Raw genomic sequence first — 72,089 nt, 5'->3', positions numbered from 1 at the left:
TTGTGTGATTACAGCTTGTAATAATAGATGCAAGAAAAAAGTTGACATGCATCCAGCACTTGCACAGTATGCTAAAAATCCATGGAGTTTTGCTACCTCATCCACCTATTCACATCTGTAACAAATGTAACAATGCGGGTGCTGGGGGGAAATCCTGTAACTGCTGCGATATACCCTATCATACAATTTTCCTCAGGTGTTGCAACAATAAAACCTCAGAGTGGCAACATCCACGTCAATAACCCAAAAAAAGCCAATTATTATGGACTAAAAAATTACAATACACCAGCTTGCTCTCCCTCCCTAATGTCCACCGAGAGCGCAGCCAGGCGTCTGTGTATAGCTCCGCCGAAAATTGCTGGAAGGTCGGATTCGACGTTCAGCAGTTTGGGCCTATTGCTCGGCAGTTTGGCCCTCCTGTGCTGAACTCTCCGGCTTGCTCTGCTCGCCTTCTGCTGCGGAGTCGCTTTCGTTGTCAGGGAAAACCTCTGGCTGCAGCGATGGCGCCACCTTGTTGACTTGAAGCCATGTTGCTTCCCACAACGTGTTCTCCTCGCTGGCACTTGTCTTTGACAGTACACCATTTGCTTTCATCACCAGCAGTATGTTCTTCAGTAGCTCAGGGATTGCCTCATGTAGCTTCTCAGTCCTCCTCCCTCTCAGTTTCACTTTCATGAACTTCTCTATCATGTCGAGGACTTCCAACCACAGCTTGCTGAAACTGCTCTGTGCAGACAAGTCTTTAAGTGACTGCAAGAACACCTTGCACAACAGTTTCACGGCATGCAAGAGGGACACCTCCATGTTTCTGAAATCCTTCGGTGAGTAACTCTGAGCAATCTCCAACAACTCGTCAAGCAACTGGAAGATAATATCAAAGGACATCAACCATGCAGAAGAGGAGACTGATATTCCATCAACTATTAAGCATCTGTGCAAACATAACAGCGCATGGTTCCTCACTTCCTCCCTCTGATCCGTGCACACCTTCCTCAATGCCTGCACTAGCCGCAGCCACATCTCAGCGATGCCTTCCAATATCCTGTCTGCCTCGCCACCAGCTTCCTTGACCTCACGTGACCAGCGTGTAAGGCAATTTACCGAGTCAGCCATTAGGTTCAAGGCATGGATAGATCTCTCTGCAGACCCAAGCCGAGATTCTGCAAACTGCCTTGAGGCCTCCACAGAAACGATAAAGTTGGCAGGTGAGAGGTGTGCTCCCTCAGACATGATGAAAACCAGAGCTTCAAAGCCAGCATCAGAAGCATCAGGATGGCGAGCGGTGACGCAGAGTAAGGAAATTATAGTTCGCCAGCCCATCTGAGATTTGATATGGGTTGCATTGGCCTTCACAAGTCGTGTGACCTCCAACGTGATGTTCTCACAGTAAGCATCAGCTACACGAGCATCAAGTTTCAAAATCAGCTGCAGTGACCTCAGTAAGTCATCTACCAGATTCTCCTTATAAGGAAGCAGCCTCTGGCAGATGTGCAGGAGCCCGAACACAGCCTTCTCCACCAGATTGCAAGGCATCACTGTGGACTGAACGATATGGGTTATGTGCTCATAAACACCCTGCCACAAAAGCACAATCCTGTCTCTGTTATTTAATGTGACAGTAATTAGGAGCTCTAAGCAGAACACTGCCGTGCCTTCATCATCAAGCGAGCTGGTTATCCTCTGAGGTCGGCCTGCTGCCTGAATGAGGGCTCTTGCTAGATTTGAGAGTGAGTCAGCTTGTAAGAATTTACTCTCGGTGAAGATGGTACCTATTTGGCATTTCTTTACGGTCTCCAAAGCATTCCTCTGAGCTGCCAGTTGCTCCTCAGTTGGTTGGGACCTTGGTTCTTCAGCATCTAAGTACAGTAGTTGGCTAAACCTCCCCATCAGCCCATATGTTTTTTTAGGGGTGTTGATTGGTAAGGCTTGAGGTGCAACTGCATATGAACCAAGCTTGCTAGGCAATGAATCTGAAGACGACTCCTGATCGTCACCTGTATCGCCAGTGAGGCGACCCGGAAGAAGGCCTATCTTGTGCAACCTTAAAATGCAATCTACTATATTCCTCCATCCACTCCGTATATGATCACCATAAGTAGTTGCAATTGTGAAGACCGCCTCTGTTGCCATTCTAGCCTTGGTATCCACCCCAAAAGCTATTACAGGGTCATCAACATATGAATTGTTCAACAAAGTGGTGAACTTACATAGACCCACAACAAGATCATTCAATACATCATCGAGATGATAGAATGCAGCCAGCTTTGCTACAGATAGAAAACCATCAATGCATCCTGTAAGAATCTCCTCATGCTCAACATTATCAAAAACCACGGAGATAGCAGCAACTGATGGTCCAGCCATGATAGGGAACATGTCATTATCAAGAAAAGGGTAGGAGTCACAAGCAATATACACTGATGTCCTCTTTGACTTCCACATCAGATCGACCCAGCGGCTGTAAGACATCTCAGAGCATCCAGCTCCTTGCTCGGGAATGGTTTTGATCTCATTCCGACATATAGAATAAAACAGCTCCGACAAGAACTCCCTCGGAAGATCATTCCCACCATTGATACGGCGATTGTTCCTGATAAAGTCTTCTTCAGTCATCTTCTTCTTAACCCTTACATTGTGTTGATCTGTGTTGAGCATAATTACTGAATACGACAGCACCAGAGCAGCATCCCTATTAACAAACATGTGTGGTGACTGTTCATAATACCTCTCAGAGAAGGCCTCCAGAATCCGCTGTATCTTTTGTGACTCACCAGGCAGCCGGAAAGTTTCCAAGAAGAGCCTTAGGGCAGCGTCCAAGTTCATATCCTCGAAGTCAAAGGTTTTAGAAAATTCGTGAAGTACCAGAATAGAGAACTCATCATGATTCCCAAGGTATTCCCCAAGAAGGTTCTTGTCCAATCCAGGTGTGTACCGAAAGAACAGAGCAACACTTCGTGGATCAAGTTTTTCAGGCAATAGGTGGACACCTTGCAGGTACTCAAAGCCCTTCTTTTTGTCCCTATTGAAATGCTCAACACCAACCATTAGCTTTCTCTTGATGCTTTTTTGCTGGTGAACGAATCTAACCCATTGATCAGGATCATTACTGCCCTCACACTTCAACTGCCAAAAAGGAAAATATTCACTTATTTCTGGCACTGTCTGCCCATGATGCTGATGTGCATGATCAGTCCTCTCTGCTATCGCCTGAATGACAGCAACCAAACCATCCAATGCAAGGACATTCAATGCAGACAACGGACTGTTTACAGGGAATGCACTTCTAGACAGAAGATTAGCTAGGTCTTCAAAAACATTTGAACACTGTAGATCACAGTCCATGTTTGCATACATCTCAGCCATAAACTCTTTCTGCCGACAGAAATCCACTAGAGCCTCCAGGGCGACTTCCTGCTGCTGATAACTAGCTCCATATCTACCCTGGGCTAATCTTAGGATCACACACGAGAAGAAAGCCTCAATTTGCAACTTAAGTTCCTGACGTAAATGGTAGAAGAGAGTAAAAACAGTGCTGCACACTGTCGACAGAATCAGGGGGCTCATTGACAAGCCAAACTGCATTAGATTGTGGAACAGTTCATCCTGTACAAAAGCCAGCAACTTTGGGTGCCTGTGGATGGACGAAGCTGACAACTCAATGGCAGAATTTATCAACCCCAGAGCAAAGAGGGGCACGTCCTCATCATAATCAATACCATTCATCCTTTGGCTCACATCCATGTCTTCAGCTATGTTCAAGAGGGAGCACAGGAACTGTAATATCTCCACCATGCAAGGAACCCCGAGCGGCTCCATCATGTCCTTGTCTTGAACGGCACCAAATCCACCTCCGACCTCATCCCCGGAGCTATTCAAACAAACATAATCACTCTTCCCATTCCCTAGCTCCTCAGCACCCAAGTCTTGGTTCTTGCTAATCTGTGGAACAAACGCACCGCCACATTAATACACCAAACTTGGTATTACCACCAGAATGCATTTTGTTCCAAACTAGCATGATACATAGTGCACAGGTACTCAAGGCAAGTAAAAATGGAGTCGGTTTCCATGTGCACACGGTCAAATTGCTGGAATGACAGCATTTAGAAAACTAAGACTCCAATTAACCCTCCATACAAACACACACACACACACACACACACACACACACATGAATAAGTATAGTTACTTCAGTACACTAACCTAAAAGAGCACCTGCAAGTTAAACTATCACAATACTAAGTAATAAAGGAACAGAGCAGCATTGTCTCCATGATCATGTGTGCGAGCAATATAAAAATGTAATTGGTGGGCTGAAGACCCTGAGAAGCAATCCCACCTGCTCGTTGACGATGGTGGTGGGCTCAATGTCAGCAAGGCGGGCAAAGACACAGCGGATGACCTCCTGCATGGTCTGCCTGGAGACGCGCTGCAGGAGCTCCCCCTTGGTGCCGGCCTGCTGCACGACGCGGAAGCAGGTGGTGACGATGGCGCAGACGTGGCGGTTGGAGAGCGCGGGGGCGGCGCGGCCGCGCACGCAGGCGAGCAGCACCTGCAGGACCCGGGCGAGGACGGCCTCCTCGGAGGCCGGGTCGGTGACCTCGAAGCGGCAGCCGGTGACGGCCTCCACGACGGCGCCCATGGCCTCGGCGGCGCCCCCGCCGGGCGCCACGAGGTCGAGGGACAGGAGCTTGTGCAGGGAGGAGAGCGCGGAGCCGGTGATGGGCGCGCCGGTCTCGTCGGAGCGCACGACGTCGAGGAAGGGGCGGAGGCAGAGGAGCGGGTCGGCCTCGGGCCAGCGGGTCCCCCACGCGGCGGCGCGGCGGCGGAGCGACTTGAGCCCCGCGATGAGGGGGTGGTCGAGGTGCTCCTCCTCGGCGCCGCCGCCGTCGTCCCCGCCGTAGCGCACGCCCGCCCAGCGCACGTTGCGGCGCATGACGGCCAGCACCGTGGCCACCTCCGACGCCACCACGCACGCCATCGCCACGCCCGACGACCCCGCTCCCGACGACGGCGACGGCGACGCTGCCCTGAGGCCGCCCATGGAGGCGGGCGGCGGTCCGGTGCGAGCGCGCGGGCGGCTACGAGCGCATCCGGGGGCCGGGCTGGGATCTGATCTGGGCGGGGTGAGATCTGGCTGCTGGCGGGTTTGGTCTTCGGGGTGGGGGGCTGGATCTGAGAGAGACCAAAGCTCAACTCCTAGTACTACGTACCACCGAATGAGTTTGGTGGGTTTTTGCCTTTGTTTGGTTTGAAATTTTTGAACTTTATAAAATATTCTCTGCTTCATGTTGGGGTAGGCCATTCCTTTTTTTATGAAATTTCCTCATATTGAAGAGGCCTCTTGAATTGATTTATGTAGCGCATACATTTGCGCCCACCAGAAGGTTTATCACGAACATCATATGTGTCGAGATTGGCATTGATTCCCCGGAGCCTTTACCATTCCACTATAGATCGAGTTATGTATGTGACTGGATGTGTTGAAAATTGTGGTTTGTCGTGGGATAGGGTTTGAATCGCGGTTTGACTCGGTATTTAGCTTAACCATGTGGTATGACAGAAGAAGACAGCGAGCACGCCTTCAATATATCGTTGTTTGGTTATATAGTTTATTAAAAATCATTGCGGCGAAGGTGTTCTTCTACCACATATCGATAGCCTATGTTGCGGCTTATTTGGATACCGACAATTGGCTCTTGACATCATAGATGACCATTTTTAGTTCATGCAAACTGGTGGTCAAATACTAAGTTTCAGGTTTCTTGTACTTATGTAGAATGAACCGCAAAAATGGAACAAGATTTCATGAATGAACAAATTTTCAATGTTGCTTGAAAAACAATTCTTGCTTGTCATCGCGAGTGAGATGGAGAGTGTGCCTGTAGAATCCCGCCTATGGGTATTCCAAGTTGTATACAGTTTTATAACCTGTTACGTTCATTATTTCCTTAGTTTATTGTTTGAATGAATATGCAAAACAAAGTTTAACATCTAAAACATAAGAGTAGGACTTGATGAAGGAATCCACATGAGAAATGGGTTGCATTGTCGAAGCATGTGGGTCCGCGCATGATCAAGCCATGTGCCTGTCTAGCCACATGGCCCAGCTTTGTAGCCTCTAGAGACAATGAAATCCACAACAAAATTGATGAAACTTGAAAAATCCTAAAAAATTGTATGTGTGGTTCCAACAATGTCTTAGTCAAGTCTCGGAAAAAAACATTCAAGATCAGTCAAAATTGCCCCTGGATCGGGCACTTGATTGATATACATGACCCCTACATACGTCTCGAACGTATATATTTTTTTGATTGTTTCATGCTATTATAATATCACTTTTCAATACTTTTTATAGCATTTTTTGGATTAACCTATTAATTTAGTGCCCGAAGCTAATTGTTGTTCTCTACATGTTTTTGACTTTTTACAAAATCCATATCTACGAGGTCAAAAAACTCTGAGGATTTAATACAATTATTGTTGGAAATATGCCCTAGAGGCAATAATAAAATGGTTATTATTATATTTCCTTGTTCATGATGATTGTGTATTATTCATGCTATAATTGTGTTATCCGGAAATCGTAATACATGTGTGAATACATAGACCACAACATGTCCCTAGTGAGCCTCTAGTTGACTAGCTCGTTGATCAACAGATAGTCATGGTTTCCTGACTATGGACATTGGATGTCATTGATAACGGGATCACATCATTAGGAGAATGATGTGATGGACAAGACCCAATCCTAAGCATAGCACAAAGATCGTGTAGTTCGTTTGCTAGAGCTTTTCCAATGTCAAGTATCATTTCCTTAGACCATGAGATCGTGCAACTCCCGGATGCCGTAGGAATGCTTTGGGTGTACCAAACGTCACAACGTAACTGGGTGACTATAAAGGTGCACTACGGGTATCTCCAAAAGTGTCTGTTGAGTTGGCACGGATCGAGACTGGGATTTGTCACTCCGTATGACGGAGAGGTATCTCTGGGCCCACTCGGTAATGCATCATCATAATGAGCTCAATGTGACTAAGGAGTTAGTCACGGGATCATGCATTACGGTACGAGTAAAGTGACTTGCCGGTAACGAGATTGAACAAGGTATTGGGATACCGACGATCGAATCTCGGGCAAGTAACGTACCGATTGACAAAGGGAATTGTATACGGGATTGATTGAATCCTCGACATCGTGGTTCATCCGATGAGATCATCGTGGAACATGTGGGAGCCAACATGGGTATCCAGATCCCGCTGTTGGTTATTGACCGGAGAGGCGTCTCGGTCATGTCTGCATGTCTCCCGAACCCGTAGGGTCTACACACTTAAGGTTCGGTGACGCTAGGGTTGTAGAGATATTAGTATGTGGAAACCGAAAGTTGTTCGGAGTCCTGGATGAGATCCCGGACGTCACGAGGGGTTCCGGAATGGTCCGGAGGTGAAGAATTATATATAGGAAGTCCAGTTTCGGCCACCGGGAAAGTTTCGGGGGTTATCGGTATTGTACCGGGACCACCGGAAGGGTTCCGGGGGTCCACCGGGTGGGGCCACCTATCCCGGAGGGCCCCATGGGCTGAAGTGGGAGGGGAACCAGCCCCTGGCGGGCTGGTGCGCCCCCCATGGGCCTCCCCCTGCGCCTAGGGTTGGAAACCCTGGGGGTGGGGGGCGCCCCACCTGACTTGGGGGGGAAGTTTCCCCCCCTTTGGCCGCCGCCCCCTATAGATGGGATCCCAGGGGCCGGCGCCCCCCCAGGGGGCCTATATAAAGGGGGGGAGGGAGGGCTCAGGGACCCTAGCCCCTGGCGCCTCCCTCTCCCTCCCGTGACACCTCTCTCTCTCGCTTGCGCTTGGCGAAGCCCTGCCGGGATCCCCGCTACTTCCACCACCACGCCGTCGTGCTGCTGGATCTCCATCAACCTCTCCTTCCCCCTTGCTGGATCAAGAAGGAGGAGACGTCGCTGCTCCGTACGTGTGTTGAACGCGGAGGTGCCGTCCGTTCGGCGCTCGGTCATCAGTGATTTGGATCACGACGAGTATGACTCCATCAACCCCGTTCACTTGAACGCTTCCGCTCGCGATCTACAAGGGTATGTAGATGCACTCCTTTCCCCTCGTTGCTAGTAAACTCCATAGATGGATCTTGGTGATGCGTAGAAAATTTTAAATTTCTGCTACGATCCCCTACAATTATTTCGCGTCACAAAGATTCCAGAAAGTGCCGGGACCTGCCGAGGGGCCAGCCAAGGGCCCCATGCGGCCAGGCGGCGCGACCAGGGGCTGACCCGCACCACTAGGTTGTGTGGGCACCCTGTGCACCGTCTTTCGTCCATTTTTTCGCCTATAAATTTCATAAATCAAGAAACCCTTCGTATCATCTTTCTCCATTTTTTTTCACCGTCGCAAATTCCTGTTTCGAGGAGACCGAATCTGGAGACCTGTTTCGGCACCTTGTCGGAGGGGGAATCCATCACGATTCACCAGAGGGTTATTCGTCAACCTTGTTGCCTCCATGACCATGTGTGAGTAGTTCCTTTAGGACCTTAGTGTTCATAGCAGTAGCTAGATGGCATTTTCTCCCCCTTGTGATCGAATACAAAGTCCCCGTAAGCTACCTCACATGATCGGGATCCATATGATGCAGTCGGTTGTGTGTTTGTTGGGATATGACGAATTGCCACTCTATAATCAAATTGTTCGTTGAAATTTATTGAATCACCTGGTTGCAAGTAGGGAATTCATATAACTCGATAGGAATCAGCATGAGGCCTCAATAGGGACTAGAGGTGTATGATGCATGATCTCATTTCTTGCATACCAAATCATCCACATGGTCATCAAAGAAAGGTTCTGCAGATCTAGCACTTTATCAAGCAAGCGTAATAACCAATCTGGCTCAACGTCGCGTAGGTCGGCAAGGTGATGGTGTCCTGGAATAGGGGTTCTAACCACGTCGTCCCCATCATAGTAGGCTGGGCCGAGGACCCTTAGATCGTCAACAGATGGGCCAAGACTGCCATGCCCCAAGGGGTGCTCAAGATGTAGTCCTTCGAAGACTTGGCACATGCTCCAAGACACATACGATCTCGAGGTAGATCATCATGTACTTTGTACTCCAACACAATCAATACAATAAAAGCATGACGTAGGGTTTTACCCTCCTCGAGAGGGCCCGGACCTGGGTAAACATCATCTCCCTTGTTCATCATGTTACCATCTAGTTAAGATCACTAGCTCAGGACCCCCTACCCAAGATCTGCCGGATTCAACCCCAACATTGGGATTGGTAGCGCCCAATGCTCACGCATAGCCTACCATAGCGCCGCTGCATGAGGACATGTGACAAGAGCATGGTGCACGTCTTCCTTTCCCTGGCCACACAACAAGAAAAAAATTCTCCTTTTTGTGGAGTGTGCATGCGTTCATACCTTGTCACCAGATTTTGCAAGTGTACATGTCATATCATGATGAACATCCATAAATAATTTCAAGAACAACTACAACGCTCCAAGAGGTAATGACTCTGGATATTTACAATCTTATTTTGGAATTATTTGCCCAAAACACAGTGACAAATACCTTGTAGGTAAAGATGTGTCAGATATAAATCATATTAGTTCATATGAACATACTTGCAGGTATAAATCGTGCCTCACTAAATACTCTAACAACCCAGCTTTAGCCAATGTAAAAAAAAGTGACAATTACATTTGAACCCCTAGTTAGGTCAAACCCGTTTTGATTTGCCCCTAAATTCAAAAAACCCTCGTTTCTTGCCCAAGCCTGTTTGCTCCTCTTATGCTTTTGCTTTTTGACCGTTTGATCGTGACTTTGAAAACTTCATAACCAGTTCAAATTAACTCAAAAAATGCAAATAAGATATCAAAATGTTCATAAAAACATCACCTATATGTGCACGCCATTTGCATTCATGACAAAAGTGTTGGAAAGTCCCCATCTCAGCTCGAGCTCATATAATTTCGGCATGAACAAAATCCTAAAACATTGATTTTTTTAAAAAAATCTGAAACTTTTTTGGTGGTAAACACTGGCAAAGGTTTTGATTACTTGCAAAGTTTCATCTGGAAATGACATTCGTGAAAGTCATGGCAAAAACACAAAATTAGCACTCGATTTGTGTTTTTTGCCATGAATCCACTAGTGTTTTTCCATGATGAAACTTTGCAAGCAGTAAAAACATTTGTCAATGTTTTTTAGAAAAACAATTCAGGTTTTTTAAATATTTTTGGAGTTTACTATTCACCTAAGCTCATATAGACTCGAGTTGAGATACTCCGCATTAACAACACTTTGTCATGAATGCAAATGGCATGCACATATAATTGGTCTTTTTCTGAACATTTCGATACCTTATTTGCATTTTTCCGAGTTAATATGAATTGGTTATGAAGTTTTCAAAGTAACGGTTAAATGGTCATGGGACAAAAGTATAAGAGGAGCAAATGAGCTTGGTCAGAAACTAGGATTTTTTAAATTTAGGGACAAATCAAATCAAATGGGTGTGACCCAACTAGCGGCTCAAATGTTCGAGGCGTTCCCTCGCCATGGGGGGGGGGGGGGGGGGGGGGGCTTCGACACGGTCGTGGGGCTGGTGTGGATACGCTAAAAAAAGGAGGCTGGTGTGGATTGACGGATGATGGAGGCATGGAGCAACGATGCATCGATGCTTGAGTGAGAGTATATATATTGTCTGAAAAAAAAGTGAGAGTATATACATGGCTTAAAAATGACTCTAGGTAAAGTGCTGGGATGGGGGAGATTAAACCTCATATTTGACGATAAAAAATGCAGTGAAGTTTGTCTGTGGATGGTTGAAAATCTCACGTGGCTTGTCCCACTCTGCACAAGTTCACTAAATAAATTTACCATGTGATCAACGCTTATATACGTCTGTGTCAGTGTGTTTCTTTCTATTGCATAGCAACGGGCGGCTACCATGCTAGCTTGTAAAGTGCCCTGCTAAAACCGCCGGAGAAGTGCCTTGCATTCATCCTCCGCCAAGTTCATTTTTAGAAAGATTTTCCTGAAGTCCAAAATAAATAAATAAGTGTATTCACATGGATGAGAGAGCGTCCATGATCTGAGCGTCTGCGACTATACCATATTTTTTTCCTAAGAAAATAAAATTGTCAAAACTTTCCAGCTTTTTTTTTCAAATAAACCCTCAAAAATCCGAGAGAAAGTCAAGGGAAGCGGAAAGGAAATAGTATGGGGAAATTAGGTGGGGCCGCTATTTTTTATGTTGCTAGAATGTGCAGTTGCACATATGCGCGATAACTAACCCATGATTGCATGATTAAGAGAACAATGATATCCTAGTCTGTCACCGGGGATCCAACCTCATACATAGAGGTGAAATGTTCTTTCAGTGAGAAGCGAAGTACCCATACCGAAGCATTTGTGACGACTTTGTCAATCTTAAAACATGTCGGCCCCGGTCTCTAGAAGAAAGTGATCATAGAGTAGAATTGTTTTGTGTGCGTTTTTTCCCCCCACAAATACGCAAAGCTTGCGTATCATTTCATTGATAGAAGGAGTTAGAATGAGTACAAAAGATGGTACAACACATGACATGGACGCAAGAGGCGTGAACATAGTGCACGAAACAGAGAAACATGAGAAACTCGACCCAAACATAAAAAACATAGCTAAACTCTCCGACCGAAGAAGCAATCCAACCAACAACTAGACGACCGACATCTCCAAAGGCAGCACCGAGGACGCCGCGAGCAAACAAGACAACGCCTTCACAAAGGAGAACGACACCAAGACGCCGTCGTCGTCCGATCCGCAAAACCGGACCTAGGGTTTCCCCTGATGCTCGAAGAGGGGCACAGATAATCGCCATGGGTGAGTGCATATACATCTTTGTGGGTGTCTGCACGCGCGTCACTTGGTGGGTCCCACTGCCGCGCGCACATACTCGTTTTGTACCACTATAATATGAAGATTGTATATTAAACGTGTTTTTTCTGCCTGTAAGTATAGGCTAAATGTGTCGTAGGTTGTTCGTAGCTACGTTGCTGAGCCTGGGCCGCAAGTCATGTTTCCAGTTCTCGCGCAAGCCACCAAAAAAAAGGATGCCTGAGGTGAAGATCGAACCTGTAACCTCAGGTGTTGTGTGCTAAGTCAGTAGCCAACAGGGAAAGCATACTGATGCGATGATGCATGGATATTTTTGTTTGAATAGTCCCACCTCGCCAATTTAAACTAATTCTCACCAATTCATATACGTTCTCAAGTTGTTTGGAACATCACCTATATAGCTGGCGGCTAGCTAGGTGCCGGGATACGAGATTAGCCTAATATAAACGTTGCCTTGAGAGAATATGGAAGTAGCCAGTGATGTGATATACTGCATCGACCATGAATTCATAAATCAAATCTTGGAAAAAGAACAAGTACGTATTGCATTCTCTTTACTACTAGCTCTAACATATGGGCATGTGATTTACTTCCTCCCATTGCAACGCACGGGGCCTTTTGCTAGTTAAACCAAAAGAAAAAGTTACGTGGAATAAAGAAACACCCACGTGCGTGGCGGGTGTGTAGGGGCGGAACGCGCGCGCACATGTCCTGGTCGACGCGGTCGAAACGGACAAGATGCGTCCATCCCCGCGGACGGTCTGACGGATTCATGCATGCATGCAACGACGCCTCAATAATGCGACCGAGGCGCACGCACGCATGGGGCGCACCGCAGAGCAGAGGGTGGGTAGATCGCTCGCGTCCGTGCGTGCGGCCGGCCGGCCGGAAAGTTATTGTGCTGCAACTCGATGCACCCAAAGCCAAAAATACACATGCCACGAGTTACTAAAAAATCCTAAGATAATCAAGTAGTACAGGACACATGAGATATACGGAGTAGTACGTAGTACTCCCTCTGTAAACTAATATAAGAGCGTTTAGATCACTATTTTTAGTTTTAGTGATCTAAACGCTTTTATATTAATTTACGGAGGGAGTACTCAGTATTCTGAAAATTTCATGACACAGGATCGGAGCTGGTGGCGCGCTGCTGTGTCGGAAGCTAAGAGGGTGGCCACGACCACCGCTTCGTCGTCGTCGTGTCAAACTCCACACCTACCTCACCTCAAGCACCCGCAAAAAAAAAAACAGGGGGAACTCAACGTGCGTGCGGGCACCACCAGCTCCAGGGCGCATGTTTGATCAGAATCACGCACAGCCGAGCCGCCAACGTGTGGGAATCAGGCCCCGAGCGTCCGTGACAAAAAAAAGAAGAAAGTATATCGTTTTGTTTGGGGAACAAGTATATCGTTGACCTTGTTTGAATACAAAAAGGCAACGCTGAACCAGTCATCATCCGTCAGACTTGCTGCTGCGACTGCGAGCACTAGTTTTTTCACTTTTGACACGGACTGCGAGACGAGTAGTTGTTTGGTGGACATAGAAGTTGGGCGATATCCCCTTCCGCTCGCCGGAGCCGCACCGCGTGGCGGTCATGCGCGCCGCTCCCTCCTTCGCTTCCTCCCTCGCCCTTGCCTCCGCTAGGGCTCTCCTGCTCCCCCTCCCCCCTACACGGTGGCCGTGGCACGGGACGCGGCTAGCCGGCAGGGGCGTCAACCTTGACATGGGCCACGACGGCGGGGCAGTTCTGCCGCGGCTGCACAGAGTTTTCCTGGTGGGGCATGCCGCCGCCGACGTACCGGGATACATGCAGCGACGGAGAACGCGGGGTATGTGTGGCACGGGCCGACGGTTGCGACCGTTTTATCGGATGGTGATGATTGTCGGCGGTGGTGGTGCGACTGGCCTCGGCTTGGCTGCAAGTGCGGGTAGTGGGGGCCTCGGGTGGAGAGACGCCATATACGATGGCGGCGCCGACAGCCGTGTACCAACCGACGACGCAGGGATGGTGGTGATATCTCTTCCCTTGGGTTAGAGCCGACAATGCGTGGGTTGGGTGCCGGACGCGCACCTGCTGCACCCGCGACGACGGTGACTCCGACCCAAGGCTCGCTTTTCCGGGCAGACCAGATTTGTGCCTAAGGCGGGTCGGGGCTCTCTCCCTGAGTAGGTGAGGTGTCTCTTCCCACGGGTACGGTGGTCGATGGCGGTGTTGCCCGAGGTCCTCAGGGCGGTGATGGAGCGACATAGGCGCCGTGGTTTGGCAGCGGTGTGATCCGGATTGTCGACGCCTTCGACGGGCAATTACAGATTTGATTCGTGGTGGATGATGTTCGGCAGCGCGAATGTTCGGGGGCTGACTTGGTCCGCCCCCGCAATGCAGTGTCATCGGGATGTATTAGCGCCAGTAACCACAAACATGGCGAGGTTCGAGTTTGCTCGACGGCGGTCGTTGACACTCGCAAGGTTGTACCCCCCGGTCCATCGGTACAGGCTGGGGACGCAGGCGTGGGCTGCTCCTATTATGCCGTCGACCCAAACTCGGTGGTTGATGTCGGGCTAGGAGTGGAAGGAGGGGCCTTTCACCCCTTCTACTGTGTTTCGGGTGGTTGTGACGTGGATGATTGGCGGTGTCTATGGGCATGAATGCCGGGAAGGCGACCCCAGATGGCGGTTCACATGGTTGGCTATCCGTAAAGCATCATGGCGGCGGCGGCTATGTCTCTTGATCGTCGGCGGCAAGAGGTGTACCGGCTGGTGGCTCGGACTCGTTCTCTGTCGCGGGCAGTGGCATCGCCCAGACCCAAATCCGGCGGCATTGTTGGTTTTGGGTGCAACATGGCGGCACGAGTGAGATGTCGAATGCTCTACTCTTGAGGGTGTTGTTGTGGTTTTCTCTTGGTGTCAGGGTTTCGAGTGAAGACATTTGTTTGACGGTGTACTTTGGTACGAGGCCCCGAGCGTCTGTGACAAAATAAAAAGAGCGTGTCAACGTAGTAGAATGAAAAAAAAAAAATTCCATTCCACGGTCAGGAAGGCGACGCTGAACCGTTCGTTCATCCGTCAGAGCCAGGCTCCCCCGCTGCGACCGCGGGTAGGTGGGACTGCCTCGCATCGCCTCGCCTTCATCATCAAGTCAAAGAAAAAAAAAACAAAGGTACTCCACCGTAGAGGTCGGTAGGTGGAAGTTTCCAGCGGCCGGTCCGAAGCTGCGGCCGTCCGCAGCCGCGCGTGTCACCGCGCCGCACCGCAAACCAGACCGGAGCCAGACCTGACTGGGTCGCCCCGCACCGCACCGCCACCACCACCAACTCCCCGACCCCGTTCCCTTCCTTTTCCGGGCATAAAACCTCCACCCGTTTTGACGCGACAGCAAACACAAATCGCCTACATCCACCACTAGCACTCGTACACGCACCCGCCTCGCCCGCCCGCCCGCACGCCTCGATCCCATCGAACCAACGCGTAGCGCGCGCGCGCCGCCTCCCCCCTCCCCCCTCCGCCATGGACTCCGCCGCCGCGGGGATGAGGGACTCGGCGCTCGACCTGCTGGCGGCGCTGCTCACGGGCCGGGCCCCGGCGGCGGCCGACGACGGGGACCAGAACCGCCGCCTGCTCGCGCTGCTCGCCACCTCCCTCGCCGTGCTCGTCGGCTGCGGCGTCGCGCTCCTCTTCCGCCGCTCCTCCTCCGGCGCCGCGCCGCTGGCCCACAAGTCCGCCGCGGCCAAGCCCCTCGCAGCGAAGAAGGACCAGGAGCCCGACCCCGACGACGGCCGCCAGCGGATCGCCCTCTTCTTCGGCACGCAGACCGGCACCGCCGAGGGCTTCGCCAAGGTACGCTCGTCCCTGCGCCGCGCGCTCTCTCAGCACTGATGCTCCCTCCCACCTCCCGTGCAACAATCTGACCTCCCCGCTCTGCTATGCCAGGCGCTCGCGGAGGAGGCCAAGGCCAGGTACGACAAGGCCGTCTTCAAGGTGCTCGATCTGGTACGATCTCACAACCTCGCCGCCCACGCTGTTTCTTCTTAAAGCTCCCCCTCCCCTCGTCTCATACGATTGATTTGTCGGCACTCAGGATGACTATGCCGCGGAGGACGAGGAGTACGAGGAGAAGCTCAAGAAGGAGAACATCGCCTTCTTCTTCCTCGCAACGTAAGGACCGCCGCTGCCAGTTTCCATCTGCAACCCTTACCGACTTCGTTACAACACTAGTGGATTGCTTGCTTAATAAATTACTCTACACGTGTTAAGCAAGGAAACCATGAATATTTATTTGTTCCACACAATTGCTAATCAAACCAGCACTTACTAGTAAAGATGGGGGCTACCCCTTTTCTCTAATCTAAAAAGCAAAATTGCTAATGGGTGTCCTTGTCGCTGTTGTAGGTATGGGGACGGTGAGCCAACCGACAATGCCGCCAGATTCTACAAATGGTTCTCCGAGGTCCGTTTGATTACACAAAACCTACTACTTTCTGGTGATGCACCTCTGAATGTGCGTTTTCTCATGGTTGGTATTCATGGCTGCCTTGTTTGGTCGAACTACAGGGAAACGAGAGGGGTGAGTGGTTGAGCAACCTCAAGTTCGGGGTGTTTGCTCTTGGGAATAGGCAGTACGAGCATTTCAACAAGGTCTGCCCCCATGCCCTCTAAATACATCTGATTGCATATATGCACTCTTTACTTGTGACTTGTAAGTTGTAAACTTATCCGTTCTTTTGCTTTCAAATGTTTTCTCAACTCCAGGTCGGAAAGGAGGTCGATCAGCTCCTCGCCGAACAAGGTAAACAAAAGCGGAATGAATGACCAATTCAATTTGTCGTAGCTCACCTCACCTACACTTCACTATTCTTTTGAGAAATTATATAACTAAATAGGCCTGTAATGGTTGTGCCATGTATAGTTAGTTTTGAGTTAGATGTTACGAATCCTCTGCAGCATGTCTCCATCATTACATGTTTTTTCCTAGTTTTGTTGTCCCCTTTGTCGTCTGCTAGTGGTTAACTTTTGTCCATGATGTTTCTGCAGGTGGAAAGCGCATAGTTCCTGTTGGCCTTGGAGATGACGATCAATGCATTGAGGATGACTTCAATGCCTGGTATGTACAGCGATGAGCGTAACCTCGATCTGAACTTTCGAAATCAGGACAGTTGGTAGCCTTTCATTTTATCGGCTTGTGCATGGTGGCCCTGTTTCTGCACATATCTTGATCTCAACTTTAGACCTTGAGAGTCTTACAATCGAAAGCTAATGGTTTGTTTCTTGGACTACAGGAAGGAACTACTGTGGCCAGAATTGGACAAACTGCTCCGCGTTGAAGATAATTCTTCAACAGCACAATCTCCTTACACAGCTGCTATTCCGCAATATAGAGTTGTGCTTACCAAACCAGAGGATGCCACACATATCAACAAGTCTTTCAGTCTTAGCAATGGTCATGTCGTCTACGACAGTCAACATCCTTGCAGGTATGCCCTTCTTGCTTTTATGTGACTAGGCCCATTTTTTTTCTATGAGCGAACTCTGACACACTTCTTTTCCAGGGCAAATGTGGCTGTGCGACGGGAGCTTCACACACCAGCTTCTGACCGGTCCTGCATTCATTTGGAATTTGATATTGCAGGAACTAGCCTTACGTAAGCATATTGAAGGATCTAGCTCTGTCAGTTTTTTAGAATAAGAGGTAATAACCAGTTTATGTGATTGGCCTTTAGACAGCTGATTATTCCTCATTTTCATTCCAGATATGAGACTGGAGATCATGTTGGTGTGTACGCAGAAAATTCAATTGAGACTGTAGAGGAGGCAGAAAAGCTATTAGATTATTCACCAGATACTTATTTCTCAATTTATGCTGACCAAGAGGATGGCACTCCACTTTTTGGGGGCTCTTTGCCACCTCCTTTCCCATCTCCCTGTACTGTGAGGGTTGCACTTGCCAGATATGCCGATCTGTTGAATTCACCTAAAAAGGTGAATATTTTGTTTTTGCGTATTTGTTCTCTCGCTGCATCATATGTTTGTATTCATAAATATTTTCTGATGGGTTACTGCAGAGTGTTTTACTTGCTTTGGCTGCTCATGCATCTGATCCCAAAGAGGCCGAGCGGCTCAGACATCTAGCATCTCCTGCTGGAAAGGTTGGTTTGTAATCTAGGATAAATTCGTTACCCTCCAATAATGGTGTCATCTTTCTCACATGAATTTCATTGGTCAGAAGGAGTATTCTCAGTGGATAATCGCTAGTCAAAGAAGTCTCTTGGAAGTTATTTCGGAGTTTCCATCGGCGAAACCTCCGCTTGGTGTCTTCTTTGCAGCTATTGCTCCTCGCCTTCAGCCGAGATACTACTCAATATCTTCCTCACCAAGGTATCTTGTCTTTGAAATAGTTCCCTATGTTACATAAACAAATTGATTAGTCAGTCAAGTTTCATGATATCATATCGTTGCAGAATGGCACCTACAAGAATTCATGTAACATGTTCACTAGTTCATGGGCAAACCCCAACTGGAAGGATCCATAAAGGAGTTTGTTCTACTTGGATGAAGGTATACTCCTGTCTCTTCATGGTCACAGGGCAGAACTTCGTTCCTATAATATAGTTACAAGCATGGAAACCTTTTGACCTTTGGCAAGATAATTGAACTTGTCCCCTATTGCTCACTTTGATGTTTGGACTCAACCCCCATTTGCTCAATCTATCCTGAACATGTTGAGGCAACTTCCATTTTTTGCCCTCGAGAACTCCTTAAATTACACATATTTTCCCAGGTTTAATGATGTTGGACTGAAATTTCTGGTTCAGTCTGCTGGCCTTTCTTTGTATGTTTATTTAGGTGAACGACTAATCATCTTTTGTTGATCATTCTCAACATTTTCATTGTGAGCTTGCCCTGTGTGGCCGTGTAAATTAATTAAATGGATGATATCATGGAGCTCATTTCGTTCAATGACGCAACCTTGCACTACTCCCTTTGAACTAGAATCACATTGTAGGTCTTTTACTCTACAGTATGATATGAGTTCTCGATACATATTTTTGTATCTCTGGTCTTATATAGGTGGCCACACAAACATTTGTACTTTGAGATGTGAGTGCAGTCATTTCAAAATCATAATGATTCGTACGTACTATGTAGCCAAGTATTTTTTTAAATCATTTGAAATATCTGCCAGTGACCATCTTGCCATCTAGTAAACGTTTTAGTCTTATGATCCTACGCGGCTACACGCAGAATTCAACTCCCTTGGAAGAGAGCCAAGAATGTAGCTGGGCTCCAATTTTTGTGAGGCAGTCAAACTTCAAATTGCCTGCTGATCCCACAGTGCCTATTATAATGGTAGGCCCTGGGACTGGCCTTGCACCTTTCAGGGGCTTCTTACAGGTTTGTTTTGTTTTTCCCTTCTTGTTTCTCTCGCATTGTGCTTCAAGCTCTGTCACTCTTTAGTATGTTAATATTCATATCCAATCCATTTGGTACTGGCAGGAAAGATTAGCTTTAAAAGAGACCGGGGTGGAACTGGGCCGTGCCATCCTGTTTTTCGGGTGCAGAAACCGCCAGATGGTATGACTTCTATTATTCAGCTTCATCTACGGTTATTGTAAGAAATTGTCATGATTTGTGAGCCGCACCAGCATTCATGTCATGTATAATTCATATGGCATTTCAAATTCTTACATATATCTGCCTAAATATTAGTCTATGCCTCTTAACTCCCCGTCGCCTGTCAGGAAACTTTTCTGCATTTGCATTTTACATCTAGTGAAGGATCTCATGGGTGATAAAAAACACTTGTCTAACTTATATGTGAAAACTGCCTGATTAACATTTTATTTCTCCAGGACTTCATATATGAGGATGAGCTGAACAACTTTGCCGAATCCGGAGCCCTGTCTGAGTTGGTCGTCGCCTTTTCTCGTGAGGGTCCTACAAAGGAGTACGTCCAACATAAAATGGCAGAGAAGGTAACCTGATTGATAACTCACTGTTTATCCATGTCCTGTCGTTGATTATATAGGTACAAATAATCCTTTGTTTTCCTCGCTTGACCATGCACGTGTAAACAATCTTGGCAGGCTGCAGAGCTGTGGAGCATTGTTTCCCAGGGCGGCTATGTGTACGTCTGCGGCGACGCCAAGGGCATGGCGAGAGACGTGCACCGCATGCTGCACACCATAGTTCAGGAACAGGTGACGCAACGCACATCCATTTTGGTCTCTTGGAGAGTTCCTTTTGGTTTCCCTGAACTGACCAGTCATTCTCTTTTCATCGCAGGGCTCTCTGGACAGCTCCAAGACGGAGGGCTATGTGAAAAACCTTCAGATGGAAGGGAGATACCTGAGAGACGTCTGGTAACAATTGCAGAAATGAACGAACGATTCAACACCACTTAGGAAATCTAGTGAAATGATGGACCGAACATGAGAAATGCGGCTCTGATTTCGAATATGATTGGCGCCCTTTTTTCAGGTCTCTATGGAGGATATATATAGTAGTGGGATTTTTGTTGTTGTATAGGAAACCTCCAGCTAGGTACTGCTGTAGTATTATTTGTGGAACAGAGGATGACGATTCATCGATTGTTTTGTGATGTCTGGAATTTGAAGCTAAATAAAGGTGCCCATTTGCATGTCAGCTAATTTAACCAGTTATTGTTACTCTTTGAAGCAACGGCCGTACCTGTACGCATAAATGAGGAAAATGGACTAGAGTTGGTGTTGGCACATTAAAAATTTAGCAGCCATCCAAATTTTGTTCTGACTAAAATTCAAGTAGGGTCCATTTTGGACACAATCTAGACATACCCTTGCCAGTCTCTTCTCCTTCCTCCTCTGCGTGCAAACAAGCAAGATCACCTAGAGCTGGTGTATGTCATCTTTCGTGCACAAGTCAATGAATTCATATGGTTTAAAAAGTAATGTCTCAAAAGAAATATGGTTGAAAAACTAAGTTGAAACTAAAGTTGTATAAAAGGCAAATAAATAAATAAATTAAATAGCAAAGTATTTTGAAAGCCACCTGTAAATGCGGAAATTGCTTTTGGAGCCTGAGCTCCATGGGGCCCTCCAAATGCAAAATTCAAAATTCGTGAAAATTCACAACTTTTTATATTTGAAAAAAATTCTGAAAAAATACAGACATGCGTAATGCTAGTGTGTAAATTTTCAGGACGAAATACGCTGAAATGAGGGCTGTGAAAAAAAACCGAGGCCTTTGAATTTATCTTTTTTTGTACAGGTCATATTTTGACGTATTTCATCCTGAAAATTTACACACATATACCGCACATCCTTGTTTACTTGCACATTTTTTTTTTCTAAACTGAAGATTCCAAATTTCATTTTTTTTTCAAAAATTTGGCGTCCATGGAGGCCGAGATCGAAAACGCCATACTCCCTATAAATGTATGTTTGACCCACACAGTATCGGAGCTTAGTGAGAGCCAACTTGGGCAGCTGCCCCCCTAGCCCACCAGCACATATTTTTTTAGTGATAGTCCCTTAGTAATTGGGCCATATAAGCAGTGAGTGAAATTGACCAAAATCTTGTTCTGGCCGCCGCTGCCACACCCCAACCCATTGCCCCTCCAACATTTTGGCCCAACCTCCGCCACTGGACCCACACTTGCACGCCTTGATTCGCCGGTAAGCTCGGAATAGCTCTTCGAAATGTGGAGAGTGCCTGCGATTCTCAACCGCTTTCGTGAGAATTTTAACATTATGAAGGCGATGCTGGAATTTTAAGTTGTGAAAGCAAGTACTCACTTGATTTTCCCTTCCTCCATGCTAGAGGAACCGATCTATCAGGGAGCTAGCACCTTGAAATGAAGGAATTAATTAATGCGTATTTTCTCTTCACGATCGATCTCAATCTTTAGGAAGCTTTTACCTCAAATGCATGTGTATGTTTAAATTCAGTAATTCCTATAATTTTCAAGTTTTCATGTGGTCTCCTTTGTGTGTGGAAGAGTTCATATGCTTCATGTGAACAGTAAAACCCAAAAAAGGTAGAGAAAAATCAACTAAATCTAGAAATTGTAGGCAACAAAAAAGTTAGCGTGTTGTAACTCCAAGCTAATTTTCATGAAGGAAGAACATGTGCGGTGATCTGGGGAAATAAGGGCCCTTCAAAAGCCTTTTAGAGCACCTTTTTTTTTGCTTCACCACACATGATCTTTTCATCGCGAAGAAAATACTTATATTAGAACAGATGAAACAAACGTGGACAATGTAAAAATAAATTGAGAATTTTTAACCTTTGTTACTGTTATTTTGATTTTATAGTTCATGGAGGGGCATATGAGACCGAACTCGAACTTGAATTTTAGCAAAAAAAAGGCAATGCATGTAAAGATATAGTCATATAGCCCTCACATTTGCGCGTATCACTACTGGTTTTGCTAACATCAACTTAGTTAGCTTCTCCATTAATTAACACGTTAGTGTGTATGTGCATGAATGCCAAACATAGGCGAGCGATGGTTTCAATCGACACGTAAGATAATGAACTTTCTTCATGCGTATAAGAATCCGCTAAAGAGAATTCCAACGGAAGGCGCCATGCACGCTCATCGATCAGAGCCACGCATCATGTTTGGTTGAGCCCTGAATTCACAAATGTTGTCAACGAAACAAATTAGTCAGGCCAAAAGTTCTAATCAAGAAACAAACTTTTTGACGAGAGGAAGTTAAGGGAGAGTTCCCATCCCAATTTTTTTTGCGAGATAGTTCCCATCCCAATTACTCTACGTCAAGTTACTCCTCAGTATGACTAGTCTTAATTAGTTTGTTTGGGTCCCAACAATACAATGGATTTTTGTGAACATATACAGATGGGTAGGTTTTTCCTTTTCCTAGATGCTCTAGATGGATGCATGGATACAATGGGGCAGATTATTTGGGCCCTTTGCTCGGAACAGATGAGTTGAGTGTGCCATTTAGATTTTGCGTGTTATGCTAAGCCAGGCTAGCTGGGTGAATTAGGTATGGCTTCCAATTTGCAAACTGTACACTGTGTGATGTGGCTGGCCTGCATGCATGCATGTTGGTCGACGTCGATGCGTCCCCATTTTTAGTCTGGAGCGTGCATACATTTTCTCTTCGCCCGGTCGTCAGCCGTCACTCACTCGGGGTGCTCTGCTGGCCTTGTGCCCACCACTAGCTAGCCGGCCCACCTTATTTACAAGTCTGTTATAGCTAATGATTGCTCACATCATATGATATGCCGTGGATGTTTTGGGTTGAGTGCTACATGCACACACTGGCATCACCGTGCTACAAAAACCGTCCATCGATCCTTGGTTGGTTGCTGCTTCGATCTTCCTCTTCTTCCCCAGACAAACACGCACACTCGCTCGACCCCCATGGAGAACAGTGCGCAGCAGCACGGCGGCGTGGTCGGCAGCCTCGACCCCCGCCCAGGCCCAGCCAAGTCGTCTCCGCGCTGGTCATTGCTCGCCGCCGGCCACCAGAACGAGCATAAGCGCGAAGGCGAACTCGCCAAGCAGAAGCGGCGCCGAGTCCTAGTCGCCCCCTCCTCACCCCCGGCCATCCAAACGTCAGCCAGAATTCCCGCAAACCAGAAGCAAGCTTAGGGAAGGTTTCTGCGGCGCCCCAGACTCATGGAAACACTCCTTTGTTGACTGCACAGTCTCTCGATGCACTTGTGCGTTAGTGGACGGCGATCTGGCTCAAACCCTTGTGGCAACCTCTGAACCAAATGCAAAAAAATTGGTTGTTTACACTCACGGAATCATTATCACATGTGATGTTTGTGAAGCTCATGGTCACACTTTGGGCTATCTGGCATGCAAGGCATAAGGCGATCCATGAAGGAATTTTTCAAACACCTCAGGCCACCCACTCTTTCATCACCAGGTACATCTTCGAGCTTGAGATGCTTAATGAAACACTCCCAGCGCCGGGCCCTCCTGGTCATGCACCGATCACGGGTCAGCGACCCAAGGCACCGCCGCCTGGCTATGCAAAAATTCATGTTGATGCTGGTATCCGAGTTGGAAGGGGAGGAGCAGCAGCCGCAATATGCAGGGATAGGGAAGTCTCTTTCGTGGGGAGCTCGGGTCTTGTCATTAGCGGGGTGTGTGATCCAGCAATAATTGAAGCAATTGCATGTAGGGAGGCGCTGGCTCTCGCGGAAGACCTTCACATCCAACAATTTATCATCTCGTCTGACTTAAACAAGTTGTTGGAGACATCATCAACCATGAATGAGGCGACTATGGGGCTATCATTAGCGATATCACTGTTGGAGCGTCTTTATTTCAATGTAATTTTATTTTTGAAGGTTGTGTTGTTAATTATGAAGCACATAGTCCAACCAAGTTTGCACTATCTTCCGGGACGCCACGTTTGGTTTGGCCAGTCTCATGACCAAAATTGTATCCCACACCATGTGGATTTTGATGAATAAAACTTGGTTTTCCCCCTAAAAAAACATTCTTGAGCACTGACGGCCGACGCATGCACACATGTACTCCCTCCATCCCATTACCTTGCAAAAACGTCTTACTTTATGGGACAGAGTCGGTACATTCGTCAGGCGCTTGCTCTCTCGCTTCTTAAGGCATCTATAAAGGAGACTCTCAAAGCTTCGGTATACGTCCTTTGCAAGAGTTCGGATATATTTTGTCATCCAATGCTATCTCCCAGGGGTCCGAAAACATGTCCGGACATCCAAACTCTCCCAAACTAGAAGTAACTTGGGGAGTCTGAGAGTGTCCGAAAATACGCCTAGCCAACCAAAAGCCATCATCAGACATCTGAACATTCTCTCTCCTCAACCGTGACATGCACATACATAAAAGGAGAGTATATAGCAAAACTACCACATTACAGGCTAGTGCTACAAAAAACTATCACTTTTTTTTAATTTTTTAAAAAACTACCACAAAATTGTTTGGCTGTTCCGAAAAACCCAAATGACTGAAGCATTAGGTGTTAACTAGGTTTATGACAGGGTGGGGCCCACTCGTAAATGTTGACCGTTAAGATCAATAGCGTTGACCGTTAAGGCCCACATGTCATCCTCCCAGCCCATTAAAAACAAAGAAACGAGTTAAAACACCCAGCCGGGTCAACTCATGCAGTCCTCTGCGCCCGACCTCTCCCCTCCCTCTCCCGAGTGTTCTTCTTCGATTGAATCTCACCGGACCGGGGCGCCGCCGCCGGAAGCCACCATGGCCGATGGCCGGGGCGCACAAGCCACGTCGTTCCATCTTCTGCAGCCAGCGCCGCCGCCCGGACCATCTCCGGTGCTCCCTCCGCCCCTCTCCCTGCAAGCTGCCGCCGGCCATGCCCACAAGAGCTCAGGCCGCCACGCCTAGGAGCTCGGGCAGCCGTGCGCCAGCCATGCCTAGGAGCTCAGGCCGCCACGCCTAGGAGCTCCGGTGCTCCCTCCGCCCCTCTCCCTGCAAGCTGCCGCCGGCCATGCCCACAAGAGCTCAGGCCGCCACGCCTAGGAGCTCGGGCAGCCGTGCGCCAGCCATGCCTAGGAGCTCAGGCCGCCGCGGCGCTTCGTCCATGGTCCAGGAGCTTGGGGCGCCGCGCCCAGCAGCTAGAGAAGCCGCTGCCGTTCCCAGGAGCTCATGCCACCTTGCCCAGGGACAACAGGAGTCGCGACGTTGAGGAGGAGCAGCTGCTACGCCGCCGTCACGTCCTCGATCTCCGCCGCCAGAGCAAGGCCGGCCAACGCGCACGGGTCCCTTCCTCAGCTCCGGGGACGAGCTTGCCAGCGGGGACTAGATTGCTTTTTCTTAAAAAAATATAGGGACCCTATTGCTTTTTTTTAATACAGGGGCCTGATTGCCTTTTATAAATAAGTGGGGTCCATCTGTCATAACCTGTCAATGGTCAACCTAATGGTCAAAGCTAACGGTCAACTTGATGAGTGGACCCGAACTATCATAATCCGAATCAATTTTAAACAACATGCTCATTTGGGTTTTGTGGAACAACCAAACAATTTTGTTGTAGTTTTTTTAAAAATTAAAAAAAGTGGTAGTTTTTTGTAGCACTAGCCTGTAATGTGGTAGTTTTTTTGCTATATACTCCATAAAAGGACATTTCTTTGAAGGTTCACCGGGGGGGGGGGGGGGGGGAGGACCCCCCACCTGAATATATTGATAAGAGTGGGCTAAAATCCCAAATAGTTACAAAGCAGCAGCTTTACAGAGGGGGGGGGGGGGCGCCACACACATCACACAAGTAATGGAGAGAGCGCATGCACCCAACTGTCCGCATGCGTACGACGAGTTTCGGGCAGCCGATCACGCTAGAGGACCGCGTCTTCTCGACAACAACAGAACAGGCGGGCTAGGGACGGCGACAGCCGCTGAAAAACAACCGCGTTCCGGTGTTTCCAAAGCTGCCAGCAACACAGCATGGCGAACTCCACCTCCGACTCGACGACCGCCGCAGCTGCCACAGTAAGAGCAGTGAGCTTGCAGACCGAAACCCCGTCAACGGCGACTTGGGAACCCCTCCAGAGTGCCACCACGAATGGGCAGGAGAAGAGCATGTGGTCAGCGGTTTCCAGGGTAGCAGAGCAGAGGGGGCAGCCGGCGTCGTCCGCGGCGACAATGCACTTCCAGAGCAGGACGTCCCTCGTGTGAATGCGTCGTTGCACCAACAGCCAGCAAAAAAACTTCACCCGCGACGGAGCACGCGCCTCCCAGATCATGGGGGCGAAGCCGGCGGTCACCCCACCAAACCGCAGGAGCCTGTAAGCAGAGCTGGAAGATAGGGCGCCTTTGGGGGCAGCGGCGTGAAGGAGCCGCCTCTCGTCTCGTGCCGGTAATGCTGCCAGGAGCGCAGCGACCGCCGCGAGCTCGCGCTCGCCCGCCCTCGTCCGCCGGGGCACCAGGCAGCTGGCGAGGCCGCGCGCGCGCACCTGCCCTACCGTCACCTCCGTGTCCAGGGCGTGGGAGAAGAGGGCAGGGTACGCCACCGCGACGGGCCCGCAGGGCAGCCAGCGATCCCACCAGAAGGAACAGGTGACTGTTGGGTAACGTAGCAGAAATTCAAAATTTTCTACGACTCACCAAGATCAATCTATGGAGTTTACTAGCAACGAGAGGGAAGGAGTGCATCTACATACCCTTGTAGATCGCGAGCGGAAGCGTTCAAGAGAACGGGGTTGATGGAGTCGTACTCGTCGTGATCCAAATCACCGATGATCCTAGCGCCGAACGAACGGCACCTCCGCGTTCAACACACGTACGGAGCAGCGACGTCTCCTCCTTCTTGATCCAGCAAGGGGGGAGGAGAGGTTGATGGAGATCCAGCAGCACGACGGCGTGGTGGTGGAAGTAGCGGGATCCCGGCAGGGCTTCGCCAAGCGCAAGCGGGGAGGAAGAGGTGTCACGGGAGGGAGAGGGAGGCGCCAGGGCTTGGGTATTGCTGCCCTCCCTTCCCCCACTATATATAGGGCCAAGGGAGAGGGGGGGCGCAGCCTTGGCCCTTCCTCCAAGGAAGGGTGCGGCCAGGGAGGAGTCCTTCCCCCCCAAGGCACCTCGGAGGTGCCTTCCCCCTTTAGGACTCTCCCTTTTCCTTATCTCTTGGCGCATGGGCCTCTTGGGGCTGGTGCCCTTGGCCCATATAGGCCAAGGCGCACCCCCTACAGACCATGTGCCCCCCCGGGGCTGGTGGACCCCCTTGGTGGCCCCCCGGACCCCTTTCGGCACTCCCGGTACAATACCGATAAAGTGCGAAACTTTTCCGGCGACCAAAATAAGACTTCCCATATATAAATCTTTACCTCCGGACCATTCCGGAACTCCTCGTGACGTCCGGGATCTCATCCGGGACTCCGAACAACTTTCGGGTTACCGCATACTAATATCTCTATAACCCTAGCGTCACGGAACCTTAAGTGTGTAGACCCTACGGGTTCGGGAGACAGGCAGACATGACCGAGACGACTCTCCGGTCAATAACCAACAGCGGGACCTGGATACCCATGTTGGCTCCCACATGCTCCTCGATGATCTCATCGGATGAACCACGATGTCGAGGATTCAATCAATCCCGTATACAATTCCCTTTATCTATCGGTATGGTACTTGCCCGAGATTCGATCGTCGGTATCCCGATACCTTGTTCAATCTCGTTACCGGCAAGTCTCTTTACTCGTTCCGTAACACATCATCCCGTGATCAACTCCTTGGTCACATTGTGCACATTATGATGATGTCCTACCGAGTGGGCCCAGAGATACCTCTCCGTTCACACGGAGTGACAAATCCCAGTCTCGATTCGTGCCAACCCAACAGACACTTTCGGAGATACGTGTAGTGCACCTTTATAGCCACCCAGTTACGTTGTGACGTTTGGTACACCCAAAGCATTCCTACGGTATCCGGGAGTTGCACAATCTCATGGTCTAAGGAAATGATACTTGACATTAGAAAAGCTCTTAGCAAACGAACTACACGATCTTGTGCTAGGCTTAGGATTGGGTCTTGTCCATCACATCATTCTCCTAATGATGTGATCCCGTTATCAACGACATCCAATGTCCATGGTCAGGAAACCGTAACCATCTATTGATCAACGAGCTAGTCAACTAGAGGCTTACTAGGGACATGGTGTTGTCTATGTATCCACACATGTATCTGAGTTTCCTATCAATACAATTCTAGCATGGATAATAAACGATTATCATGAACAAGGAAATATAATAATAACCAATTTATTATTGCCTCTAGGGCATATTTCCAACAGTCTCCCACTTGCACTAGAGTCAATAATCTAGTTCACATCACCATGTGATTAACACTCACAGGTCACATCACCATGTGACCAACATCCAAAGAGTTTACTAGAGTCAACAATCTAGTTCACATCACTATGTGATTAACACTCAATGAATTCTGGTTTGATCATGTTATGCTTGTGAGAGAGGTTATTAGTCAACGGGTCTGAACCTTTCAGATCCGTGTGTGCTTTACGAATATCTATGTCATCTTGTGGATGCTACCACGCGCTACTTGGAGCCATTTCAAATAACTGCTCTACTATACGAATCCGGTTTACTACTCAGAGTCATCGGATTAGTGTCAAAGTTCGCATCGACGTAACCCTTTACGACGAACTCCTTTTCACCTCCATAATCGAGAAAATTCCTTAGTCCACTAGATACTAAGGATAAGTTCGACCGCTGTCATGTGATCCATTCCCGGATCACTATTGTACCCCTTGACCAACTCATGGCAAGGCACACTTCATGTGCGGTACACATCATAGCATACTGTAGAGCCTACGTCTAAAGCATAGGGGACGACCTTCGTCCTTTCTCTCTCTTCTGCTGTGGTCAGGTCTTGAGTCTTACTCAATATTCACACCTTGTAACACAGCCAAGAACTCCTTCTTTGCTGATCTATTTTGAACTCTTTCAAAATCATGTCAAGGTGTGCGTTCTTTGAAAGTATCATCAGGCGTCTTGATCTATCTCTATAGATCTTGATGCCCAATATGTAAGCAGCATTATCCAGGTCTTCCTTTGAAAAACTCCTTTCAAACAACCCTTTATGCTTTCCAGAAATTTTACATATTTCGGATCAACAATATGTCATTCACATATACTTATCAGAAATGTTGTAGCGCTCCCACTCACTTTATTGTAAATACAAGTTTCTAACAAACTTTGTATAAACCCAAAAACTTTGATCACTCCATCAAAGCGTATATTCTGACTCCGAGATGCTTGCTCTAATCCATGGAAGGATCGCTGGAGCTAGCATACCTTTTAGCATCCTTGGGATCGACAAAACCTTTCTGATTGTATCACATACAACCTTTCCTTACGAAAACTGGTAAGGAAACTTGTTTTTTTTGACATCCATCTGCCAGATTTCATAAATGCAGCTAATGCTAACATGATTCCGACGGACTTAAGCATCGCTACGGATGAGAAAATCTCATCGTAGTCAACTCCTTGAACTTGTGGAAATACTCTTTGCCACAAGTCGAGCTTCATAGACGGTAACATTACCGTCCATGTCCGTCTTCTTCTTAAAGATTCATTTATCTCGGATTTCATGGCTTCTAACCATTTGTCGGAATATGGGCCCACCATCGCTTCTCCATAGCTCGTAGGTTCAGTATTGTCCAACAACATGATATCTCAGACAGGATCACGTACCACTCTGAAGTAGCACGCATCCTCGTCGTCCTACGAGGTTTGGTAGTGACTTGATTCGAAGTTTCATGATCACTATCATAAGCTCCCACTTCAATTGGTGTAGGTGCCACAGGAACAACTTCCTGTGCCCTGCTACACACTAGTTGAAGCGACGGTTCAATAACCTTATCAAGTCTCCACCATCCTCCCACTCAATTCTTTCGAGAGAAACTTTTCCTCGAGAAAGGACCTGTTTCTAGAAGCAATTACTTTTGCTTCCAGATCTGAAATAGGAGGTATACCCAACAGTTTTGGGTTTTCTATGAAGATGCATTTATCCGCTTTGGGTTCGAGCTTATCAGCCTGAAACTTTTCCACATAAGCATCGCAGCCCCAAACTTTTAAGAAACGACAACTTAGGTTTCTCTAAACGGTGTCGTCTCAACGGAATTGCGTGGTGCCCCTTTTAAAGGGAATGCGGTTGTCTCTAATGCCTAACCCATAAACGATAGTGGTAATTCGATAAGAAACATCATGGTATGCACCATATCCAATAGGGTGTAGTTATGATGTTCGGACACACCATCACACTATGGTGTTCCAGGCGGTGTTAATTGTGAAATACTTTCCACAATGTCTTAATTGTGCGCCAAACTCGTAACTCAGATACTCATCTCTATGATCATATCACAGACATTTTATCCTCTTGTCACGACGATCTTCAACTTCACTCCGAAATTACTTGAACCTTTCAATAATTCAGACTTGTGTTTTATCAAGTAAATACACTCAGCATCTACTCAAATCATCTGTGAAGCAAGAACCTAACGATATCCACTGCATGCCTCAGCACTCATTGGACTGCATACATCAAAATGTATTACTTCCAATAAGTTGCTCTCTTGTTCCATCTTACTGAAAACGAGGCCTTTCAGTCATCTTGCCCATGTGGTATGATTTGCATGTCTCAAGTGATTCAAAATCAAGTGAGTCCAAACGATCCATCTGCATGGAGTTTCTTCATGCATATATACCAATAGACATGGTTCGCATGTCTCATTCTTTTCAAAAATGAGTGAGTCCAAAGATCCATCTACATGGAGCTTCTTCATGCGTTCTATACCAATATGACTCAAATTGCAGTGCCACAAGTATGTGGTATTTTATATCTTTTGGCACGAACATGTGTATCACTACGATCGAGATTCATTTTAGGTGCAAGACCATTGAAGGTATTATTCAAATAAACAGAGTAACCATTATTCTCCTTAAATGAATAACCGTATTGCGATAAACATAATCCAATCATGCTCAACGCAAACACCAAATCTCGATGGTAGAGGGAGCATGCGATGCTTGATCACATCAACCTTGAAACACTTTCAACACACATCGTCATCTCACCTTTAGCTAGTCTCCATTTATTCCGCAGCTTTTATTTCGTGTTACTAACACTTAGCAACCGAACCGGTATCTAATACCCTGGTGCTGCTAGGAGTACTAGTAAAGTACACATTCGTATAACGTATATCCAATATACTTCTGTCGACCTTGCCTGCCTTCTCATCTACCAAATATCTAGGGTAGTACTGCTTCAGTGACCGTTCCTCTCATTACAGAAGCACTTAGTCTCGGGTTTGGGTTCAACCTTGGGATTCTTCACTAGAGCAGCAAATGATTTGCTGTTTCATGAAGTATCCCTTTTGCCCTTGCCCTTCTTGAAACTAGTGGTTTTACTAACCATCAACAATTGATGCTCCTTCTTGATTTCTACTTTCGCGGTGTCAAACATCGCGAGTTGCTCAAGGATCATCATGTCTATCCCTGATATGTTATAGTTCATCACGAAGCTCTACTAGCTTGGTGGTAGTGACTATGGAGAACCATCACTATCTCATCTGGGAGATTAACTCCCACTCGATTCAAGCGATTGTGGTACTCAGACAATCTGAGCACATGCTCAACGATTGAGCTTTTCTCCCTTAGTCTGTAGGCTTAAGAAACTTGTCAGAGGTCTCATACCTCTTGACGTGGGCACTAGTCTGAAATCCCAATTTCTGTCTTCGGAACATCTCATATGTTCTGTGACGTTTCAAAAAAACGTCTCTCGTGACACAATTCTAAACCGTTAGCATTACTCACTGAACTATCACGTAGTTATCAAAACGTGTATGTCAGATGTTCCGCAACATCTACAGACAACGCTGAGGTTCAGCACACCGAGCGGTGCATTAAGGACATAAGCCTTCTGTGCAGCAATGAGGACAATCCTCAGTTTACGGACCCAGTCCGCATAATTGCTACTACCAACTTTCAACTAAATTTTCTCTAGGAACATATCTTAAACAGTAGAACTAAAGCGCAAGCTATGACATAATTTGCAAAGACCTTTTGACTATGTTCATGATAATGAAGTTCATCTGATTATTGAATGAACTCCCACTCAGATAGACATCCCTCTAGTCATCTAAGTGATACATGATCCGAGTCAAACTAGGCCGTGTCCGATCATCACGTGAGACGGACTAGTCATCATCGGTGAACATCTCCATGTTGATCGTATCTGCTATACGACTCATGTTCGACCTTTCGGTCTCTTGTGTTCCGAGGCCATGTCTGTACATGCTAGGCTCATCAAGTCAACCTAAGTGTTTCGCATGTGTTCCGAGGCCATGTCTGTACATGCTAGGCTCGTCAACACCCGTTGTATTCGAACGTTAGAATCTATCACACCCGATCATCACGTGGTGCTTCGAAACAACGAACCTTCGCAACGGTGCACAGTTAGGGGGAACACTTCTCTTGAAATTTTAGTGAGGGATCATCTTACTTACTACCGTCGTTCTAAGCAAATAAGATGCATAACATGATAAACATCACATGCAATCAAATAGTGACATGATATGGCCAATATCATTTTGCTCCTTTGATCTCCATCTTCGGGGCACCATGATCATCTTTGTCACCGGCATGACACCATGATCTCCATCATCATGATCTCCATCATTGTGTCTTCATGAAGTTGTCACGCCAACGATTACTTCTACTTCTATGGCTAACGCGCTTAGCAATAAAGTAAAGTAATTTACATGGCGTTATTCAATGACACGCAGGTCATACAAAAAATAAAGACAACTCCTATGGCTCCTGCCGGTTGTCATACTCATCGACATGCAAGTCGTGATCCCTATTACAAGAATATGATCAATCTCATACATCACATATATCATTCATCATATCTTCTGGCCATATCACATCACATAGCACATGCTGCAAAAACAAGTTAGACGTCCTCTAATTGTTGTTGCAAGTTTTTACGTGGCTTGTATAGGTTTCTAGCAAGAACGTTTCTTACCTACGTAAAACCACAACGTGATATGCCAATTTCTATTTACCCTTCATAAGGACCCTTTTCATCGAATCCGTTCCGACTAAAGTGGGAGAGACAGACACCCGCTAGCCACCTTATGCAACTAGTGCATGTCAGTCGGTGGAACCTGTCTCACGTAAGCGTACGTGTAAGGTCGGTCCGGGCCGCTTCATCCCACAATGCCGCCGAAACAAGATAAGACTAGTAGCGGCAAGAAGAATTGGCAACATCTATGCCCACAACTACTTTGTGTTCTACTCGTGCATAGAAACTACGCATAGACCTAGCTCATGATGCCACTGTTGGGTAACGTAGCAGAAATTCAAAATTTTCTACGCATCACGAAGATCAATCTATGGAGTTTACTAGCAACGAGAGGGAAGGAGTGCATCTACATACCCTTGTAGATCGCGAGCGGAAGCGTTCAAGAGAACGGGGTTGATGGAGTCGTACTCGTCGTGATCCAAATCACCGATGATCCTAGCGCCGAGCGGACGGCACCTCCGCGTTCAACACACGTACGGAGCAGCAACGTCTCCTCCTTCTTGATCCAGCAAGGGGGGAGGAGAGGTTGATGGAGATCCAGCAGCACGACGGCGTGGTGGTGGAAGTAGCGGGATCCCGGCAGGGCTTCGCCAAGCGCAAGCGGGGATGAAGAGGTGTCACGGGAGGGAGAGGGAGGCGCCAGGGCTTGGGTATTGCTGCCCTCCCTTCCCCCACTATATATAGGGCCAAGGGAGAGGGGGGGGGGCAGCCTTGGCCCTTCCTCCAAGGAAGGGTGCGGCCAGGGAGGAGTCCTTCCCCCCCAAGGCACCTCGGAGGTGCCTTCCCCCTTTAGGACTCTCCCTTTTCCTTATCTCTTGGCGCATGGGCCTCTTGGAGCTGGTGCCCTTGGCCCATATAGGACAAGGCGCACCCCCTACAGACCATGTGCCCCCCCGGGGCTGGTGGACCCCCTTGGTGGACCCCCGGACCCCTTTCGGCACTCGCGGTACAATACCGATAAAGTGCGAAACTTTTCCGGCGACCAAAATAAGACTTCCCATATATAAATCTTTACCTCCGGACCATTCCGGAACTCCTCGTGACGTCCGGGATCTCATCCGGGACTCCGAACAACTTTCGGGTTACCGCATACTAATATCTCTATAACCCTAGCGTCACGGAACCTTAAGTGTGTAGACCCTACGTGTTCGGGAGACAGGCAGACATGACCGAGACGACTCTCCGGTCAATAACCAACAGCGGGATCTGGATACCCATGTTGGCTCCCACATGCTCCTCGATGATCTCATCGGATGAACCACGATGTCGAGGATTCAATTAATCCCGTATACAATTCCCTTTATCTATCGGTATGGTACTTGCCCGAGATTCGATCGTCGGTATCCCGATACCTTGTTCAATCTCGTTACCGGCAAGTCTCTTTACTCGTTCCGTAACACATCATCCCGTGATCAACTCCTTGGTCACATTGTGCACATTATGATGATGTCCTACCGAGTGGGCCCAGAGATACCTCTCCGTTCACACGGAGTGACAAATCCCAGTCTCGATTCGTGCCAACCCAACAGACACTTTCGGAGATACGTGTAGTGCACCTTTATAGCCACCCAGTTACGTTGTGACGTTTGGTACACCCAAAGCATTCCTACGGTATCCGGGAGTTGCACAATCTCATGGTCTAAGGAAATGATACTTGACATTAGAAAAGCTCTTAGCAAACGAACTACACGATCTTGTGCTAGGCTTAGGATTGGGTCTTGTCCATCACATCATTCTCCTAATGATGTGATCCCGTTATCAATGACATCCAATGTCCATGGTCAGGAAACCGTAACCATCTATTGATCAACGAGCTAGTCAACTAGAGGCTTACTAGGGACATGGTGTTGTCTATGTATCCACACATGTATCTGAGTTTCCTATCAATACAATTCTAGCATGGATAATAAACGATTATCATGAACAAGGAAATATAATAATAACCAATTTATTATTGCCTCTAGGGCATATTTCCAACAGTCTCCCACTTGCACTAGAGTCAATAATCTAGTTCACATCACCATGTGATTAACACTCACAGGTCACATCACCATGTGACCAACATCCAAAGAGTTTACTAGAGTCAACAATCTAGTTCACATCACTATGTGATTAACACTCAATGAATTCTGGTTTGATCATGTTATGCTTGTGAGAGAGGTTATTAGTCAACGGGTCTGAACCTTTCAGATCCGTGTGTGCTTTACGCATATCTATGTCATCTTGTGGATGCTACCACGCGCTACTTGGAGCCATTTCAAATAACTGCTCTACTATACGAATCCGGTTTACTACTCAGAGTCATCGGATTAGTGTCAAAGTTCGCATCGACGTAACCCTTTACGACGAACTCCTTTTCACCTCCATAATCGAGAAAATTCCTTAGTCCACTAGATACTAAGGATAAGTTCGACCGCTGTCATGTGATCCATTCCCGGATCACTATTGTACCCCTTGACCAACTCATGGCAAGGCACACTTCATGTGCGGTACACATCATAGCATACTGTAGAGCCTACGTCTAAAGCATAGGGGACGACCTTCGTCCTTTCTCTCTCTTCTGCTGTGGTCAGGTCTTGAGTCTTACTCAATATTCACACCTTGTAACACAGCCAAGAACTCCTTCTTTGCTGATCTATTTTGAACTCTTTCAAAATCATGTCAAGGTGTGCGTTCTTTGAAAGTATCATCAGGCGTCTTGATCTATCTCTATAGATCTTGATGCCCAATATGTAAGCAGCATTATCCAGGTCTTCCTTTGAAAAACTCCTTTCAAACAACCCTTTATGCTTTCCAGAAATTCATATTTCGGATCAACAATATGTCATTCACATATACTTATCAGAAATGTTGTAGCGCTCCCACTCACTTTATTGTAAATACAAGTTTCTAACAAACTTTGTATAAACCCAAAAACTTTGATCACTCCATCAAAGCGTATATTCTGACTCCGAGATGCTTGCTCTAATCCATGGAAGGATCGCTGGAGCTAGCATACCTTTTAGCATCCTTAGGATCGACAAAACCTTTCTGATTGTATCACATACAACCTTTCCTTACGAAAACTGGTAAGGAAACTTGTTTTTTTTGACATCCATCTGCCAGATTTCATAAATGCAGCTAATGCTAACATGATTCCGACGGACTTAAGCATCGCTACGGATGAGAAAATCTCATCGTAGTCAACTCCTTGAACTTGTGGAAATACTCTTTGCCACAAGTCGAGCTTCATAGACGGTAACATTACCGTCCATGTCCGTCTTCTTCTTAAAGATTCATTTATCTCGGATTTCATGGCTTCTAACCATTTGTCGGAATATGGGCCCACCATCGCTTCTCCATAGCTCGTAGGTTCAGTATTGTCCAACAACATGATATCTCAGACAGGATCACGTACCACTCTGAAGTAGCACGCATCCTCGTCGTCCTACGAGGTTTGGTAGTGACTTGATCCGAAGTTTCATGATCACTATCATAAGCTCCCACTTCAATTGGTGTAGGTGCCACAGGAACAACTTCCTGTGCCCTCCGACGGATGAGCCGCTGGAGAACGTCGGCGACGATGAGGAAGAGGTAGGGGGAGATGGGGTCCCCCTGCCTGAGGCCGCAACGCACCTGGAACCACCGCCCGGGCACCCCGTTTAGCAGGACCGCCGAGCGTGAGGAGTGGAAGAGGGCATCCATCCAGTCGCACCAGAGCGACGGGAAACCCCGGACCTCCATCACAGCTCGCAAGCTCGCCCAGTTGATGGAGTCGAACGCCTTGGCGAAGTCAAGCTTCAGGACCATCGCGGGGGCTTGGCGCCGGTGGCAGCACTGCACCAGCTCCGTGGCGTAGATGAAGTTTTCCGAGATGCTTTGCCCCCGCACAAAGCCTGACTGATCCTCGTCGATCAGGAGACAGATTTGCTGCTGAAGCCGCGAGGTCAGGCCTCTGCACAAGATCTTGACATCGCCATTTTGGAGCGAAATGGGGCGGAAGGAGGCAGGGGACGGCACACCGCTCCCTTTGGGCAACAAGTCGATGTAGGCACGGTTGATTCCGTCGAGGCGGGCGACGCCGGCGTGGAACTCGTCGAAGAGACGAAGAAGATCCGGCGCCACCACGCTCCAGGCCGCCTGGTAAAACGCAGAGACGAAGGACATTTATGTGATATGGTTGGATGACCAGCTCCTAGATCATATCCATAGACTCGGGTTAGCGTTGAAGATGCCCTCAGCACGCACTACAACTAGGAGCTATGAGCATCTCCAGCCGTTGCGCCCCCCAGGAGGCATTTTTTCGCCACTTGGGGGGCTGCCGGCAATTTTTTTGGCCTGGGGGCGGAAAAAATCCCACTCGTTGCGCCCCCAGAGCAGGTGCGCGCCCGCCGGCCATCCGCCCGGAGGCGACGGCGCGGGGGAGCGTGCCGGAGCGCGCTCCGGCAGCTCACCGCCCTTGGACTGCAGCCGCGGGGTGACGAAGAAGGCAAGCCAGTAGGCGAGGAGGCCGAGCCGGCGCAGCTCGTCGTCCTCACGGATTCGGCTCTCGAACCACTCAAGCCAGACCTCCGCAGACACACGGTGGGCCTTGTGGGCGCAGGGGTGGAGCGCCTGGATATTCTCCTTCTCGACGACGAGGCGAGCGCGGATGCACTACAAGAAATATGTCAACTAGTGACGTTCTGTCAGTGACCCTAGATGAATTGGTCATAGATCTATGACCATTTCAGACCAATTGGTCAAAAGCTGTTCGGGGGGCTCCAAACCCTAAACCATTGCGACCATTTTGGTCAGAAAGGTCGTAATTTCCTTACACGAAATGGTCATAAAGCAAACAGCGCTAGTCCGCTGCCTTATTTCTAGTTGTTAACGACCAATATAGATGGTCATAGCCTTGTAAATTGTGGTGGGTTGCTGAAAGATCGTGGATGTCGCCTAGAGGGGGGGGGGTGAATAGGCGCTTTAAAATAATTACGGTTTAGGCTTGAACAAATGCGGAATAAACCTAGCGGTTAATTTATCAAGCACAAAACCTACAACAACTAGGCTCACCTATGTGCACCAACAACTTATGCTAAGCAAGATAAACAACTAGGTGATAGCAAGATATATAACAAGAAACAATATGGCTATCACAAAGTAAAGTGCATAAGTAAAGGGCTCAGGTAAGAGATAACCGAGGCACGCGGAGACGATGATGTATCCCGAAGTTCACACCCTTGCGGATGCTAATCTCCGTTTGGAGCGGTGTGGAGGCACAATGCTCCCCAAGAAGCCACTAGGGCCACCGTAATCTCCTCACGCCCTCGCACAATGCAAGATGCCGTGATTCCACTAAGGGACCCTTGAGGGCGGTCACCGAACCCGTACAAATGGCAACCCTTGGGGGCGGTCACCGAACCCGTACACTTTGGCAACCCTTGGGGGCGGTCACCGGAACCCGTCAAATTGCTCGGGGCGATCTCCACAACCTAATTGGAGACCCCGACGCTTGCCCAGAGCTTTACACCACAATGATTGAGCTCCGAACACCACCAACCGTCTAGGGCGCCCAAGCACCCAAGAGGAACAAGCTCAAGGGTACCAAGCACCCAAGAGTAATAAGCTTCTCAACTTGTAACTTCCACGTATCACCGTGGAGAACTCAAACCGATGCACCAAATGCAATGGCAAGGGCACACGGAGTGCCCAAGTCCTTCTCTCACAAATCCCACCGAAGCAACTAATGCTAGGGAGGAAAATGAGAGGAAGAACAAGAAGGAGAACACCAAGAACTCCAAGATCTAGATCCAAGGGGTTCCCCTCACATAGAGGAGAAAGTGATTGGTGGAAATGTGAATCTAGATCTCCTCTCTCTTTCCCTCAAAAACTAGCAAGAATCCATGGAGGGATTGAGAGTTAGCAAGCTCGAAGAAGGTCAACAATGGGGGAAGAACACGAGCTCAAAGGATAAGGTTCATTGGGGAAGAAGACCTCCATATATAGTGGGGGGAACAGTCCAACCGTTACCCCCACTTCAGCCCCGCAGAGAGCGGTACTACCGCTTGGCCAGCGGTACTACCGCTTGCCCCTACAAGCGGTACTACCGCTCCCCCTCGCGGTACTGCCGCTGGGCCTAGAGCGGTACTACCGCGGTGGCAGGGCGGTACTACCGCAAACGAGCGGTACTACGGCCCCCACTGCCGCGGCTAGTACCGTAAAACCCGACACGAAAACAGACCCCTCGAATTGAGGCGGTACTAGCACGAGACCGCAGCGGTACTACGGCTGGGGGCTACCAGCGGTACTACCGCTCTGGAGCGGTACTACCGCTCTGGAGCACTCAAGCGGTACTACCGCTCCGGCCCGCGGTACTACCGCTAGGAAACCAAAACTGCCATAACTTCTGCATATGAGCTCCGAATTGAGCAAACTCAAGCTTGTTGGTTATAGTAAGAAGAGGCAGGGGAGGTATGCCAACAAATAGAGGAGTGAAACCTCCAACCGAGAAGAACCGGCATAACCTCCAACATCGAAAACATCATAGAATATGCGAGTGAACTCCGTTTTCGATGAACTCGAGCTTGTCATCAAGATGACCATAAGCTCCAAAACTCACAAAGAGAAGAACCAAACAAGAACCAATAAAGATGATGCAAGGAAGCAATGGTTTGAGCTCTCTACGAATGATACGATCAAGCTACTCATCGAGAGCCCCCCTTGATAGTACGGCAATCGATCCTCAAACCCGGTCTCCCAACTACCATCATGAGACCGGTAAAATAGAAAACCTATCAAGGGCAAACCTTTGCCTTGCACATGGTCCACTTGAGTTAGATGATGACGATCTTGACTCCCTCAAGTTGGACCACCTTTCTTGGTTGCGTTGGCTCGATGAAGACTAGTTGATTGCTCCCCCATACTCCACTATGGGTGAGCCACTCTTCCGCACATCTTCACAAGTCCATTGTCACCACAATGGACGACAAGCTTCAAGCATTTGATCTCTTCATGATGCTTCACTTGAACTTGCACACCACAACCTAACCCCACAAAGAACTCTCACGAAGATCATGGGTTAGTACACAAAGCGTAATTGACAATGCTTACCACACCATGGGATCGCTTGATCCCTCTCGGTACATCTTCTACGCTTTGTGAGTTGATCAAGTTGATTCACTCTTGACTTAGTCTTGATCAACCATGAATCTTTTCAACTCTCTTCATTTGGATGATGTCTTGAAGATATGCATGAATGATCACACAATCTTCTTCTCCAAGACATGCTTGCAATAAGCTCCACTCTCACATGACCAAACTTTGGATAATTCCTTAATAACACCTTGGTCACCACATAAACTCCTTGAAACCAACACATGAACGTCAAGAAATGCCTATGGACAAATCCTTCAAATATAACTCAAGGCAACCATTAGTCCATAGAGATTGTCATCAATTACCAAAACCAAACATGGGGGCACCGCATGTTCTTTCAGTTGCGATGACTAGGCGCCATCTCATCAGTTTTGCCTATGTGTCATGTCCATGTGTCAATTTTTGCCCTAGGTTGTGAAGCAACCTATATTTTTGTTATTCCAAAAATTCCCAAAAAATTCTCATAAATTGTTTGGATCATATCTTCATCAAATATGTCAAAAACCTTCCTTGCCTAGTTCAAAAATAATTCAACAATATTCATTTTCCTATTCTGTTCAGAGCAGCACTTTGTGAAGGAAGTACCACTTTGGCATGTCCAAATAGTATCCATTTTCTACAGTGCTTTCCTATGCCCAAATAACCATCCTCCACCAAATGCCAGCTCAATCCATTCATTATTTTGAGCCCAGCTTCAACTTCGTATTTATGTCCAGTGTGGTACTTTGCAAAGCAAGTACCACCTAGGCTCCTCCTTTTGAGCTAAAAATTTGTGAAGACGGTCTTCTTAGTAACTGATCATCCTCAGCCAAAACTCACGCCCATTAGCCATGTACATTTCCCGTACCGCTAATCAAACACTTGGCTGCTAATTCATGTTTGAGCATCGATCGGTCTCCTCGTCTGAATCTTATGTTGTAATTTTTTCCTAGCACCTACCTGGGGAGTGCCCAACCCACTAGACATGCCTAGGCCGCCCAGTACACATGGCAACGCCACGGTCACCTGGTGACCACGCGGCGGGCATGCGAGTTTACACGCTCTAGAGTTAGGGCCCTCGTCCACCGCCCAAACCTCGACGTATCGCCACCAAACCATGTATTTATGATTAAATAGGTACTTATGTAACTAGAAATGATTTTTGGAAAAAATAAATAGCAAACTATGAGGCGGCTGCAGTTCAAATTTGACCCGCTTCCACCTGAATCAGCTGAAATTTATCTTTTTCACGAGAGGTGGATCAAAACTTTTTACACCCAACCATTTTGTCAATTGTGCATTAAATATGTCCTAGTATTTTAGAAAATTGATTTGGTCCAATTTTGCAACAATTATTTGGGAGGTCCTTCACAAAAAAACCTCCTTTTGGGCACTCGAAATATGGAAAATGGTTTTTTCGTCCAAAGAAAATGAAAACTTCCTTAGGCAACATTGTTTGCCATTCCAATATGCACCCTTGTGCACAATATGAGATCATTCGAACAAACTATGCCATGAATGTGGCCATAAGATTGATCATTTGCTTGAAAGCCATTGATCCCCACACGTGATAGCTCGTTTCTGAGAACACTTTTTAAAAATAATTGCACAAGTTTGTTATTTTTCCTGGGAACTTGGCCACATGTAATGACACAATGCGAAGGTTTCCCAATTTTTTGATTTTTTTTGAATTTTTTTATGCCCGTTTCAAAATGCGGTCAAAACGGCGGGAATGACCGTTCCTAGCTAGTGGTTGAATCTTGGATTTTTTTTGGTGTTTCTCTGATTAAATAGATACTTATGTACCTAGAAATGATTTTTGGAAAAAATAAATAGCAAACTATGAGGCAGCTGCAGTTCAAATTTGACCCGCTTCCAACTGAATCGGCGGAAATTTGTCTTTTTCACGAGAGGTGGATCAAAACTTTTTACACCCAACCATTTTGTCAATTGTGCATTAAATATGTCCTAGTATTTTAGAAAATTTATTTGGTCCAATTTTGCAACAATTATTTGGGAGGTCCTTCACAAAAAAAACCTCCTTTTGGGCACTCGAAAAATGGAAAATGGTTTTTTCGTCCAAAGAAAATGAAAACTTCCTTAGGCAACATTGTTTGACATTCCAATATGCACCCTTGTGCACAATATGAGATCATTCGAACAAACTATGCCATGAATGTGGCCATAAGATTGATCATTTGGCTTGAAAGCCATTGATCTCCACACGTCATAGCTCGTTTCTGAGAACACTTTTTTAAAATAATTGCCGTATTACAAGTTTGTTATTTTTCCTGGGAACTTGGCCACATGTAATGACAGAATGCGAAGGTTTCCCAATTTTTTGATCTTTTTTGAATTTTTTATGCCCGTTTCAAAATGCGGTCAAAACGGCGGGAATGACCGTTCCTAGCTAGTGGTTGAATCTTGGAATTTTTTTGGTGTTTCTCTGATTAAATAGATACTTATGTACCTAGAAATGATTTTTGGAAAAAATAAATAGCAAACTATGAGGCAGCTACAGTTCAAATTTGACCCGCTTCCAACTGAATCGGCAGAAATTTGTCTTTTTCACCAGAGGTGGATCGAAACTTTTTACACCCAACCATTTTGTCAATTGTGCATTAAATATGTCCTAGTATTTTGTAAACTTGATTTGGTCCAATTTTGCAACAATTATTTGGGAGTTCCTTCACAAAAAAACCTCCTTTTGGGCACTCAAAAATGGAAAATGGTTTTTTCGTCCAAAGAAAATGAAAACTTCCTTAGGCAACATTGTTTGCCATTCCAATATGCACCCTTGTGCACAATATGAGATCATTTGAACAAACTATGCCATGAATGTGACCATAAGATTGATCATTTGACTTGAAAGCCATGAATCTTCACACATGATAGCTCATTTCTGAGAACACTTTTTTAAAAGGATTGCCATATACAAGTTTATTATTTTTCCTGGTAAGTTGGTCACATATAATGACACAATGCGAAGGTTTTCCAATTTTTTAATTTTTTTTGAATTTTTTATGCCCGTTTCAAAATGTGGTCAAAACGGCGGGAATGACCGTTCCTAGCTAGTTGTTGAATCTTCGATTTTTTTGATGTTTCTCTGATTAAATAGATACTTATGTACCAAAAAATGATTTTTGGAAAAAATAAATAACAAACTGTAAGGTAGCTGCAGTTCAAATTTGACCCGTTTCCAACTGGATCGGCGGAAATTTGTCTTTTTCATGAGAGGTGAATCAAAACTTTTGACACCCAAGTATTTGGTCAATTATACATTAAGTATGTTCTAATATTTTATAAAATTGATTTGGTCTAATTTTGCAACAAATATATTGTAGGTCCTTCACAAAAAAATCATTTTCGGCACTTGAAAAATGGAAAATGAATTTTTAATCAACCATGACCAATTTTTTAGTCAACTACGACCAATTTAAATGGTCATGACATCGTACCCGTGTGCTGCATTTTGATTGGTCTGTGGGCGTTTCACGCGGATCGTGGATCGAACACCGTCGGATGCTCGCGGATCCAACGGCAGTCCTCACCCCAAGCCCACCTAAGCCGAAACCCTAGTCCTCGTGGACATTTTCCATCCACCCCCGCCTCCTTTCTTTCTCCCTCCCTCCCGCGACCCCAACCCCTCCCTCTCGCGACCTCCTCTCCCCCGATCCCATCGGCCGGCGTGACCTCCGCTGCACATCCTCCGGCCCGCCAGCGGATCCACCCCAACCCCAACGCCGGCGCGCGGCAGATCCAACCCAGCAGCCGCCCCTTCTCCCCCGTCTCCGCCTCCCATCAAATCCATCGCCGCCGCCACCTTCTCATCTCCTCCTCCCTTCAGATCCATCCACCCGCTGCCGCCCCTTCTCCCCCGTCTCCTCCTCCCATCAGATCCATCGCCGCCGCCACCTCCTCTTCTCCTCCTCCCTTCAGATCCATCCACCCGCTGCCTCCCCTTCTCCCCCAGACCAAGCAACCTCCTCTCCTCACGCAACGGAGACAACAGCGGCGCTGCCCAGCGACAACAGCGTCGCGGCCGGCTTGCTCACCGGCGCGCGCATGCGTGCTTCGATGCGCGGCGCTCCGTCGAGCTGGCCGGACCATGGCGCGCGCGTGGCTTGCCTAGGGTTTGCGGTGGCAGCACTGCACGCCATGTCTCCGGCCACCAGGACGGCGACGGTGCGAATCTCGGAGACCTCTCGGCCTCTCCCGGCCTCAAACGCTCACCCGTAGCCCTCCCCGTGGCTAGGGCGGCGGCGCCTCCATCGTCAGTACTGCTCCGGCGACATTGGCGGCTCCTCCCCGACATCTGCCGCGCCCCCACACGCGGCTCAGCCCCTGGATGGTACTCGAGCTCCATCCCCTCCTATCTCTCTCTCTCTCTCTAATGTCTGCTCTGTTCTTTGACTGTAGGTATGCAGGAGGAAGTTGTAGATAGACTGGACGGCAAGGATGGACGGCAAGGATGGATGGCGCCTGAGGAGGGGGTGCTGGACGGCAAGGAGGAAGTTGTAGGTGAGCTCGTCCCCTCCTCCTCTCTGCTTGATTAATTTGCTAGTACTAGGATTGGCCATTGCTTCTCTGGTGTTAGAATTTGGCACTGAACCTCGTGTGGGTTGGATTGATTTTGCACAAAGAGCCTAACAGCATATCAGAACTGAATCATCTTTTTAGGTTCGTTGGAATGCATGAGTACAGCAAACCGAACACATCATGCATCACAACAAAGAGCCTAACAGAAGTTTTGTTCTACTCCTTGCTAGTTCTGTAATTAGATGCATTTTGTAGATAAATTGTTGGCCATCTGTGATGGATTTACAGTGCTAATTTGGTTGTACAGCCTTTCCGAGAACCGGCAAGGATACTTCAAACATTATTTTTCTATTACAATGGTTTCATTAATCTGGTCTCAAAATTCAGTTTAGTTGGTTCAGTTTTGTAGTTAACTGATCTCATTTGCCACATGCACTGTCTTACAATGATTTACAATTCACCGATATGCTCACAAATGGACAACATCAATGATATGCTCTCAAATTTGTTTTCCAAAATATTGACAGGAGCATTGCTCTTTCTGTTAGTAGAAAAGAGGAAGTTTAAATACAATTTCAGTACAGGGGCCAACCCCTAGCACCTTGGTACACAACCCAGATCATCAATGAGTATTCTGCTCACATTTTGACATGCATAAATGACCTGCTCTTAAATTGATAACATAAAGTTACGATCTCAGATAAATTTGAGTTCTGCATGTTTGCTTCTTCTTTATTTCAGTATTTCTTGCTTGCATGTTTGCTTCTTCTTTCTGCTGAAGTAGGCGAGTTGATTTTCTGCTCTTAGTTTCTGTAGCAATTGGAGGAGGAGTTGGTGCCGAGAACTGGACGGATGTGCTTTGATTCGTGATCTACAGTGCCCTTGATCTCAGGTGCGTGATCTGCAGCGACCTAGCTTGTTTGTTCTGACTAAATTCAATTAGAACAAGTTAAGCTTCAGACTGCATATAAGAAAAGAATAAAAACGGACTCCTAAATTCAGTTAGAACAAGTTGAGTACTTGGAGTATATTCAGCGCCCTTGCTTGTTTGTTCCGACTAAATTCTGTTGCCTCGCATGACCATGAGCGGAGGCTGGAGCAGATCCGGAGGGCGTTCCAGGGCCTCGAGGGCTCCCACGTCTGTCCCTTCCAGGTCAGGCCTCGCTTTGCTGTTTGTTTCTCCTGTAGTGTACATTATATTACATGGTTTGTTGTTTGCAACGCTGCATGCGTGCTACTGTCTACTTTGCTGCTGCTTTTCGTGCTTCACAGAATTTCAGGATTGGGGTGTGTTTTCTGAATTTTCGTGCTTGTTATCATGCAGTATGCTTCGACGGGATTGAGGTGGAGGCCAACAGCTAGGAGCTGAGCAGCTATACAGAGCCGGAGGTAAGGTTGAGGTGGACCAGATTGCTAATTTCTACCCAGTACAGTACATGTTCGTTGTTTGCTAGAGAGCTGAGAGCTACCCAGTGCAAAGATGATGAATCCCAGCTTGTACAAATAAATGAATGATAAGCAGGCTAAGCAACATAATAACTAGGCTTCAGTTGTCTCCTAATTGCTATCCAGTACAGTACATGAACACATTTACATATTTGTTGAACTTCTCAATGCATGTACTATGTAGGCTTGAGACCGAGTTGCTGCTCAGGGTCAAGCTGGTGGGAGGGATTTAGTGCATCCATGGTACTTGATATTAGATGTAATTTTTGTTATGATTATTAAGGAATGGGCAGCTAGTGATCTGTGTGGTTCTAGTGAATGGGCAGCTGCAGATGTAGACTACGGTGATGTGCACCGATAGTACTGCAGTAGTAGCAACAGACTAGCCCAGCTCTCAAGAAAAGCTTGTAACAAAATTGATGCCTATGATTAAACTGATGTGTTATTTGTTGTCTGCCTGTTAATATGCAAACAACAACAACAGAGCTAGTGATGCAATACCTGTATAATATGCAAACAACAACAGAGCTAGTGATGCTATGCTAAAATTAATGCTTACTTGTCAAACTCAAGATTACGCCTGTTAAAAGTTTCAAATGTCCTTTTTTTTCCTTAAATTTAAAGAGTCCTTCTAGCTTGTGTAGGTGTCTTGCAATCCTGTTCTAATTAATGTGTACAGTGCAAGCTCTTGTTTTTGTCTAAATGCATGCACATAAGTTCAATTACCTTCTGAGAAATTGTTGATGCAATTTTTTTTTCATTTCTCAAATACAAAATAGCTTGCTCCTTCTAGTTGTGGCATCCCCGTTGTTAATCTTTATGATGTTGTTCCTCACTAATATAATATTTACTGATTATTGGTAGTCACTAGTATTCACTGATAACTATGCCTCGTTTTGATCGTTCTATTGTTATTTATGCCAAAAGGTTAACATGTTCGAATTTATTTTGTTCCTGACCATTTTGTTTTATAACATGCAGATGGTGGCCTCTATTCATGATTCGTCGTGAGCTCTAGGATGAAGAAGTTGGAAGAAGCAATGCATGCTGGATCTAGGCATGCATGCTCTAGTATCCCTGCTTCTGAACCTAGCTAGGGAGGTGCAGGATTTTGTTGTAACGCTGATTTTTCTGGGAATTTTGCTGTACTGGTGATTTTGCTGAGAGTTTGGTGTATATTTGCTTGCCACTATGTTTACTTGAAATTTATTTCTGGATTGGAAAATATATTGGCATTGAATCTGGGCTGAATGTATATCTATGATGTAAATATTATTTGACTTGAAGAGGCACAGCCCAAATCAAGAAGTGGATGAAATGTCTATTGGACCAAGTCTATTTGTGCTTTGAAAAGGCCATGGCCCAAAATATATTAGTGGGAACAAAGGCTGAAAATTAAAAAAAATTGGATTGTAAAATGACCGAGGCCCAAAAAGGAAATGGCATGTGAAAGGCCATGACCCAGAAAATAAAAAGGCTGAATTACTGGGCCAGGCCCATGTAGGTAGTGAAAATTAACAGAAAATATATAAAAAGGCTGAATTAATGGGCTTGGCCCATATAAACACCCAATTGGACCGGGCCGATTCTAATTTTTGACCTTTTCAATTGGTCGCAATTTTGCCACGTCAGATTGCCACGTCGGATCCGGCGTGGCCTGGGCAGACAGCCAGTGACCAAAACAAAAGGTCATGGGTTCGACGACCTTCTGTTTCGGTCGTAAACGTCTACGACCTTCTCACAGAGAAGGTCGCTAATTTCAGTCTACGACTGCCAGCTTTTGACCTTCTGTTTTTGGTCACAAAAAGGTCGCAAATGAAAAACTATGACCTTTCAGCGGCCAATAGTGAGGGTCACAAGTTGACATATTTCTTTTAGTGATGTCCTGCTCGGTCGGGGTGAGGGGCCGGCTCAGCGGGGCGCCGGAGGGGGCCAGGCCGGCGAGGAGCAGCGCATGCTCGAGGAAGAAGGTGGCGGGGCCGGCGGGGAGGCAGAAGGCGTGGGAGCCCGGGTGCAAGAGCGAGAGCAGCGGCGGACAGGGCGTGCCAGGCGGCCGTGGCCGTGGAGGCCGCCACGGCGACGCCCGCAGCGCGGAGGACGGGCGCGGAAGGTGGTGGCCTCCTCGGCTGCCGCATCGGCATCGGGCACGAGCAGGTCTCCGGCGTCGACGAGGACCAGCAACGAGGCTGCCAGGCGGCGGGGACGGGAGTGGGGTTCGGTGCCCGTGTATGGAGGGAAAGAGAGAGGAGGGAGCACGTGGGTGGGCCAGCGCCCACAAAAGTGAGTTAACAGGAGAGAGAGCCGCTGGCAGGTGGGCCAACGCCCACAAAAAGGCGAAATTAGGCCCCCTAGGAGCCCCCCGGTGCGCTGGGTGTCGTATGGGGTCGCCGGCGGGAATTTTGCTTCTACCGGCGAAAAACAAGGAGTTGGGGGCCCGAGTGGGGCGATTTTTGCCCGTCGGCGCCCAAAAGGTGGCTTGGGAAGGCTTCTTGGGGGCACTAGTGAAGATGCTCTTAGTCCAGTGTACATGTGTTAGCTCAATTTGTCGCCTATATAGCTTGATAGATCGATCTGAGACACTAGCAAGTAGCAACCACAGCATCACACATGTTAAAATTATGTCGAATATGTGTATTGGGTTATAAATAGACTTAGAGCACGTGGAAGGTTAGATGTTTGAGTCGGCCCCGTGTAACCCGAGACTATTACATAAGGTCATCGCGGGTAGCCAAAATAGACTAGACATAAGTTGTAGGCTAAAACAAAAATCACAAGAGAGACAGTCCAGGCACTCGTGGCAGGGATGGCCGGACCAGACGTGGGGTGGTGGTCGAAGTGCTGTCTGGTAGCTTTGGTTGGCTTATCTTCAATTTGTATCATGTGATTGGTACATGTGAGGTGCACCCATAATCATGTCCTGGGGATTAGCCATGGTAAACCTCCTAAACAAAATATCACGTGTTTCATCTACTTTTCTGCAATGATCTATGGTTGCGTATTTTCTAACAAATGGTATCATGACTATGGTTGCAAGAATCGGGTCATGGTACAGATTGTTAGTTGGAAGGAGGAGATTGCATACATCGATAATTCATTGATCGTGTGCATGATGCACATATATAGGTACGGGGTGGACCGGCCTCTACTTGTCTCACAAGATGTACAAATATACGAGGGGGAGAAAGAGATACACAGGTATAAATACAGACCCTAGTCCTATACACATGCAGTGGACAACGTACGCTCAACCCCCCGCCCCCCCCCCCCCCCCCCGCAGTCGAAGCGTTGCCGGCGACACAGAGACTGGACCGAAACTCCTCAAAGACTGGGGTCGGTAGTCCCTTAGTCATAACATCGGCAAACTGCTGAGTGGTAGGAACGTGTAGAACATGAACCTTCCCAAGTGCCACCTGATCACGGACGAAGTGAATATCGAGCTCAATATGCTTCGTGCGGCGATGATGAACGGGGTTGGCAGAGAGGTAGACGGTGGAGACGTTGTCGCAGTAGACGATCGTGGCCTTGGGGACCACACAAAGCAACTCCTGGAGCAGCTGACGGAGCCAGGAGCACTCAGCAACGGCATTAGCCACTGCCCGATACTCCGCCTCAGCACTCGAGCGAGAGACCGTGGGTTGTCGCTTAGACGACCACGAAATCAGCGAGGGCCCGAGGTAGACACAATAGCCTGACGTAGAACGACGAGTGTCCGGGCAGCCAGCCCAGTCGGTGTCAAAGTAGGCGACCATGTCGATGGAGGTGGAGGCCGTCAGGGTGAGTCCCAGGGTCATAGTGCCGCGTATATATCGGAGAATACGCTTCACTAGAGTCCAGTGGGAGTCACGCGGGGAGTGCATGTGAAGGCACACCTGTTGGACTGCATACGGCAAATCAGGCCGAGTGAGGGTGAGATACTATAGAGCACCGACGATGGAGCGATAGAATGCGGCATTAGGCGCAGGGGATCCCTCCAAGGCAGAGACCTTCGCCTTAGTGTCAACAGGCGTGGGGGCGGGTTTGCAGTTAAGCATACCCGCACGCTCAAGGAGCTCATGAGCGTACTTTTGCTGGTGCAGAAAGAACCCATCGGCACGGCGAACCACGTCGATGCCAAGAATTAGTGGAGTGCTCCCAGATCCTTGAGGGCAACCTCATCACGAAGACGAGCCGTGAGCTACTGAAGAAGCCCGGGAGAGGATGCCGTCAGGATGATGTCGTCAACATAGAGCAGCAGGTATGCAGTGGCAGTGCCCTGATGGTAGACGAAGAGGGAAGCATCGGAGCGGGTGGTGTGAAACCCAAGCTGATGTAGGAAGCCTGCCATACGCTAGTACCACGCCTGGGGGGCCTGCTTCAGTCCATAGAGAGACCGAGAGAGCAAGCACACGTGATCGGGGCGCTCGGCGTCGACGAAGCCGGTCGGCTGCTCACAGAGGACCCGTTCCGTGAGGTGGCCGTGCAGAAAGGTGTTGGAGACGTCCAACTGATGCACGGTCCAAGCACGGGAGACCGCCAGCTGCAACACCGTGCGGATCGTGCCCGGTTTAACAACCAGGGCGAAGGTGTCGGTGAAGTCCACGCCGGCGCGCTGGCGAAAACCGCGCACCACCCACCGAGCCTTGTAGCGCTCGAGAGAACCGTCAGGGTTGGTCTTATGGCGAAACACCCATTTGCCACTGATGATGTTGGCGTGAGGGGGTCGCGGAACAAGATGCCAGGTGCGGTTGCGCTGCAATGCATCAAACTCCTCGCGCATCGCAGCAAGCCAATGCGGGTCGCGGAGGGCGGCACGTGCGAACGAGGGTATGGGCGACGGTGGAGAGGACCATGTCGACACCGTGCACGCATACTCATCAGCAGTGTATCGCAAGCTGGGCCGGTGGATACCAGCACGGGACTGGGTCACCATGCCGGTGGATGGCGAGTCGGCGGCTGCGGGAGCGATAGACGAGGGTGGTGAAGTGTAACATCCCAAAATTTTGACCTTGTTTTATTAATTAAAATTTTGCCAGGAAAATAAATTTTTATCTTCTGGATTTATCTCTTGATTTCAGAACCTCTCTTCTCTTTAATATGGTGGGTTTTTACCTCAAGTGGAAATTTTCCAAAAAGTATTATTGGACTTGTATGCTCTCTCAATAAAACAATTTTTTTTCCTGTTATCAGTGGAGTTGTTTGCATAATTATTTCTTCTGAGCTTTATTTCCTTAAAAGGGATTTGTCATGAGTCTCAGGGCTCTATTTGCACTACAACCCTTTCAGAAAATTCTTGAAAATTTTCACCAAAATTTGGGAATGTCATGTGATGTTTCCACATCACTTTTATGCAAAAATATCGTTTGGTTATTGGAGATTTTGAGCTCTACATCAACTTTTCAAATCTGGTCCAGTAGGTATTTTTACACTACAACCTATTTAAATATTCCTTTAAAAATTCTTCCAAGTGTTTGGAGATGTCAGTAGATGCATATAATTCAACTTTATGCTAGAAAACATTGGTGTTCTTTGAAAAAGTTGAGAAGATCATCCTCATCTTCATTCTGGTCCAGTTTGGTGATTTGTACTGCAACCCTAATTTATTTTGCTCTAGTGCCCATGAGCTTTTTCCTGCTTGTAGTCATCCCTACAAAACCCTTAAGCCCAGGAGAGTGGACCCATTGGAGTGTTTTTAGTCCATGCAATATTAGCCTTTAGTTTCTGCCCAAAATTGACTTTCTCAAAAACTTGCACTAGCAAGTTTCTGTTTTTGCCAAACTAACCTTACCACCTTCTTTAGCACCTAAAGAGACTAGGATCTGGAGATTTTGGCCACCCCAAGAGATGCCCAGATGCACTTGGCATTTCGTCGAACAGGTTAGGAGCATGGCCAGTTTTGGCATGCTTATGGACTTGCAATATGAAGTTGCACCAATGGCCTAACCAGCATGTCCACTAGTCTCCCAGCCACCTCTAACCCAGGCCTGCTAATCCCCAGCCTCATTCTTATCCTCTAGCACGCCCTGGCATTGTGTCGAGCACATAGCGTGCGTGCGCTGGGCGCGGCCAGAGCGCGCGTTTTGCACGTGCGTGCGCACGGGTCGCCGCGTCCCGCCCCTGGCCCTTGCTCGCCTGCAGAGCCACGCCCTGCCCTCGCCCGCTCGCCAGATCGCTCCAAGCTTCACCCTGGCGCCCTACAGCACCGCCGTCAGAGCCCTTGGCGGCACGCCGGCGTCGGCAGCAGGCCTCTGCCATGGACGGCGCCACCCAAGCCACACGCACGCGCCAGCTGCCCCTGGAACAGCTCAAGCTTATCCCCTCACTCTGCCAGACCCCGCCAGCCATCGCCACGCGCCCCTGGCTACAGAACGGCAGTCGTCGGCGTTCTTATCCACGGCCGCCGCGGAACCGACCTCGTCCACCTATAAATAGGAGTCCCCGAGCTCGTCCAAACCCTCAGGCGACCTCAGGCCATCCCCCTAGCGCTCCCCTAGCCACGGATTGACCGGTAGAGGCCGTCTTCCCCATCTCCGGCAGGTTCGGCCGCCGCCGCCCTCCGGTCCATTTCGTCGCAAGCAGAGCCTCCCTAGTCCTTCCAGTGCCACCGTCCGACTCCCCTTGACCGTGCGGAGCTTCCTAGCACCTCAAACTCGCTCGGGAACCACCGTAGCCCAAAGCCCCGAATCCACCCGAAGCCATCTCCGCCGCGAAGCTCACCGCCGGCGGTTCCCTCCGTCCCCACCTGCCTAGCGACCACCGGGAGGTCCGCCCTGGACTGGCGGATCCGTCCCCGCCCTTAGGACCCCGCGGGGAGGCGCCGTTCGTCGACGGCGATCGCCGGAGCTCCGCCTCCATTCGGCCAGAAGAAAGGAAGGCGCGAGCGACTGGTCAAACCTGACCAGTGGGCCTGCTGGACCCACTGTCAGCGACCCAGCCCCGCCGACGTGTGTTTTAAGTGGAGGGGAATTTCACAAAATACGTTTTCGCTAAACAGAAAGCGTAAGCCCCTCCGAAACGTTTTCTCTTTCTGTTTTATTTTTAAAACAGAACTTTGACTGGCTATATCTTTTTAAATACAACTCCAAATGAATTAATTCCTTTTCCTACCTCTCTCAAATTTCATCTAGTTTATTTTAAGATTTATTTCAAAATAGGAAATGGAGAGAGAAGAAAACTTTCAAAAGTTTTGGAATGCACCCTTCCTCTCCACAACCTGAAGGCAAGCATTCTGAATCCTGGCATAATATTTTTGTGTGTTGTTTGATACGGTTACAACACCACCTCGACTTGGAGCATACGTTATTTTATGTGACGATAATATCATACGCATGAGTGCGTAATGGAGATGCCTTGCTGTTAGTAATGGATATGCTGGTGATGGTAGTCATCCTCGTTAACTTCCCTTGCATACCGGAAGGAAGCCGGGAAAGTCGCGGTCTTGGGTAGACACGAGCTCGTCCCTAGTTCCTCGTCGAGACGAGTGTGTCCGGTATGGCATGATGGGGTTTGATGAGCGGTAATTCTATCTGTTAGTTGAAATATGTTTTCGTTATGCTAATCATACAGGGAATACTCGAACCTCCTGAGTCGGTCGTAGATCAAGTCTTATTCCAGTAACCCCCATATTTGTTTCGTACTACCACTTGTCCCTGCCGCAGGTAGGGTACGGTTCAGTAAGTTGTCAACCCCTTCCTAGCACACACCGTACAGAGAGGCCATGGTGGAAGATACCGGATGCATCCGGTAGGCATGCCACCTGGTCCGGGGGCATGGGTGTTTCCGGTTGGGACCGAGAGGGGGGCACCCCTTAGAGCGCGCGATATAAATTGATCCCATGCTAAGTCGAGGTTGTAGCCTCCCCACTTAGAGTTTTGCTTGACAGGTGTCGTGGGTGATTCCAGACACCGGTAAGTTAAGCTGGTGTGTGCAGGTCAGGCGTGTTTTCAATTAAAAGACCGAAGACGGAATTAGTCCCGATGGACTAAATAAAGCCGTTACTCGTGGGTAAAAGAGTACACCCTCTGCAGAGGTTAAATCTATTCGGATAGCCATGTCCATGGGTAAGGACTACGGTCTGAGATGGGTCTAGTGACGGTCTTCGGAGGAGAAACGACTAAACCAGAACATTGATTTTGACCTATGACACATGAGGATTTTGATTATTATTATTGTGGACTAACCATTTACATTATTTGAATTTTTGAGTATCCCTGGGACGGTTCTACCTCCTGGTTACTCACTGCGACTATTCTCTTATAAGCCCTTTATGTGGTGTCGCATAGACGCCCGACTGTGGCATGATTGCTATTTCTTTTATATTATAAGCCCTTTATGTGGTGTCGCATAGACGCCCGACTGTGGCATGATTGCTATTTCTTTTATATTATAAGCCCTTTATGTGGTGTCGCATAGACGCCCGACTGTGGCATGCTTGTTGTTTCTTTTATATTATAAGCCCTTTATGTGGTGTCGCGCAGACGCCCGACTATGGCATGCCTGTTATTTCTCCCATTTATAAGCCCTTTATGTGGTGTCGCTCAGACGCCCGACTGAGGCATGATTTATCTCTTATCCTTTCGAGGCATCGCTTCAGACACTCGATCGGTGCATTCTATATTTCTACGCTCGTAATTGCATATTCATATTTTACCCGCATGCGTGCATCATGGATTTTGTCTATTTCGTGGCAGACGTTATGATCATAGAATATTTTGGAGCATGATTACCCCTTGTTATATTATACCCGTGTTCTTAATGTTTGCGAGTACATTCAAAAGTACTCACTGGCTTGTCCCTGGCTATTGTCTTGGCCAGATTTCTCGTATGGAGAGAAGCATTGCGATGACAGCCCCGGAACCTTCGCAATGATGATAGCAGCCTCGCGAAGATAGGAGTTATCCTGGTCAGCTGTTCCTGTGGGAAATGGAGTCCCATAGACGCAGATGAACCACAAACCGCTTCCGCCGTCAACCACTAGGAATCAAGTGTTGTACTCATAGGCCACAATGGTCTTGTACTACATACTTTGTACTTTGCTTGGAATTCCTGTATCAAGTTGGTGCCTCATCAGCTAACAGTAATCTTGGGGCTGGTGAGCACAAGGGCCATTTTCTGGAAAATTAATATCCCGAAAATCCGGTCCTGACATGAAGGGTCCGTCGCGCCCTGCGCCGCAGAGGGGCCGACCGGGGTAGCGCCTGCTGGAACCGCGGCTGCACCCGTCATGGGGGGAGCCGAAGGGCCACTCAAGGCCGAGGTGGAGGGGCCCGCGGGAGCCGTGGGGGGTGGCGCCAAGGCCGATGTGGGGGGGGGGGGGCGGGAGCCGTGGGGGGCGGCGCCGAGGCCGCGCCTGAGGCCACACCCAAGGGGGGCGCAGGGAGCCGCGCCGGGGCCATAGAAGGCCATGCCGGGGCTGTACCGGAGCCGCGTCCGCGTCATCCGCACTCGAAGGAGGCCACACCAGGGCCATAGGAGGCCGCGCCGAGGGCTGCACCGGATCCTTTGCAGAAGGTGGTACCTGATAAAAAGGAAATACCCGCTCATCAAAGTACACGTGTCGGGAGGTGTACACACGATGGGAGACAGGGTCGTAGCACCAGTAACCTTTGGTGTTAGGGGGATATCCTAAAAAGATACATGCTACGGAGCGAGGAGCAAGTTTGTGAGGTGTGGTGGAGGCGGTGCTAGGATAACACAGACAACCGAAGATGCGGAGACCATCGTAGGATGGAGGAGAACCGAAGAGAAGATGATGTGGGGTGTAGTTCCAACGGGGACGACATGGCCTGATGTTAACTAGGAGGGTGGCGGTGGCGAGAGCATCGGGCCAAAACCGAGGTGGCACGTTGGAGTGAAACAACAACGTGTGGACGCAGTCGTTAAGAGTGCGGAGAATGCGCTCGGCGCGGCCATTCTGCTGGGATGTGTAGGGACATGTGAGACGAAAGGTGGTGCCGTAGGAGGCGAGAAGCTGGCGAGTGGCAGCGTTGTCAAACTCTTTTCCGTTATCAGTTTGTAGGGCAAGAATAGGGCGCCCGAACTGGGTGGTGACGTAGGAGTAAAAGGCCGTGAGGGTGGCGAGTACATCAGACTTGCGACGGAGCGGAAATGTCCACGCAAAATGAGAGAAATCATCAAGTAAAACTAGATAATATAGAAAACCCATGTTACTCGCCACGGGGGATGTCCATACATCACTGTGAAGTAACTGAAACGGAAAAGTAGAAATAGTGTTTGACATGCTAAACGGCTGACGAACATGTTTTCCGAGACGACAAGCATGACAAGTGTGCTCGTCGAATTTATTACATGAAAATGAAAAACTCTTGAAAATCCGACGAAGGACGGTGGAGTTGGGATGACCCAAACGTGCATGCCAAAGATCTACGCCGGCGAAGAGGGCGACTGGAGAGGCGGTGGTGGTGGCGGCAGTGGTGGTGGTGGCGGTGGAGGCGGAGTGCACCGGGTAGAGATCATCGGGGCTGGCACATCGGTGCAGAACCATCCGTGTATGGGCGTCCTTCACAGAGAAAACCAAGACCATCAAATTCAACAGTGAGAGGATTATCACGAGTAGGACGATGAACGGAGACAAGATTTTTAACTAGGTCAGGTGAAACAAGAACATTAGTCATATTAATCGGCATGGAGTTAGAAGGAACGAAACCATGACCAACATGAGTAATGGGCAAAGAAGAACCGTCACCGAGGGTGATGCGGTTCGAGGTGGTGATCGGGAAGGAGGAAGTAAGGTTATGTTGGAAATATGCCCTAGAGGCAATAATAAATTGGTTATTATTATATTTCCTTGTTCATGATAATAGTTTATTATCCATGCTAGAATTGTATTGAAAGGAAACTCAGATACATGTGTGGATACATAGACAACACCATGTCCCTAGTAAGCCTCTAGTTGACTAGCTCGTTGATCAATAGATGGTTACGGTTTCCTGACCATGGACATTGGATGTCGTTGATAACGGGATCACATCATTAGGAGAATGATGTGATGAACAAGACCCAATCCTAAGCCTAGCTCAAGATCGTGTAGTTCGTTTGCTAAGAGCTTTTCTAATGTCAAGTATCATTTCCTTAGACCATGAGATTGTGCAACTCCCGGATACCGTAGGAATGCTTTGGGTGTACCAAACGTCACAACGTAACTGGGTGGCTATAAAGGTGCACTACAGGTATCTCCAAAAGTGTCTGTTGGGTTGGCACGAATCGAGACTGGGATTTGTCACTCCGTGTAAACGGAGAGGTATCTCTGGGCCCACTCGGTAGGACATCATCATAATGTGCACAATGTGACCAAGGAGTTGATCACGGGATGATGTGAGTTACGGAACGAGTAAAGAGACTTGCCGGTAACGAGATTGAACAAGGTATCGGGATACCGACGATCGAATCTCGGGCAAGTACCATACCGATAGATAAAGGGAATTGTATACGGGATTGATTGAATCCTCGACATCATGGTTCATCCGATGAGATCATCAAGGAGCATGTGGGAGCCAACATGGGTATCCAGATCCCGCTGTTGGTTATTGACCGGAGAGTCGTCTCGGTCATGTCTGCATGTCTCCCGAACCCGTAGGGTCTACACACTTAAGGTTCGGTGACGCTAGGGTTATAGAGATATAAGTATGCGGTAACCCGAAAGTTGTTCGGAGTCCCGGATGAGATCCCGGACGTCACGAGGAGTTCCGGAATGGTCCGGAGGTAAAGATTTATATATGGGAAGTCTTATTTTGGTCGCCGAAAAAGTTTCGCACTTTATCGGTATTGTACCGGGAGTGCCGAAAGGGGTCCGGGGGTCCACCAAGGGGGTCCACCAGCCCCGGGGGGCCACATGGGCTGTAGGGGGTGTGCCTTGGCCTATATGGGCCAAGGGCACCAGCCCCAAGAGGCCCATGCGCCAAGAGATAAGAAAAAGGGAGAGTCCTAAAGGGGGAAGGCACCTCCGAGGTGCCTTGGGGGGGAAGGACTCCTCCCTGGCCGGACTCTTCCTTGGAGGAAGGGCCAAGGCTGCACCCCCCCTCTCCCTTGGCCCTATATATAGTGGGGGGGAGGGAGGGCAGCAGCAATCCAAGCCCTGGCGCCTCCCTCTCCCTCCCGTGACACCTCTTCCTCCCCGCTTGCGCTTGGCGAAGCCCTGCCGGGATCCCGCTACTTCCACCACCACGCCGTCGTGCTGCTGGATCTCCATCAACCTCTCCTCCCCCTTGCTGGATCAAGAAGGAGGAGACGTCGCTGCTCCGTACGTGTGTTGAACGCGGAGGTGCCGTCCGTTCGGCGCTAGGATCATCGGTGATTTGGATCACGACGAGTACGACTCCATCAACCCCGTTCTCTTGAACGCTTCCGCTCGCGATCTACAAGGGTATGTAGATGCACTCCCCTTCCCCTCGTTGCTAGAGTACTCCATAGATTGATCTTGGTGATGCGTAGAAAATTTTGAATTTCTGCTACGTTCCCCAACAGGTTACCGGGGTGCGACGTCATGTGGGCGGTAGCCCCCGTGTCCATGTACCAATCGCCGCCACCTCCGTAGTTGGAGAGAGATGGTGCCGAGTGCAGCGCGGCGAGCAGGGCGGGATCCCATGGGGCCGGCGGGAGGGGGTAGCCTCCGGGCTGAACCAGCGCGGGAGGCGGCGCGAAGCCGCCGAGCAGCGGGTAGCCATCGGGCTGCTGGAAAGTGCCGGCCGAAGGAGGCGCAGGCAGGGGCATGTAGCCGCCCCCACCCGCGTGGTAGGGTGCAGCGGCGAAGTGCGCCTGAGGCTCGGTCGGGTGTGGCCCGAGGATGCCCAGAGCCCATGGGACCGGCATGTGGAAAGCGTGGACCACGCCGGTCCACGGATTGGCGCCGACGGTCCAGGGCGGGGAGGGCTGGTGTTGGTGTGGAGCCCCCCCGTACCCCGGCTACTGCTACTGCTGTTGTGGCCCGGGGCGGCCGCCCCCACGGCGCCGGTTGTGGCGACCGCCACCACCGCCTTGCTGCTGTTGCTGAGGGGCGGGTGGTGCGGGCGGAGCCGGCGGGAGGGGGAAGTACCCCGGTGGCACGGGCGGACGTGGATGAGGCGGGGCGGGCAGAGGTGTCCCGCGAGACGTCCCGGCGGCGAGGGCAGTGTGATGAACGCGAGCTTTGACCTTTGTCATCCGGCGTTCCTCCAAGCGTAAATACGCGGCGATGGACTGGAAGGTCGGGTTCGACAGCAGGGAGAGGTTCGAGGCCGCGTTGCCGAAGTCCTCATTGAGGCCGGTGGAGAGAGTGCTAAGCATGAGCTCGTCAGACACCTTTGCGCCTATGTCACGGAGCTCGTCAGCGAGCCGCTTGAGGCGCATGCAGTAGTCATCGATGGAGGAGTCATCTTGGTGGCACCCGAAAAATTCCTGCTGCAAAAACACAAGGCATTGAAGCTGATTGTCGGTGAATAAGTTGTTGATCTTGGTCCACACGGCACACGCGTCGTCATCCTCCGAGACGACCGTGTGGAAGATGTCCGGCGAGACGGTGAGGTAGAACCACTGTATGAGGGAGGCCTCAATGGCCGCCCAGTCCGGATAGCCCGCCATGAGATCGCCATCAACGGACCCGTCGACGTGCTCGACGAGGTGGTAATCGCGGAAGACGAGGTTGAAGTAAGTCTTCCATGCGTAGTACAAGGAGTTGGACTGATCGAGCTTGATGGGGACACGGGTGTGGATATCAAGATCGCGAACGGCGGTGGCATTGGGCTCGGGACCGGCGAACGGATTGGAGTTGCCGGAGTGGGGGGACGCCATGGAGCTGCAGCGACGCGGGGAAGGGGTCGACGGCTCGAGGGCTAGCGGCGGCGGCGCGTGTTAGGGTTTGGGAGAGGTGGCGCGCACGACTAGGGTTGTGGGGAGGGGTGCAGCGGCGGTAGGAGAGGGGTGTGGCGGCTGCGGGGTGTTGCGGCGGCGGCGTACAACGGCGGCAGCGGCTACGCAGCAAGGAGCAGCGGCGTCGGCTGTAGGGCGGCGGCGGGGGGGTTAGGCGGAAGCGAGGAAAGGTATGGGTGAGCTATCTGATACCATGTCAGTTGGAAGGAGGAGATTGCATGCATTGATAATTCATTGATCGTGTGCATGATGCACATATATAGATACAGGGTGGACCGGCCTCTACTTGTCTCACAAGATGTACAAATATACGAGGGGGAGAGAGAGATACACATGTATAAATACATACTCTAGTCCTATACACATGCAGTGGACAACGTACGCTCAACATAGATGATCTAGATGGGGGCAATGAAGGCAATGTTGTTCTGAAGGAAGGGTGGGCTTTTGCCGGAGCGGAATACCATCAACGAAGTGCGGCATTGATCGCAGGCGTGATGACGCAGGGTGGACAGGCTGCCGCTGGACGACCATCACAAGAGGTGGTCGAAATTGAGATCGATCTAATCGGCAAGCACCATCGGTTAGGTTGACTTGGCATGCAAGTTGGGAGGAGAGAAGCAACCACTAGTGCAGAATCGGGCTATTGTCCCAGTTCGTAAGGACCTTTAGTGCCGGTTCTGCAACCGGCACTAAAGGGTGGGGACTAAAGGCCCCCCTTTAGTCCCGGCTCAACACGAACCGGGACCAAAGGCCCACCACGTGGCACGAGCCCGCGCCGGGGGGCTGGGGGCCTTTAGTCCCGGTTGGTTAGGTTTATGATTTATTTTTCCTTTTAGTTTTGTGTTTTCCATTTAATTCTTTTTTATTTCAAACATATTTTACGCTACTACATATTGTACACGTTATGCATATATATAAATAGAATTTCTCGTAGAACCGATCATACGACCATTCACATACACATGTATATATATACAATCTGGTATATACAATTTCTCCTACAATTTGCAGATCATTACATGGAGGCATTAGAGCTTGTAATAGTATTCTCCGTTGGGATCTATGACCACTATAAGAAATATGTCAACTTGTGACCTTCTGTCAGTGACTGTGGAAGAATTGGTCATTAATCTATGACCATTTGAGACCAATTGGTCAAAAGCTGTCCGGGGGCTCCAAACCCTAAAATATATCGACCATTTTGGTCAGAAAGGTCGTAATTTCCTTACACGAAATGGTCATAAAGCAGACAACACTGGTCCGCTACCTTATTTCTAGCTGATCACGACCAATATAGATGGTCATAACCTTGTAAATTATGGTGGATTGCTATGACTAGGCGCCACCTCATCACTTTTGCCTATGTGTCATGTCCATGTGTCAATTTTCCCTAGGTTGTGAAGCAAGCTATATTTCTGTTATTCCCAAAATTCCCAAAAAATTCTCATAAATTCTTTGGATAATATCTTCATCAAATATGTCAAAAACCTTCCTCGCCTAGTTCAAATATAATTCAAAAATATTCATTTTCCTATTCTGTTCAAAACAACACTTTGTGAAGGAAGTTCTATTTATATATTATTGATTGCCCTAAAAAATTTGGGCACTCTTTCCAATCCAAATCATTGCCTCATGACAAAATTCAGCTCCATTTGCCTAGTAAATGTTCCTCGGCAAATTTCCAAAGTTTTTGTTCAGCTAGAAGCTTCGTGAAGGAAGTACTAGCTATGCATATCCTAATGAGTTGAATTTTCGCCACATCTTCTATATTCCCATATCATAGCTCTCCACAAAATTTTAGCTCCATCTAACAATCCATGAGAGTTCACCATCCAATCTTTGTTTCTAGTAATATTTTCAGTTTGTGAAGCAACTATATTTTATATTGCTTTAGAATTTCTGAAAATTTACCAGGAGATGACCCTGCCCATAGAACCCCCCTCCACCAAATTTTAGCTCATTTAATATAACCATTTTCTCTCAATATTTTCCTAATTTGTTGTTCAGTGGAGAGCATTGTGAAGGAAGTACCATTTTTATATATCCAAATGACATGAAATTTATACAGTTCTTTCATATGCCCAAATCATCACCCTCCTCGAAATTGCAGCTCAGTCAAATCGTCTATGTGAGCCCAGGTTCAATTTCTATTTTATGGCCAGATTGGCATATTGCAAAGCAAGTGTTATCTAGACCCCTCCTATTACCCTCAAACTTTTTGGGCACTCTTCCATACCCAAATCATTGCCACATGATAATATTCAGCTCCATTTTCCTGGTAAATCTTCCTTAGAAAATTTCCAAAGTTTCTATCTAGAGAGAAGCTTTGTGAAGTAAGTACTAGCTAGGCTTACCCAAATGATCTGAAAATAAACCAGGGCATGACCATACCTATGTAACTTATCTACACCAAATTTGAGCTCATTTCATTTATCCATTTTCTCTCACTAATTTTCCTAAGTTTCTGTCTAGAGAAGAGCATTGTGAAGGAAGTACCACTTTGGCATGTCCAAATGGTATGAATTTTCTACAATGCTTTCCAATGCCCAAATAACCACCCTCCACCAAATTTCAGCTCAATCCATTCATTATTTTGAGCCCAGCTTCAACATTCATATTTCTGTCCAGTGTGGTACTGTGCAAAGTAAGTACCACCTAGGCACCTCCTTTTGAGCTGAAAATTTGTGAAGACAGTCTTCTTAGTAGATGATCAACCTCAGCCAAAACTCACGCCCATTGGCCATGTGCATTTCCCGTACTGCTAATCAAACACTTGGCTGCTAATCATGTTTGAGCATAGTTCGGTCTCCTCGTGAGAATATTATGTTGTAATTTTCTTCCTACCACCTACCTGGGGAGTACCCAACCCACTAGACATGCCTAGGCCGCTCAGAACGCATGGCAACGCCACGGTCACGTGGTGACCACGTGGCGGGCATGCGAGTTTACGCGCTCTGGAGTTGGGGCCCTCGGCCACCGTCCAAACCTCGATGTATCGCCACCAAACCATGTATTTTTGATTAAATAGATACTTTTGAACCTAAAAATAATTTTTGGAAAAAATAAAGAGCAAACTATAAGGCAGCTGCAGTTCAAATTTGACCCACTTCCATCTTAATCGACAGAAATTTGTCTTTTTCACGAGAGGTGGATAAAAGCTTTTCACAGCCAACCATTTGGTCAATTATGCATTAAATATGTCCTAGTATTTTATAAAATTGATTTGGTCCAATTTTGCAACAATTATTTGGTAGGTTCTTCACAAAAAAAACCTCATTTTGGGCACTCGAAAAATGGGAAATGAATTTTTCGTCCAAAGAAAATGAAAACTTCCTTAGGCAACATTGTTTGCCATTCCAATATGCACCCTTGTGCACAATATGAGATCATTTGAACAAACTATGCCATGAATGTGGCCATAAGATTGATCATTTGGCTTGAAAGCCATCGATCTCCACACATGATAGCTCGTTTCTGAGAACACTTTTTTAAAATAATTTTCGTATTACAAGTTTAATATTTTTCTTGGCAACTTGGCCACATATAATGACACAATGCGAATGTTTTCCAATGTTTGGATTTTTTTGAATTTTTCATGCCCGTTTCAAAATGCAGTCAAAACGGCGGGCATGACCGTTCCTAGCTAGTGGTTGAATCTTGAAAACTTTTCGTGTTTCTCTGATTAAATAGATACTTTTGTACCTAAAAATGATTTTTGGGAAAAATAAGTAGCAAACTATGAGGCAGCTGCTGTTCAAATTAGACCCGCTTCCCGCTGAATCGGCAGGAATTTGTCTTTTTCACGAGAGGTGGATAAAAGATTTTGACACCCAACCATTTGGTAAATTATGCATTAAATATGTCCTAGTATTTTATAAAATTGATTCGGTCCAATTTTGCAACAACTATTTGGTAGGTTCTTCACAAAAAACCTCATTTTGGGCACTCGAGAAATGGAAAATGAATTTTTCGTCCAAAGAAAACGAAAACTTCCGTAGGCAACATTGTTTGCCATTCCAATATGCACCCTTGTGCACAATATGAGATCATTTGAACAAAATATGCCATGAATGTGGCCATAAGATTGATCATTTGGCTTGAAAGCCATTTATCTCCACACATGATAGCTCGTTTCTGAGAACACTTTTTTAAAATAATTGCCGTATTACAAGTATATTATTTTTTCTGGCAAGTTGGCCACATATAATGACACAATGCGAAGATTTTCCAATTTTTTTATTTTTTTTTTGAATTTTTCATGCCCGTTTCAAAATGCGGTCAAAATGGCGGGCATGACCGTTCCTAGATAATGGTTCAATCTTGAAAAACTTTTGGTGTTTCTCTGATTAAATAGATACTTTTGTACCTAAAAATGATTTTTGGGAAAAATATATAGCAAAATATGAGGCAGCTGCAGTTCAAATTTGACTCGCTTCCATCTTAATTGACAAAAATTTGTGTTTTTCACGAGAGGTGGATAAAAGCTTTTGACACCCAACCATTTGGTAAATTATGCATTAACTATGTCCTAGTATTTTATAAAATTTATTTGGTCCAATTTTGCAACAACTATTTGGTAGGTTCTTCACACAAAAAACCTCATTTTGGGCACTCAAAAAATGGAAAATGATTTTTTCGTCCAAAGAAAATGAAAACTTCCTTAGGAAATATTGTTTTCCATTCCAATATGCACCCTTGTGCACAACATGAGATCATTTGAACAAACTATGCAATGAATGTGGCCATCAGATTGATCATTTGGCTTGAAAGCCATTGATCTCCACACATGATAGCTCGTTTCTGAGAACACTTTTAAAAAATAATTTCTGTATTACAAGTTTATTATTTTTCCTAGCAACTTGGCCACATATAATGACACAATGCGAAGATTTTCCAATTTTTTTATTTTTTTTTGAATTTTTCATGCCCGTTTCAAAATGCGGTCAAAACGGCGGGCATGACCGTTCCTAGCTAATGGTTGAATCTTGAGAAACTTTTGGTGTTTCTCTGATTAAATAGATACTTTTGTACCTAAAAATGATTTTTGGGAAAAATAAATAGCAAAATATGAGGCAGCTGCGGTTCAAATTTGACCCGCTTCCAACTGAATTGGCAGAAATTTGTCTTTTTCACGAGAGGTGGATAAAAGCTTTTGATACCCAACCGTTTGGTAAATTATGCATTAAATATGTCCTAGTATTTTATAAAATTCATTTGGTCCAATTTTGCAACAACTATTTGGTAGGTTCTTCACACAAAAAAAACCTCATTTTGGGCACTCGAAAAATGGAAAATGATATTTTCGTCCAAAGAAAATGAAACTTCCTTAGGCAACATTGTTTGCCATTCCAATATGCACCCTTGTGCACAATATGAGATCATTTGAACAAACTATGCCATGAATATGGCCATAAGATTAATCATTTGGCTTGATAGGCATTGATCTCCACACATGATAGCTCGTTTCTGAGAACACTTTTTAAAAATAATTCCCGTATTACAAGTTTATTATATTTCCTCGCAACTTGGCCACATATAATGACACAATGCGAAGGTTTTCCAATTTTTTGATTTTTTTTCATTTTTTCTTGCCCGTTTCAAAATGCGGTCAAAACGGTGGGCATGACCATTCCTAGCTAGTGGTTGAATCTTGAAAAACTTTTGGTGTTTCTCTGATTAAATAGATACTTTTGTACCTAAAAATGATTTTTGGGAAAAATAAATAGAAAACTATGAGGCAGCTGCAGTTCAAATTTGACCCGCTTCCAACTGAATCGACAGAAATTTGTCTTTTTTCACAAGAGGTGGGAAAAATCTTTTTACACCCAACCATTTGGTCAATTATGCATTAAATATGTCCTAGTATTTTATAAAATTTATTTGGTCCAATTTTGCAACAACTATTTGGTAGGTTCTTCACAAAAAAACCTCATTTTAGGCACTCGAAAAAAGGAAAATGATTTTTTCGTCCAAAGAAAATGAAAACTTCCTTAGGCAACATTGTTTGCCATTCCAATATGCACCCTTGTGCACAATATGAGATCATTTGAACAAACTATGCCATGAATGTGGCCAGAAGATTGATCATTTGGTTTGATAGGCATTGATCTCCACACATGATAGCTCGTTTCTGAGAACACTTCTTAAAAATAATTCCCGTATTACAAGTTTATTATTTTTCCTCGCAACTTGGCCACATATAATGACACAATGCGAAGGTTTTCCAATTTTTTTATTTTTTTTCATTTTTTCTTGCCCGTTTCAAAATGCGGTCAACACGGTGGGCATGACCGTTCCTAGCTAGTGGTTGAATCTTGAAAAACTTTTGGTGTTTCTCTGATTAAATAGATACTTTTGTACCTAAAAATGATTTTTGGGAAAAATAAATAGAAAACTATGAGGCAGCTGCAGTTCAAATTTGACCCGCTTCTAGCTGTATCGGCAGAAATTTGACTTTTTTCACGACAGGTGGGAAAAATCTTTTGACACCCAACCATTTGGTTAATTATGCATTAAATATGTCCTAGTATTTTATAAAATTTATTTGGTCCAATTTTGCAACAACTATTTGGTAGGTTCTTCACAAAAAAACCTCATTTTAGGCACTCGAAAAAAGGAAAATGATTTTTTCGTCCAAAGAAAATGAAAACTTCCTTAGGAAACATTGTTTGCCATTCCAATATGCACCCTTGTGGACAATATGAGATCATTTGAACAAACTATGCCATGAATGTGGCCATAAGATTGATCATTTGGCTTGAAAGCCATTGATCTCCACACATGATAGCTCGTTTCTGAGAACAATTTTTAAAAATAATTCCCGTATTACAAGTATATTATTTTTCCTGGCAAGTTGGCCACATATAATGACACAATGCGAAGGTTTTCCAATTTTTTGATTTTTTTTTGAATTTTTCATGCCCGTTTCAAAATGCGGTCAAAACGGCGGGCATGACCGTTCCTAGCTAATGGTTGAATCTTGAAAAACTTTTGGTGTTTCTCTGATTAAATAGATACTTTTGTACCTAAAAATGATTTTTTGGAAAAATAAATAGCAAAATATGAGGCAACTGCAGTTCAAATTTGACTCGCTTCCATCTTAATCGACAGAAATTTGTGTTTTTCACGAGAGGTGGATAAAAGCTTTTGACACCCAACCATTTGGTAAATTATGCATTAAATATGTCCTAGTATTTTATAAAATTGATTTGGTCCAATTTTGCAACAACTATTTGGTAGGTTCTTCACACAAAAAACCTCATTTTGGGCACTCAAAATATGGAAAATGATTTTTTCGTCCAAAGAAAATGAAAACTTCCTTAGGAAATATTGTTTTCCATTCCAATATGCACCCTTGTGCACAACATGAGATCATTTGAACAAACTATGCAATGAATGTGGCCATAAGATTGATCATTTGGCTTGAAAGCGATGGATCTCCACACATGATAGCTCGTTTCTGAGAACACTTTTAAAAAATAATTGCCGTATTACAAGTTTATTATTTTTCCTAGCAACTTGGCCACATATAATGACACAATGCGAAGATTTTCCAATTTTTTATTTTTTTGAATTTTTCATGCCCGTTTCAAAATGCGGTCAAAACAGCGGGCATGACCGTTCCTAGCTAATGCTTGAATCTTGAGAAACTTTTGGTGTTTCTCTAATTAAATAGATACTTTTGTACCTAAAAATGATTTTCGGAAAAATAAATAGCAAAATATGAGGCAGCTGCGGTTCAAATTTGACCCGCTTCCAACTCAATTGGCAAAAATTTGTCTTTTTCACGAGAGGTGGATAAAAGCTGTTGACACCCAACCGTTTGGTAAATTATGCATTAAATATGTCCTAGTATTTTATAAAATTGATTTGGTCCAATTTTGCAACAACTATTTGGTAGGTTCTTCACAAAAAAACCTCATTTTGGGCACTCGAAAAATGGAAAATGGTTTTTTCGTCCAAAGAAAATGAAAACTTCCTTAGGCAACATTGTTTGCCATTCCAATATGCACCCTTGTGCACAATATGAGATCATTTGAACAAACTATGCCATGAATATGGCCATAAGATTAATCATTTGGCTTGATAGGCATTGATCTCCACACATGATAGCTCGTTTCTGAGAACACTTTTTAAAAATAATTCCCGTATTACAAGTTTATTATATTTCCTGGCAACTTGGCCACATATAATGACACAATGCGAAGGTTTTCCAATTTTTTGATTTTTTCATTTTTTCTTGCCCGTTTCAAAATGTGGTCAAAACGGTGGGCATGACCATTCCTAGCTAGTGGTTGAATCTTGAAAAACTTTTGGTGTTTCTCTGATTAAATAGATACTTTTGTACCTAAAAATGATTTTTGGGAAAAATAAATAGAAAACTATGAGGCAGCTGCAGTTCAAATTTGACCCGCTTCCAACTGAATCGACAGAAATTTGTCTTTTTTCACAAGAGGTGGTAAAAATCTTTTTACACCAAACCATTTGGTCAATTATGCATTAAATATGTCCTAGTATTTTATAAAATTTATTTGGTCCAATTTTGCAACAACTATTTGGTAGGTTCTTCACAAAAAAACCTCATTTTAGGCACTTGAAAAAAGGAAAATAATTTTTCGTCCAAAGAAAATGAAAACTTCCTTAGGCAACATTGTTTGCCATTCCAATATGCACCCTTGTGCACAATATGAGATCATTTGAACAAACTATGCCATGAATGTGGCCAGAAGATTGATCATTTGGCTTGATAGGCATTGATCTCCACACATGATAGCTCGTTTCTGAGAACACTTTTTAAAAATAATTCCCGTATTACAAGTTTATTATTTTTCCTCGCAACTTGGCCACATATAATGACACAATGCGAAGGTTTTCCAATTTTTTGATTTTTTTTCATTTTTCCTTGCCCGTTTCAAAATGCGGTCAAAACGGCGGGCATGACCGTTCCTAGCTAGTGGTTGAATCTTGAAAAACTTTTGGTGTTTCTCTGATTAAATAGATACTTTTGTACCTAAAAATGATTTTTGGGAAAAATAAATAGAAAACTATGAGGCAGCTGCAGTTCAAATTTGACCCGCTTCTAGCTGTATCGACAGAAATTTGTCTTTTTTCACGAGAGGTGGGTAAAAGCTTTTGACACCCAACCATTTGGTTAAGTATGCATTAAATATGTCCTAGTATTTTATAAAATTGATTTGGTCCAATTTTGGAACAACTATTTGGTAGGTTCTTCACAAAAAAACCTCATTTTAGGCACTCGAAAAAAGGAAAATGATTTTTTCGTCCAAAGAAAATGAAAACTTCCTTAGGCAACATTGTTTGCCATTCCAATATGCACCCTTGTGGACAATATGAGATCATTTGAACAAACTATGCCATGAATGTGGCCATAAGATTGATCATTTGGCTTGAAAGCCATTGATCTCCACACATGATAGCTCGTTTCTGAGAACACTTTTTAAAAATAATTCCCGTATTACAAGTTCATTACTTTTCCTGGCAACTTGGCCACATATAATGACACAATGCGAAGATTTCCCAATTTTCCAATTTTTTTGAATTTTTCATGCCCGTTTCAAAATGCGCTCAAAACGGCGGGCATGACCGTTCCTAGCTAGTTGTTGAATCTTGATTTTTTTTGGTGTTTCTATGATTAAATAGGTACTTTTGTACCTAAAAATGATTTTTTGGAAAAATAAATAGCAAACTATGAGGCAGCTGCAGTTCAAATTTGACCCGCTTCCAACTGAATCGACAGAAATTTGTGTTTTTCACGAGAGGTGGATAAAAGCTTTTGACACCCAAGCATTTGGTAAATTATGCATTAAATATGTCCTAGTATTTTAGAAAATAAATTTGGTCCAATTTTGCAACAACTATTTTTTTGACTATAAACAGTAGGGTAAACACCCCACAACAATTTTTATAAATAGCAAAGAGCAAGAAGGTCCTGAGTAGCAAAGAACAAGGGAAGGCAAGGGCTTGAGAGGAGCCCCCTAGAAAAGAGAAAAAGAAGAAAAAAGAAGAAGAAGAAGAGAAAAGACTAAGAAGCTACAACAAAAAGAAGAAAAGACAAAAACTAAGACTAAGAAATAAAGAAGAACTAAAGAAAGAACCTAGGTAGAGAGCTGAGCTGCCAAAGAAAAAGAAAAAAACTCCCCTTGAAGATCCAGCCATGAAAGGAATTGATTGGCATGCTTTGGTCTTGTTCTGTGCTTGAGTAACTTCAGCTCCATCAAATAAATGTGCTTCCATCCTTGAAATGTGGGGTGAATATGTTCAAAGATCTTGTTGTTCCTGGAAATCCAGATAGCCCAGGAGCTGAGAATTATTATGTCCATGATGAAAGGAAGTCTCAGTTTTTCTTTGATATCCTGGAAGGCCTCTAAGACAGATAAATCTGGTGTTCTAGTGGGACAAATGTAGTCCCAGCATCTCTTAGCAAATGAGCATCCCTAAAATAAATGATACAGAGTTTCCTCCTCTTGGCATCCCCTGAGAGCACAGTTATAGTCTTCTAGCACAAATGTTTTCCTTCTCAGAAGATTTCTTGTATTGAGTCTGTCATGTAAGAGCATCCAGAAGAATATTTTATGTTTAGGTTGGCAGGAGGAATTCCAAATCAAGTTGAAGTGTGGTGGGGTTTGCTTGAAACCAATCATAACATTGTAAGCCTTGGCCGAAGAAAAGTGCTCATTACCCCAGATATAGCTCCATGTGTCTGTGAAATTCTGGTACTGTGATTGCCTCATAATGTAGCACATCTCTTCAAGCTTTAAAAAATGTTCATGCGCCTCCATTGACAGTGGTAGGTGAAATAGGTCTTCCAGATATTCTGTGCCAATGACCTGTTGTACAGTAAGTCTGTGATTAATCACAAAAGAGAAAAGATGTGGGAATTTATGTTGCACGAGTTCCTCAGCCCATAAGTCAGTCAAAAAATAAGCACTTCTACCATCTCCCAAATTGCACCTTGCTAAAGCTTTATACTGCTGAATTAATTGCAAGTTTGCCTTCCACCAGAAAGATCCCACTAACTCATCTCCTGGCAACTTGTTTTCAGAGTAATGAGTTTCCCAAATCAATTGAACCCATGGAATTTCATGTCTGTTATAGAATTTGTGCAAGTTTTTCATAAGTAGTGCCTTATTCTATGTGAAAATATCCATGACTCCTAGCCCTCCTTGATTCTTTGGCCTACAAACAGTGGTCCATTTTACTAGGGCTGGTCTATGATCCTCCATGTCTGGGCCTCTCCATAAGCAGTGTCTGAAATATTTTAAGATCTGCTGCTTAATAGTAACTGGTACATCCAAACAACTCATGAAGAAAATTTTGAGAGATGCTAGAACAACTTTAACCATTAACAATCTGCCTGCATAGGTCATAAATGTGGCAATACCAGCCAGTCTTTTTGCAACACTGTTAACCAGTGGGAGACATTGTTCCACTGTTGGTTTGTGTAGTCCTAAAGGAAGCCCAAGGTATGTGAATGGAAAGTGTCCCATCTGACAATTAAGAGTTACAGCATAGATTTGTGCCCTCTCCTCTTGAATATTAATAGGGACCATGATAGACTTCTGATAGTTTACTTTGAGACCAGTGGCAGATGCAAAAGTGTTCAGTTGGGCTTAAGGCAGATTAGTTGTCTGGAATCAGCTTGCGTTATCAATAAGGTGTCATCTGCATACTGGACAATTGGAAAATCAGGGCAGGAGTTAA

General features: G+C 46.7%; 2 protein-coding genes across 2 annotated transcripts; one reads left to right on the top strand and one right to left on the bottom strand.

Moving 5' to 3' along the window:
• Positions 1–72: 72 nt before the first annotated feature.
• LOC109755238 (ARF guanine-nucleotide exchange factor GNOM) lies at positions 73–5,206 on the bottom strand. The gene is made up of 2 exons (XM_020314138.4): positions 4,340–5,206; positions 73–3,939 (listed from the first exon to the last, which is right to left on the bottom strand). The coding sequence occupies exons 1-2, from the start codon at positions 5,042–5,044 to the stop codon at positions 394–396; spliced, it is 4,251 nt and encodes a 1,416-aa protein (XP_020169727.1). The 5' UTR covers positions 5,045–5,206; the 3' UTR covers positions 73–393.
• A 10,029-nt stretch (positions 5,207–15,235) lies between these two features.
• Positions 15,236–20,532, top strand: LOC109755228 (NADPH--cytochrome P450 reductase 3). Its single transcript, XM_020314129.4, has 18 exons — positions 15,236–15,724; positions 15,818–15,877; positions 15,966–16,042; positions 16,277–16,334; positions 16,439–16,522; positions 16,637–16,673; positions 16,919–16,988; positions 17,164–17,358; positions 17,434–17,526; positions 17,635–17,863; positions 17,947–18,030; positions 18,108–18,259; positions 18,343–18,439; positions 19,127–19,276; positions 19,379–19,456; positions 19,735–19,857; positions 19,969–20,082; positions 20,168–20,532. The coding sequence occupies exons 1-18, from the start codon at positions 15,395–15,397 to the stop codon at positions 20,246–20,248; spliced, it is 2,112 nt and encodes a 703-aa protein (XP_020169718.1). The 5' UTR covers positions 15,236–15,394; the 3' UTR covers positions 20,249–20,532.
• Positions 20,533–72,089: the final 51,557 nt, after the last annotated feature.

Source organism: Aegilops tauschii, chromosome 5 (genome assembly GCF_002575655.3).
Source record: "Aegilops tauschii subsp. strangulata cultivar AL8/78 chromosome 5, Aet v6.0, whole genome shotgun sequence".
Taxonomy (NCBI): Eukaryota; Viridiplantae; Streptophyta; class Magnoliopsida; order Poales; family Poaceae; genus Aegilops; species Aegilops tauschii.
The sequence above is the reverse complement of the archived record's forward strand: the minus strand, read 5'-3'. Positions and strand labels throughout refer to the sequence as shown.

Excerpts from the sequence above, each read along its gene's own strand:
- LOC109755228 (XM_020314129.4), top strand. The coding sequence starts at position 15,395 with ATGGACTCCGCCGCCGCGGGGATGAGGGACTCGGCGCTCGACCTGCTG. Across the intron at positions 16,989-17,163 it reads GAGGATGACTTCAATGCCTG|GAAGGAACTACTGTGGCCAG; the intron begins GTATGTACAGCG and ends CTTGGACTACAG. Across the intron at positions 18,260-18,342 it reads TCAATATCTTCCTCACCAAG|AATGGCACCTACAAGAATTC; the intron begins GTATCTTGTCTT and ends ATATCGTTGCAG.
- LOC109755238 (XM_020314138.4), bottom strand. The coding sequence starts at position 5,044 with ATGGGCGGCCTCAGGGCAGCGTCGCCGTCGCCGTCGTCGGGAGCGGGG. Across the intron at positions 3,940-4,339 it reads CCACCATCGTCAACGAGCAG|ATTAGCAAGAACCAAGACTT; the intron begins GTGGGATTGCTT and ends TTTGTTCCACAG.